At 39.4% G+C, this 54695-nt stretch overlaps 3 protein-coding genes across 5 annotated transcripts in view; all 3 read left to right on the forward strand.

The window, feature by feature from the left end:
- The window catches only part of LOC143847149 (uncharacterized), a 4658-nt gene extending 2536 nt beyond the window's left edge, over window positions 1-2122 (forward strand). Inside the window, exons 2-3 of the mRNA XM_077355861.1 lie at window positions 1-1556; window positions 1684-2122. The exon at window positions 1-1556 is cut by the window's left edge and continues 51 nt beyond it. Of these exons, the coding sequence (XP_077211976.1) occupies window positions 1-1517 (1517 nt within the window). The 3' untranslated portion in view covers window positions 1518-1556; window positions 1684-2122. The remainder of the gene's footprint in view (window positions 1557-1683) is intronic.
- Window positions 2123-7258: 5136 nt separating this feature from the next.
- NPQ6 (YCF20-like protein (DUF565)) lies at window positions 7259-15368 on the forward strand. 2 transcript variants are annotated; one of them, XR_013234954.1, is made up of 3 exons: window positions 7259-7624; window positions 13747-15056; window positions 15158-15368. XR_013234954.1 is itself a non-coding variant. In XM_077355862.1 (2 exons), exon 2 carries the CDS (start codon window positions 13837-13839, stop codon window positions 14302-14304), a length of 468 nt encoding a protein of 155 aa, XP_077211977.1. In that variant the 5' UTR covers window positions 7259-7624; window positions 13747-13836; the 3' UTR covers window positions 14305-15368. The 2 variants fall into 2 exon arrangements, 1 of the variants encoding a protein (XP_077211977.1); XM_077355862.1 differs by having other exon boundaries at window positions 13747-15368.
- Window positions 15369-22351: 6983 nt separating this feature from the next.
- Window positions 22352-52948, forward strand: LOC143847152 (uncharacterized). Of its 2 annotated transcripts, none has more exons than XM_077355865.1 (14): window positions 22352-22531; window positions 27068-27145; window positions 27312-27445; window positions 28584-28622; window positions 28750-28842; window positions 28991-29107; window positions 33671-33766; window positions 37095-37208; window positions 42898-42951; window positions 43677-43724; window positions 45798-45948; window positions 51776-51941; window positions 52034-52103; window positions 52498-52948. In XM_077355865.1, exons 2-14 carry the CDS (start codon window positions 27103-27105, stop codon window positions 52753-52755), a joined length of 1383 nt encoding a protein of 460 aa, XP_077211980.1. In that variant the 5' UTR covers window positions 22352-22531; window positions 27068-27102; the 3' UTR covers window positions 52756-52948. The 2 variants fall into 2 exon arrangements, with proteins under 2 accessions (XP_077211980.1, XP_077211979.1); XM_077355864.1 differs by having other exon boundaries at window positions 22353-22531; window positions 27068-27199.
- The last annotated feature ends 1747 nt before the right edge of the window (window positions 52949-54695 follow it).

The raw sequence follows: 54695 nt of genomic DNA on the forward strand, positions 1-54695 counted from the left end.
ATGGAAAGACCAAGATCAATGGAGAATACAGTGTTGTTGTTAAAGATTTTGACTATAAAAAGTGGGGAGCTAAGGCTTGCAATGCCATGCTCCACATGCCTCCCAAGGACTCTCAGTGCAACATCCCAACTAGCCTCCACAATGGAAATAAAGGAGCCATGCTTGAGGTCAAATCCAAGACATACAAAGAGATTGTTCTCAAGACCAAACCCTTTGCTTATGCTCCTAAGACTCCCTACAAGGAATGCAAAAAATCCAAGCCACATCCCTACTATTACAACTCCCCTCCACCGCCAACACCCACATACTACTACAAATCCCCACCTCCACCACCACCCACTTACTACTACAAGTCTCCTCCCCCACCATCTCCCTACTACTACAAGTCTCCACCACCACCATCGCCATCTCCTCCTCCTCCCTACTATTACAAATCACCACCTCCACCATCACCTTCTCCACCTCCTCCTTACTACTACAAATCGCCTCCACCACCATCTCCATCTCCTCCTCCTCCATACTATTACAAGTCACCGCCTCCACCATCACCATCTCCTCCACCTCCCTACTACTACATGTCCCCTCCTCCACCTTCGCCGCCGCCACCATCACCATACTATTACAAGTCCCCACGTCCACCATCACCATCACCTCCTCCTCCTTACTACTACAAGTCCCCTCCTCCGCCATCCCCCTCTCCACCACCTCCATACTACTACAACTCCCCACCCCCACCATCACCATCCCCTCCTCCTCCCTACTACTACAAATCACCTCCACCGCCATCACAATCCTCACCACCTCCCTACTACTACAAATCCCCACCTCCACCATCACCCTCACCTCCTCCTCCCTACTACTACAAGTCCCCACCACCTCCAAACCCATCTCCTCCACCACCTTACTACTACAAGTCCCCACCACCACCCTTTCCATCTCCTCCAGCCCCATACTACTACAAGTCTCCTCCACCACCATCGCCATCTCCTCCTCCTCCCTACTACTACAAGTCGCCACCTCCACCATCCCCATCTCCACCGCCTCCCTATTACTACAAGTCCCCACCTCCACCATCCCCATCTCCACCGCCTCCCTACTACTACAAGTCCCCACCTCCACCATCCCCATCTCCACCACCTCCCTACTACTACAAGTCCCCACCTCCACCATCCCCATCTCCACCGCCTCCCTACTACTACAATTCCCCACCTCCACCATCCCCATCTCCACCGCCTCCCTACTACTACAATTCCCCACCTCCACCATCCCCATCTCCACCACCTCCCTACTACTACAAGTCCCCACCTCCACCATCCCCATCTCCGCCACCTCCCTACTACTACAAGTCCCCACCTCCACCATCCCCATCTCCACCACCTCCCTACTACTACAAGTCCCCACCTCCACCATCGCCATCTCCTCCTCCTCCCTACTACTACAAGTCCCCTCCACCTCCATCACCATCGCCTCCTCCTCCATACATCTACTCGTCCCCGCCACCTCCGACCTACTACTAAGCATAAGAAGTCCAATTGTTCCTCTGCCTTGCCGATCATGTAAGTACACTTAACTACTTGATCTCACTCTACTCTGAATTGGTCATTTTGTACATTTCAGTTCTTAAACTTGGTTACTATATTAAAAAATTCAAACATGTTTGTGACAATGTACTCTTGATTGCAGACTTTAACTGGGCTAGTGCAATAAGGGAAGGCTCCAGGAGAGGGAGATTAGTGCCTCAAACTTCTACTGTAGCGTTGTATGAACTTGGTAATAAGGGTCTTAGAAATGCCGTGAAGAACTACTTAGACCTTGATGATGCAGACCTAAGAACTTCTTTTGTGGCCATCTTTCATGTTATATTGTTAACTTATTTGAGCAATGTTGGTTTGGGAAGAGAGCTTGGCTGAGTCATCTCCAAAAGAATGAAGAAAGATATGACTGGAATCAGAGGGTTATGTCGTGGTTAGAGATTAGTTATTTTTTATATGTTTTTCTTGATTATATTTGTTTGTATAACACATATTGTGTGGGCTTTCCATTAATGGAGGGGCATTTGTTTCTAGTGCTTTTTGTTATATGTGAACTTATTGCAATAAAGAAAACCCGTTCCCTGTCTGCATTGCCATGGGTTTCTACCTTTCATTTGAATCTCATGTCCTCTTCACCTATATGCATTTTTGCCTGTATGTGTCTCTTTTGAATAAAGAAACCATGCAAAGTCATCAGTGCATAGTAACTCTCTCTCTCTCTCTCTCTCTCTCTCTCTCTCTCCACGCAAGAATATAACTTCTTTTATCCAAGTATTAGCATAAACCTCAATCATATATATTAAGGCAGAATTACAAGGCGTGCGATCTGACCATTGAGGATGCTCCCGATGAACATTGTCCGTCGATACAAGAGACGTATTTCAATCTACCCATATCTGGATGCTCAAATCAATGGAATCTAGTGTTAGAGTGCATGTACTAAAGCCAGTGTTTGATGTATTGAACCTTCTTTCAACAGTAAAATATTTCGTGACATCTATTGGGTATTATATAGGAGTGTGTGATGTGATTATTGACACATGTTAGTCCTTAAGTAGCATTGTAAGGAGTGCATGCCATGCCCATAGACTCACAGATCCTAAGGGGTGGGGAGATATGATCTTCCAGTTCTTTACAAACCAAGAAGGTCCTAGTTGGGGTTGAGACTGGATATCTCTACCTGTACATAACCAACATCAAACCTGCCTCCATACACTCATTAGGTTGGCTTATCCTGGCCACTGGGCTAGTGGACCCTGAGCAGGTAGAATGGGTGCGTTGAATGGTTCACGTCCTAACTAGGATCATTTCCAAAATAGCTCGTGGATAAGAATATGAATAAGGCTATTCTGTTAGTCAAAACCCTTTGTATGTCCTTCAACCTGAGGGGTCATGTTGGTCTGTGGGCCCCGCCTTATGGCTTTGGTCTATCACATAGTGGTCCTAGGTTTGAGGTCACTTACGGTTAGTGTTGGGTCATAGGATAACCCATGGGAGCATTAGGGGCGCCTAAGAAGGAATCATCCACCTCTGTCGAAGAGGAAAGTCATTTACAGTTTCGATCTCATCATAGGCCTTTGAAATATGTCTGGCCAGATGATATGATAAAGCTTTTATCAAATGTTTTTTTCAAAAACAATTGTTTGTTTTTCAAAAGATTTGCAAATGCATTTGCGGGCCCAGGCTGATAGATTGAATGATATAACATTGGGTGCGTCTAGGGGATAGTTAATGTCCACCCCCTATAGGGCCCAGCCTGGTAAATGAGGATTAGAGGAATGACGTAGACATTGTATGTGATTACGGGTATTGGATGATTTGATGGTCACCTTCAGGGTAATGTCGTGGTGGGGGGCCACTTACCGAATGCGACCTTAGTGAGACTACATTGAGGTCGCAGTGGGGCCCATTTTGGGTTCTACAGGGTTGTCCATAGAATCCCTACGTCAACCACACTCATAACTCGCTTGACCCGTTACGATCCTTGGAAGATCAAGGTACCAGATTTATAGATTGCTCGGATGGATTAGATTTGCTATGTGAGATACATGGAGGATTTACACCGTACATATGTGCAAACATGCACCCTATTTTTCAAAACCGGACTAATGACAGGTTGTTGTGATGACAGATCCTATGATGAGTTCGGAAGCTTCTCGGGTCCTTCTCTCGATATATCTCTCAGTATCTCTCTAAGTTTTTACAAGACACAAAGTTACCCAAACCACCCTAATATCCAAGACACCCAATACCCAAGACCACCTGCAACCAAGCTTGCACCCAGAACCATCCGAGTTCACCAAAACCTTCCAAAAGAGCCTTGAATTGATCAAACAAAGGTCCTAAGGATAAAGCCCGATAAATCGGCACTCGCTTTTTACAGCAAACACAACATCTTGAAGATCCAAATACCAAAACTAAGCAAAAGCTCCACCAAAAGCCATTTTTGAGAACCAGAACCACCTTTTAGTCACCGGAAACCACTTTTTGGGAACTGGAAACCACTTTGGCTACCATGAACAACCTTCCTAACGACAAAGATCGTTTTTCAAGCAACCCACAAACCATCACCAAAGACTAGAAACCTGGTACCAACTTCCAGGAACCCAGAACCCATTTCCAAGACTCGGAAACCACTTTTGGTTACCAGAGAAACCACTTTCTGGGAACCGAAAACCATCCCTGGTTACAATAAATGTTCCTTAACATTCAAGGACTATTTTTGGTCACCATAAACATTTCATTAGGAATAAAAAAACTACTCACCAGCAACATGACCCAAAAACCACTTTTTGGTCACAAAAAACTATAAAGTAACTGCCAAAACTTACTTTTTAACTGCCTAGAACTATTTTTCGACGACTGTAGATCAATTTGGGTCACTGAAACAGCTGTTTTGAGATGCACCAGCCCTCCCGCACCTAGAAAACCATTCCCGAAAATCCAAAACCACATTCCGAAACCCCGAAACCTGATATACACAAACCGGGACCGAAATCAGGAGGTGGGACCCACCCCTATAATCGCAGAGGAGAGTCCCTACCATTTTTTAGTCCCCAGGAAGAGTCTCAGGTAACATTTAAATTGTAGGGGACTCCGCCCTGCAATTTTCTTTGAAAAATCTATAAAAGGATCCCCACCCCCCTCTCATTTTTCATCCCTTTTCCAACCCATTTGCTTTTGCTCTGGTTTGTACACGCCCCTTTTGGTTTGTACACCCTTTTTAGTTTTAGCAACCCCTCTCTTTGGTTAGTACACCCCCTTAGAATTAGTAACCCTCCCTCTTCCCCTTTCTTTTTTTTGGTTTTAGAAAGCCCTAAAAAGATAAAGAAAAAAAGAGAAAAAGAGAGAAGCTTGGAGAGATTTCCAGAACCAGTTTCTGCTGAAATCTCTTCTTCTTTATCACAAGGTATTGAAGTTTTGCCGAAATTCTCTTTGATATAACATCGGACGTCGGAGTTCTATCGATTTTTCTTAAGATTTAGAGCAACACCAACCTCAAACTAGATACTTTTATAGCTTTTTGCACTTTCTTTCACAAAAAACAGGTTGTAGGTAGCTATAGGGTTTGGGGATCCTCAAGCCCCAAACCCTTGTCATAAATCCCCTCATTTTCTCCTATGTTCTAAAAAAAGGCTTCTTCATTGAATCCGGTTATTTCTACGTAACAAACAATCTGATTAACAATAGACTGGTCTTCTCGGTATTCGATATCATCTGGGAAGCAGGGGCCTTGATGCCCCATGTTATCAGGAATCTACAGAACAGTCTATTTCAATCATTTTTAGTGTTGTTGTCTACAAACACACTAGATCAAGGGAGTCCCCTTTAATGCCTGTAAAGTCTTAACAAAGGCTATTTCTTTAAATCCGGCTATTTGTATGTAACAAACAAATCTGATTAAAGATAGACAGTCATTCTCGATGCCTGTGAGGCGAAGTGTTGTGCCGTCTATCTCAAATCATTTTAGTGTTGTTGTCTACAAACACACTAGATTAGAGAAGTTTCCTTTAATGTAAATAAAGTCTTAACAAAGGTTATTTCCTTGAATCCGGTTATTTGTACACAACAAACAATCTGATTAACAATAGACTGGTCTTCTTAGTATTCGATATCATCTGGGAAGTAGTGCCCCTCTAATATCAGGAATCCACAGAATAATGTATTTCAATAATTTAAGTGTTGTTGTCTACAAACACACTAGATCAAGGGAGTTCCCTTTAATGTAAATAAAGTCTAAACAAAGGCTAGCCAGAGAAAGGAGAAAGGGCTTGCCAGAGCTCCTGAAGGTTTGAAAATGGAGGAAAATGAGGGGAAAACCCTCTTCTATAGATGGCCTCACCGTCCACAGCAGTCCTATTGCTTCGTAAGTCAAGATCCCCTCCACGTTGCATACTCTGAATAGGCCATGGAAAGAATGCCCACATTGACGGCGTTACAAACGAAATGTCCATCATTAATGATGGGGGTGTCATTCAGTCTCCTAAGGGCGTGTCTTTTCAAACCTTAGGCACAAGCGACGCTTAACCTTCCCGCCGAAAAATAAAAAAATCGCTAGGTCTTCAACTCTACCAAACTTTCATGAGTAATCACCAACTTCACGAGAGTCCGAGTAAAAAAAAGGGTTATGGTTCGAACTTCATATCCATAAGGACCTTCTCCGAGCCTCAGCCGGAACAAACTTCTTCCGAGCTTCAAAAATCTTGGTTGAGGTGTAAGCATGGTTTGAAATTTCGGTTCCAGCATAAATTTTGAACCTAGCCGAAACTGAAATTTCGGTAGAAATTCAGTACAGAGGGGCGAAATGTCAGATTTCTAAGCCAAAATTTCGGTAATTTTGGCTGAAATTTTGTAAAGGAATTAAAAATTAATATTTTGTCCAAAATTTCAAATGAAATTTTGTACGTTTCGCCCATTTCGGTGTTGGTGTTGACCGAAATCCGAAATTTCGGATTTCGGTCGAAATTTCAAACCATGGGTGTAAGCATATGTGTTTGGCTCTAACTAATGTTGATAGTTCGGCGCGAGGATGAGAATAAACCCTTAGTCCCAAAAACTACTTTCTCGACCCAAACACGTACCGAGGAAATGTGGAGCAATATTGTAGAGGTAAAATTCATTCACCAAACAAGAACACAACACGTGGCATCCAGCTGCCCCTGACACCGAACTTGCCACTCCGGGAACAAAAGCAAGGGGCTCATTCTGCCCATTTTCCAAGTACGGCAACCGAGAACAAAACAAAAAGTGCCCTAGGGGAAAGATCGGACCTAGCATGGCAACTTTCCTTAAAGTTTGGAAGTTTAAATAAGAAACCGAGGTTCCTAATGAAACCCCATTAGGAACCCCGATAGTCTCCAAGATAGACAAGGAAACTAACTCCTTAGGGATGTCGACCAGTAAGAAAAGACTCCAAATAAGGCAAGCAATCCAAATTGCTTAGGATTCATCTCTTTGAAAAATAAAAAGTAAAAACAAACAAACTATAAGGTACATACAATCTAAGATTTGAGGCACCGCTTCTCTGTTTGGAATTTCTGCTAGTTGCCGATTTCTGACTTGAGTCGGAGGACAGTACAACTTGATTATTCAAGCACATCCGACCGGGCAGATTTTGGCACCAACACGGCTCACACCATAGGATGATCCAAACCGTCCATTTGATAAGCATCAACCCCATATTTATAGAGGTTTTCATAATACGCAGTTCATCTTTTGATCGGAGGGTGAGGATCATCCTATAGAAATGAGTTTTTGAGCACGTGTGGCCCATCAAATGAACGGTTTGGATCATCCTATGGTGTGAGCCGTATCCGTACAGTACAATAGAACACCATATTTCTCCTTGACCCCTCTCCTCATGTTTCTACCATTTTCTTTTCTGTTACTTCTATGTTCTATCTCTATCTCTGCTTTGATTTTTTCTATTTTTAATCTACTTCCTTCTTCAGTTCAAAACCCCTCTGTGTTTAGACCCAAAATCCAAGCCCTTCATTTTCCCTCCTCCTTTTTCTCAAGAAAAGCTTGATTTTACTTCTCAGCTTCTGGTTTCTACGGCAATCAAATAAACGTCTACAATACTCAGTTTTCAGGTATGCATTCCTTCAATCTTTTGATCATTTTCTTTTCTTTTCCATTTTGGTGGATGTGAGATGATGTAGATATTGCTTCGAACGATGAGTTCTGTTTGGGATTTTTCAATCTAGGATTTTTGAACTAGGATTTCAACTTAGGGTTTCAATCTGTGATTATACAAGCTGTATTTGGGTTTTCTTTACAAGGACTCCATCGTGATGCTCAACCGAATGACTTATTAGACATATGAAGTAGGCGTCACCATGTGTTTGACGAAATGCTTGTTGCAATTTTGTGAAGAATTAGTTCAGGAAGCCAAGCTTGGACTGCAACCTTTTATGAAAATGCCATTGAATTAAGGTTACATGGCTTGAATTTGTGTGAAGTGGGAGTTCTGGCATTGCTATTGGATTTATACAGTTCTACTATTTGAATATCCAGTGTGCTGTTCATGGATGCCACTGATCTATTGAATGTGCATGTAGCTTAGATGTTACACAAGAGCACCTGGTTGACCAGCCACTTAGTGAGACCTCATCAGTAAGAGTCCCAGCCAGGCATAGGTCTCGCCCGCGTCACCTAGCTGATTATGCGTACATGGGCTGAAAGCCCAGCTGCTCTTCATTCCAACCATTACCCGCAAGGAAAGGCCTAAGTTTGTTAGAAAGGAACCAATAAAAATAGGACACCTGTTAGTTTGTTAGAGAGTCTGATGTAAAAAGGGATCAATATTATAAAGAGAAAAACCATCGTTGAGATGGGCAGAGAATTAATTCCCACTAATTTCTTCTTTTACTCATCTTCTTCCTCTATCCATCTTCTTTTGGAGGCCACTCAACCTCGAATTGAGTTTTTCCCCTGAGATTTACCCAACAATTGATGCTTTCATTTCCTTCTTCCACCCCAATGGCAGAAGGTACCAGATTCAAAAAAATCGAAGACACCATTGCCGAACTCCATGAATCCACAAGCTCCCACCATTCCCAAATCCATTCGCTCACCACCCAACTTTCCACTGTAAATTCTACTCTCACCGACCTTGTCACCGCGGTTACAACCATCAAGGGACAACTCGATCAGCGCCAATTTCAGTCACCACCACCATCTCTGCCACCGCTACCAAACCCAGATCCACCATATCACCGCTCCATCAAGCTCGATTTCCCTCGCTTCGCCGGCGTCGATCCCCTCGGGTGGAGCTTCAAGGCCAATCAGTTCTTCTCTTACCACAACACTCTAGATGAACAGCGGCTCACCGTTAGCTCCTTCTACATGGACGGCCCCGCCCTTGCTTGGTTTCAATGGATGACCAACAACAACCAGCTCACTTCCTGGTCTGCATTCACCGACGCACTCATCGTGAGATTTGGCCCTTCAAAATACATCGATCCACTAGGAGCCCTATCAAAGCTAACACAGACAACAACGGTTGAAGCTTACCATATGGACTTCGAGGCTTTGGCAGATCAAAAGGTGGGGTTGCCTCCTTCTTTCATGCTGAGTTGCTTCGTCTCCGGATTACGACCGGATCTTCGCTGAGAAGTACAATCGCGATGTCCTTCTTCCTTGTCTCAAGCCATCGGTCTCGCCAAACTCCAGGCCGACAAATACGCAGATGCCCGCCGTTTTCCTTATCATTTTCAACTTGCAAACCCTTCACCGCCCCTTTTACCAACACCTCCAATCATCACCACCATTCCTCCTCCTCCATCCAGCCCTCGCTTACCCGTCCGCCATCTTTCTCCCAATGAAATGTAGGCCCGGAAAGATAAGGGGCTTTGTTTTAACTGCGACGAGAAATTTCATCGCTGCAAACTAAACGGAAAATTTCTATTACTATTGGCCGATGAAATGGATGGGGAATTTCCACAAACACCTGAAGCGCAATTTTCTTCCCCAACTCCCATTAGCAATTCATCACCCGACCCTGTGGATACACCACCCCCTCCAGAAATCTCCTACAATGCTCTAGCCGGCCATCCATCTCCCCGTACCCTCCGCATTGCCGACACACTCCACAGCGCCCCTATCCAAATCCTCGTGGACAGCGGAAGCAGTCATAATTTCATCCAAGAAAGAATGGCGCGCCATCTTCCCCTACCCATCCAACCGGAATCCTCATTTTCCGTCACAGTCGGTAATGGCAACACTCTTCTTTGTATTGGCCGTTGCTCCCAAATCCCACTCGTAATTACAGACCATGAATTTCTCTTAGACCTATTCGTACTTCCACTACATGGTGCAGACATAGTTCTTGGTGTTCAATGGCTACTCGAGTTGGGTCCGGTCACTTTTGACTATTCCAACTTAACAATTTTCTTTCTCAAAGATTCCAAACCAGTCACACTTACCGGAGAACCAATCCCAGTTCTCCACATGTTGCAATCCTCCCAATTACATCGATGCCTCTCCACATCTTCCATATCCACCTATTACCGACTCGAACTTGTCCAACCCAACCCGACTGCCAATATTTCCCTTCACCCAGATATTGCCAAAATCCTTTCCAATTTCTCCTCAATCTTCGCCACACCCCACGACTTACCACCTCCCCGAGCCCTTGACCACAACATACACTTGCTCCCTGGCTCGGCACCTGTGAATGTCCGCCCGTATCGATACCCACACTTCCAAAAACAAGAGATTGAGAAGCTAGTGTCTCAAATGCTCCATGACGGTGTAATCCGCCCGAGCACAAGCCCTTTCTCATCTACGGTCCTCCTAGTAAAGAAAAAAGACGGCACTTGGCGTTTCTACGTAGACTACCGCGCCCTTATCGCCATTACCGTTAAAGATCGATTCCCTATTCCAACCGTCGATGAGATGTTCGATGAATTGCACAGCTCTCATTTCTTCTCCAAATTGGACCTCCGCTCCGGCTTTCATCAAATTCGTGTCAATAGCGCATCTATACGCACGACCGCCTTCCGCACACACGAAGGCCATTACGAGTTCCTCGTGATGCCTTTTGGGCTTTCCAACGCTCCTTCAACATTTCAGGCAGCCATGAATTCCACCTTCAAGAACTTTCTCCGAAAATTTGTCCTTGTATTCTTCGACGACATTCTCGTCTACAGCCCGACTTGGGAGCTTCATCTCCAACATCTCACCCAAGTGCTACAACTCCTAGAGAGCTCGGCTTTCTTCCTCAAACAATCCAAATGTCAGTTCGGGCAAAAATCAATCGAATATTTGGGACATGTTATTTCAGCTGAGGGCGTTCAAGTTGATTCCTCCAAAATTCAAGCAATACTCAAGTGGCCGCGCCCATCATCGCTCACTGCCCTCCGTGGCTTTCTAGGCGTCGCAGGTTACTACCGCCAATTTGTTCGAGGATATGCCTCCATCGCCGCTCCACTTACGGACCTGCTAAAGAAGGATGCTTTCACTTGGTCAGCGACAACACAATCAGCCTTTGAATCCCTTCAACAGGCTATGACCACCACTCCGGTACTTATGCTCCCAAACTTCAACCTTCCCTTCACTATCAATACAGACGCTTCCGGCGTGGGCATCGGAGCCGTCTAGTCCCAGCATGGTCATGCAATCGCCTTCTATAGCCGGAAACTTTCACCCCGTTTACAATCATCATCCACCTACATTCGCAAGATGTTCGCAATAACGGAGGCAGTCCGAAAATGGCGCCATTACCTTCTTGTTCGAGAGTTCCTTATACGCACAGACCACCGCAGCCTGCAACATTTGATGGACCAATCCATCCAAACACCTGAACAACAATATTGGTTGCAAAAACTTCTTGGTTTTCAATACCGTATAATCTACAAACCAGGCAAGGAAAACATAGTAGCCGATGCTCTCTCCCGATGTCCCCAATTCTCCGCAATTTCAGGCCCACAATTCGCCTTAACAGACCAACTCCAAATTGCCTTGCAATCTGATGCGGAATCCCAAAAGCTGATCCAACAAATCCAACAACAATCAGGTCAGTACCCATATCAAAGAGTTCATGACAACCTCCTCTTGTACAAAGATCACTTGGTCATACCTTCCCATTCCTCGCTACGCCTGGACATCTTCAACGAATTTCACACGAGCCCCATTGGAGGCCACTCTGGTTTTACACGAACTTTGGCTCGCATCCAACAAAGCTTCTTTTGGACTGGCATGCGCACACACATCCGAAAACTAGTCGCCGAATGCCAAATTTGCCAACAAACTAAGTATGCCACTTGCTCCCCTGCTGGCCTTCTTCAACCCTTACCCATTCCAGACAAAGTTTGGGAGGATATCACCTTGGATTTTATCACCACTCTGCCGAATTCGCATGGAAAAACAGCCATACTGGTAGTCGTTGATAGGCTCTCCAAATACGCTCATTTCTTACCATTACCACCACACTACACTGCACCGTTAGTTGCAGACCTCTTCGCTAACAACATCTACAATCTCCACGACATGCCCCGAAGCATCATCAGCGATCGCGATCCTTTATTTCTCAGCAAATTTTGACAAGCGCTCTTCCGCCAACAGGGGACATCACTCAAAATGAGTACTGCTTACCATCCACAAACGGAGAAGTAGTCAATCGCTGTCTCGAACAGTACTTACGCTGCTTTGTCATGGATCAACCGCGCCATTGGTTTAAATTTATCCATTGGGCATAATAGTGCTAAGGTCGACCAAGTTGACTGTGCTCTGCTACAACGTCATCAACTACTCCAACTACTGAAAGCCAACCTTCTACGTGCCCAACTTCGAATGAAGCATCAAGCAGACAAACATCGAACTGAACGCGAATACACGGTCGGTGATTGGGTCTTCCTCAAATTACAACCTTATTGACAATCCACCGTCGCCAGCCGCACATCCAACAAGTTCCCTCGCCGTTACTATGGTCCATTTCAAATCTTGGAACGAATTGGTAATGTCGCCTATCGCCTCAGCCTCCCTGAAGGCTCAAAGATCCATCCCACCTTTCATGTTTCCCTCCTCAAACCATGTATAGGTGACCCTTCTACTCAAGTCATCCCTCTACCACCTCTAACCATCGAGTCCCATCCATTGGTGCAACCCGCTCAAGTACTGGCAGCTAGAACAATTCAACGTGGCCAGTCTCTCTGTCCCCAAATGCTCATTCAGTGGTCTGGAATGCCACCTTCAGATGCTACGTGGGAGGATACTGCAGAAATTCGGTGCCTGTTTCCTACACTGAACCTTGAGGACAAGGTTCCTCCCGATGGGGGAAGGAATGTTACACAAGAGTACCTGGTTGACCAGCCACTTAGTGAGACCTCATCAGCAAGAGTCCCAGCCAGGCATAGGTCTCGCCCGCGTCACCTAGCTGATTATGCGCACATGGGCTGAAAGCCCAGCTGCTCTTCATTCCAACCATTACCTGCAAGGAAAGGCCTAAGTTTGTTAGAAAGGAACCCATAAAAATAGGACACCTGTTAGTTTGTTAGAGAGTCTGATGTAAAAAGGGATCAATATTATACAGAGAAAAACCATCGTTGAGATGGGCAGAGAATTAATTCCCACTAATTTCTTCTTTTACTCATCTTCTTCCTCTATCCATCTTCTTTTGGAGGCCACTCAACCTCGAATTGAGTTTTTCCCCTGAGATTTACCCAACAATTAGATACTTCACCAGTGCTTATAATTCTACATCTGTTTTGATGGATTTGTGATTTTTCAACCAGTGCTTATGTTCTATTTGGATGGATTTCTTGTTATAATCCTATGCATCTTGATAATGTCTTTCTATGGGTTTCTGTGCAACTAAACATCCTACTTTACTTTTTTCTTGCTTAATTTCTCTAGGTTTCTCGGCAACAGAACACAGAACAGGTTTTCCATCACAGCTTCTTTTCCTTGCTTTTCTATTTTGCCACGTCAGTTTCTTTTCCATTCCTTCGCGCGGAAAAGAAGAGACACTGCCTACACTTGTTATCGACTTATCGTTCAGAGCCCTTTCAAGAAACTGGCATTCCTTATGTCCATGTGGTTTGGGTTGTTCTTTGTTGAGAATCTTAAGATACATTATAAAAGTTATTAAAAGGATGTGTACTTTCAATGTATGCCCTTGCTATAGATTAATGCTCACTGTTATTGACATCAACAATTGATTTCAGCAGCCTTATTAAAATATATCACTTGTTTGTATGTGATTTATTTTCAGAGAAGGCGTTCTGATCATCAGTGGCTATTCCTCAAGTAATCGGGACTACAACCGGTGGCCTTGATTGACAGACGCCTTATAAAATCTTCAATGGCATATTTTTTGAGTGTGACCTCTCCAAATCTTATCAACTTTGGGATAACTTCAGCATCAAAGTTCTCAATTGGGAGGTGCAAAGTTGTTACTCCGAAATTTACATCTGGATATCGCAGTATCCGAGCAGTTCAAGAGAATGAGGGGCCTCGGAGGTTGGTGGACATTGTACGTCTTGTCCCGGAGCTTTCAAGGAACTATTTCAGAAGCCCTTCTCGGAGGGCACTGTTTGGAGGGATTTCATTATTAGGTGGGTTTTATGTGGCACAGACTATTTCTCTGTCATTCGGTGCTTTAGGAGTGAACGATGTGATTGCTGCCGTGTTATGTGTTCTCCTCACTGAGTATGTTACCAGGTTTTATTATAGTCGACCCAAGGTCACCTTTCCTCTTGCTCTCCTCAACAATTTTAAAATGGGATTCACCTATGGCCTTTTCATTGATGCCTTCAAGCTTGCTAGTTGAGAAAAATGACGAGTAAGCAAATTGTAGCTTTTCCTTTATTTATTTATACCTGCGAGTAGTTTGTGCTCTTTACATCGATCAAATTTATCTTTTTGGGCCCACGACTCATTTTAATATATTGCCTAGCTGTTCTAGCCGTCTCCTTCCCGTTGGTCGCTAGGACTTCGTTTCTTACATGACCCATCTGTTCTGATATTTTGGGACTACCCTCTTATACCAGCACATGCTTCTGAATGTCATCCTTTATATTGGTTTTATATCTACAACGAATTATAGGATCTTTATCTAATACTTCTTGGCCAAGGGTTGGCTCTTTTGCTTAAATTCATGGGTATGCTCCCCATTGACGCGAGTTCAAATCACCCAGGGCTTACCCGATGCACGTGATTTACGGGTGATTGCACTCATCCATAGGAAATAGTCCCGCCCTAAAAATAGGGGTGGGGATGCCCTATGTCATAAAAAAAAGGTCGTGTTCTTTATACATTATTGGCAGTGCTTCTGCACTTTTTTCAATCCGGAGAATGGAAAGAAAAATGGAGAATGGCGTTTGGAAAATCCGACCCGGTCCGACTTTTGTCCAATTTCTGACACTTTGAACAGCATTTGGCTTGAACTTCTGCTTAATTATTAGACCAAAGTGGAGTCGCTCCAAGCAATTCTATTCCACCCATTTCGCCCGCTCTGAAGTTCGGAGATTGAGAAACATTGAAGAAGGCAATCTATGTGACATATCAGTCATCATATGCAATGTAAGTGGAAGTGACTATTCGACTCTCATTTCATTGAACTGTGGTTTATTTAGCAGGAGTTGATCTCACAATGTTGTTTGGGGCTTGCTCAATTCTTGCAGGTAGTTTTAGCCCTCCGGTCTAGAATGGTTTGTGGGTTTTTTGGTTCTCTCTTTTTTATCAGGTTATATACCTCTTGTGGCTGTTTGTTTCTTCCATCAACAGGTGGGAAACTACATGCATTGTGTATGTAGATACATATTTATCGTCTATACCTCAAATTGCAATTAGTATGTGCAATTTTGTTATTAATTTTTATTTGAAATTACATCATTGGTTTTTTGTTTTTCTTCACAGAATGAGTGATACGAATAAACAGGTGTGATATCCAAGATAATAGTGCAACGACTAGCTGACACAATAATTGCATTATTATTTATATAATGGATGACAAAGTCTAGACTTTTTAGCTCCTGTTTGTTTTGGATTTTGAGAACCAATTCTTAGTCCAAAACTGATTATTGGAATCAAGTTTACGTTTAGGCCCTTTTTTTCTGGATTTTGAGAACTGATTGCTTGTCGAAAACATTTTTTTGGACTCAAATTTACGTTTAATTTTGAGTTGAATAATCAGTTTTGTACTCACAATCGGTCCCCAAATATCCAAACAGGACCTTGTTCTCCATCATGAAGGAAGATCATGACTCATGAGAAGATAAGGATATTGTCTTGTAGACACATTCTCTCAGATGTGGTCGAATTCTCATTCGAAGGTGTCATCCTTTAAGCATTCGCCAGGCTCGACGACCTAACACTCACTTGCAGGCTCGCTCACTTCTGTCTAAGCTCCGCTCTTGCTCCGCTCTTCCCACACCCACGGCTTGCAGAATCAAGGCGCTAATGCCTGGTTTGTAACATCTCTTTTTGAACAGCCCCTCTGTGTCTCCCAACCAATATTCAAAATAGCATAGTTTAAGATAGCCAAATCAACTGAGTAAAAAACCAACAGGCCCTTGTTAGCAGTTTGCCACCAAATTAGATAGATCAAATATCCAATCTAAGCACTGTGAATAAAAAAAAATGAGATTGAAATTCCCCCCTACTAACTAAGAGGGTCTGTTTGGCTGGAAATAACACTGCCATATGCTCGAACTCTAAAGAATTGGCCAGAGAGATTTCTCGAAGATCCCTTGCACAAATGAAGGCAAGAGAAGAGCAAAAAAAATTAAAAAAAATAGGAAGACTGCTTTATCTTGTATTGCCCTAATTGAGATGGAGGTGGGGATTGGTTGAAGTAGTACAAAAAATGGAATTTTTTATTAGTGGGAGTGGATCCAGTTGATGCAAGGAGCCTAGCCTAGAGAGGGCAGGGTAGAGGATTATGATGTTAGTGGTACTGTTAATCTTTGCAAAGTAGTTCCTCTCCATTAGGCGCTGCAGTAGAAGTTCTCTTTCTTCCCTCCTTCAAAGAAAACAGTAGTATAACCCTCGGAGAAATCAGCATTTTCGAATAGGTTGCGTGAAGGGGCTGGGGAGCTACTAGGAGGTTCTGCCTATCTTATTAATTTAGGTATGAGCTTTAATGCGGTTCGGAACAATCCATACTAGTACCAGCTCATGTTTATGCTGTAGCTGTTTGTGGTGCGAGCTTCAAAGGCCCTGAATACACTGGGATGCGGACTACCATTAGAATAGAGGAAAAGGAAGACCTCGAAAAGGAATTGTCAACTACCAGAACCACATGAATGTTTCAGTGACTTACCTTCAAGGTACGATATTTGTGAAGCATGTAGATGCCATGGTTTTAAAATTCGGATTTCGTTGGAGACCGACACCGAAATCGCTATTACCCTAAATGGTATTTTATTTTGGCCGAAATTTCACCCAAAATACCTTTTTTTTTTTAATTATTTTAATATTTTACCAGAATTTCGACCGAAATTATCGGAATTTCGGCCAAAATTTTATATCAAATAGAATACTCTTTTTCTTGTTTAGCCGGATTTCGGCCGACATTTTGTTTTTTGGTGGGGTCTGAAACCGGTATCGAAATCGAAATTTAAAACCTTGGTAGATGCTGCATTAAGTGAAGGATGCAATTCAATTCTTCTGGTTGGCTGGATTATTGTCTTTTTTGTGATGGGAGATAGGAGAGGTGTGGTGCAGGTTCTCAGCTATGTTGCAGCATGCAAGAAAGAAGAGCATCGTTCACCGTGTGCCACTCATTGTATAGATTAGAGGACGTTAGACATCGGGCAAAGATGCCGTGAAGAGATGAAGAACTGGGAACAACACAAAAGATATGAGTTGGGTCTTATTTCTATAACACAAATCTTGGTCCTAACATTTTGAGTAGAGAATTCTCGTCACGCTTTCCCCTCAATATTTTCTTGATTCCTCATCTAATCATTTCACCAAAAGAAACACAGCTGGTCGTTACTTGCTTTGCACTTTTGCATCTCTTATTTGCTTCGGTTGCTTCTACACTACACCATGATTGAATATTTACCTTGTTTTGTATACAACGCAACCAAGCAACAGATAAAGTGGATTATTCTATGTCCTTTATCAAACAACCCTTGTCTTTTTCTCAGATTCCTTATTAGGGGTTTCCTAGGAAAACCTAAACCGTTGATTTTTTGTACTGCATCTATGGTCTTGATCTCACACACATCTCCTCTATAATGATCCCTTGTAGGACCCAAACATTGCCTCTTACCCTTGATCATAACGGGACTTTCTGCCTAGTTGTTCTCATATTATATTAAGGATTACCTATTTTTTTTGTTGTGGGCCAACAAATGAATGGTTTGGATCATCTTATGAATCGGGCCCATTGTACTTTTTGAAAAATACAGGACTTAACACACGCACAGCATATAAAATCTCACGAAGTCAAGAGGAAACCACCTTTCTCTGTCTCGTTCTTCAAAATGAAGTGATTGCATCACCGAAATCAGCATATTTTTTGTGAAGAGAGTTTTTTTTTTAAAAAGGAATCCTAGAATGACAGACGCCCTTGCAAAAAATGGGGAAACGGCCCTCCCATTGGTCAAAATCCGTTAATGGGGGCGCCCTTTGCCCCATTTTTTGCAAGGGCACTATAATTAATCTCATCCCTTCACAAAAAAGTGAAAGGATGTTTTAGGCGCACTCAATGTTCACTCAGATGTTACTACAACTTTTATAGTAAAATAAATAGCAAGGGCGGTCATGTCCGTTCGTTCATATAATTCTTCTTATAGTCATATTATTTCAAAAAAATGAAAGTAAAAAAATAGAAAATCTGAATGATGAAGAAGACCAGCAAAAACAAAAGGATGGTGAAGAAAATAATGGTAAGATTTTTAATATGATTAAAGAAGAATTTTAGTAGCGCAAAACAATTTAGAACAGCAAATCAATTTTTAGCATAAAAAATAGATCTACTCCAAAAGCTTAAGCTTTTGGAGAAGGCGTTATTCAATCTTTTATACTTCAACACTCCCCCTCACGTGTGGCCCCTCTTTTAGGGTTTGCCTACACGTGGCACATGTGGCTTTGTCTTTTGGGTTGGCCATTACCTGTGGATTTTTTATATCAAGAAGTTTTGAACCCAAGGCAGTTGCTTCGATACCATGTGAAATGACCAACTACTTCAAAAGCTTAAGCTGTCGGAGAATGTGTTATTTAATCTTTTATACTTAAAACATGATCGTACTATTATTTTCTATTTCTCATTTTCCCCATCTTCTGTATTTTTTCTTCTTCTTCATCATCTTCGTTCCCTTTATTTTTTTAGAGTTTTTTGACCGCTTGTTTCTGTTATTGTTCTTGCTCTATCCTCGATATTTTATAAAGATTTTTGCCTATTTATCTTCTATTTTTCTATCATTATATGGATGTAAGACACCATTTTTCTCTCTACAAAACTTTGGCCAGTATGGAAAAGAAGAGGGTGATGATGAAGAGGAAGAAATGGAAGACAAAGAGCTGTATGAGGAAGAAGGGATGATAGAGAGAGAGGGCCCGTTTGGATGCCGAAAAGATTTTGATTTGAAATTCTCATATTTGCAGCCCTTTTTGTGTTGACATTTGGATCCCAATCAAATCCTTGAATTTCCAATTAAGTGACCGACGGTGAAAAAAAATCAGATTTCCAAATAAGCTGTGGAAATAAGAAATTGGAAATCCACAAATCTGGCGGTTTCCTTCACCCTCTTGGCTCCTCAAACCTCTCCCTTGCAGCAGGATTTATCCCCTTCTCTCTGTCTCCCTCAACATGAGTTGGCAGATCTATTTATTTTGTACTAAAAACTCAATTCCAAATCCAACTACAAAATCTTAGGTATGCAAACGGGCCTCAAAGTGCTCAAAATGGCACTTGGGTCTTTGTCGTCATTTTGACAAGAAAATAAACTTGACTGGCATTTTCAAAATCTTTTTCGAATTAAGTGGTATAAATTCATTGAAATTGTAAAAGATAAATACACTTAAAGTTGACTTTATAATTTATCATAATAGTGGATTTTAATATTTTAAAAAAGATAAAAATAAGTCAAAGTCTGATATTGTTAGGATACCAATCAATTTATTAATGGCGGGTGATCTTTTGACAATTATAGGCAAACAATTGGTAGTCGTTTAAGAATTAAAAAAAGTAGAGGTGGGTTTTTAAGAATAACCTGAACCATGGGTGGCCATTTATAAAAACCCAAAGTATTTAAATTCTTTATAACCATAAAATATCTTATAAATACAAATTTCTCTTTATTTATTAAATATTTTACAGATGTAAACTGTTTATAGCTATTAAATATGTTAGATTTTTTTATGCTGTGTTTTATGTCTACCTAATAAAAATTTAGCCATAAATCCACATATTTTTTGCATGGATAATGTCTGCACATAATGAGCCATTAAAAAAAATTGTTTGCACATAATGCATACAGTTTTCTTGTCATACAGTATAGTATTTTGGTATGGGAAATGATATATTCAACCCGTTTTTCACTTGGGATAGCTCCCTCTATTGTAAAACAATAGGCATAAATACACTAAGGGGGTGTCCCAAATAAAAAAAGGTATGTGATAGCGGTAGGGGATTGGCTTTATTCTTCAATACTATCACGGAGGACGGGGTTCAATTCCAGCTTACCTGCAAAAAAAAGGGATTTTTGCAGAAGAAGTCCTCTACTTTGCTAACTTTTCAATATTTGTAAAAAGAGCTTGTCAATTTGAAAAAAAATAGAGTCATCACGGTTGAGTGAATTTTGCAAAGAAGGTCATGCCATCAATTTGTGACCGATGATACCCATGGTAGAATTTTTTACTAATTGAAAAAGACCAAAACGTCCTTATATATGAAAAGACAAAAAATTTCATTGTAAAAGACGGCCAAAGAAAAGTTTGGGAAATGATAAATGCGCCCCTTTTCATCACTTGGGACACCCAGCAGCACTGTATCAATGACTGTAGAGGGGCTGATGTACTTTGCGTTAGAAGGATTCAACAGATTTGATGACCACGTACGTTACAGTTGGGTGTCCCATGTGATGAAAAGGAGCACATTTATCATTCCCGTAAGTTTTGAATCTAAGGAAAAAATATTTCTATATATACTATAGCTTTCTTATACATGGGTGTAAAAAATGGGCCCACCCAATTAAACACATGACATATAGAAATGTGGGCCCCGCCATACACATGGGTATGGGTGGACATTATAGGACGTACAGCATCAAAACATGAAGAAAAATGGTCGGACCCGCCTTAATGTATGGGTTTGAATTGAATTGGTGGGACCCACGCTATCAAAGCATATCGTTGAGCATCACGCGTATTTTGGTCCTTTACAAGGTAATTTTCATCTTCTGACATATGAGGTCATTTTGGTCGTCTGAGTAAAAAAAAAATAAAAAAAATCTACCAAGGGTATATATATATATATATATATATATATATATATATACTAGTAAAAAACCCCATGCGATGCACGGGCCGACAAAGAACTGTACAGTCCACGAAACAAAAAACCGTCCATGTGATATAATACAACATAAATATGTTGTGCCCCAAAAATCATTTCCATTGGCCGATCCTAGCCTTCCAATCTATAGAGGTTTCCATAATATGTTGTTCTTCTTAAATCAGATGGTAAAGATCACCCTATAGATTTTATATTAAAAAAGCATAAAGGAGAGGGGGTAAGATTGAAATTATGTGGCTTTATAGGTTGATCCAAACCGTCCATGTAATGGAACACAACATCAATTGGTTGTGCCTGTATAATCATTTTCATAAGTTAATCCTAGCCCTCCAATCGATTTAGGCTGATCCTAACCCTCCAATTGTTGTTCATCTTCAGGTGCCCGGAATCCGTCAATATTTTGCAAGTGTCCTGCATGAGTAATATAAAGTAGTTCTTTCGTCATTGTCATATGTCATATGTCTCCACCATTTCGGTAGTTTTTTTTCCATAATTGTCATAGACAGGTACCCTGTGTCGGTACTTTTCGTATGTAGATTATAGGGGTGGACATGGTTCCGATTCGAACCGAGGAACCGAACCGAACCGGCGCATTTGGTTTGGTTCGGTTCGGTTCCATTTCTATATGGTTCGGTTCCGGTTCAGAAATCCGGAAACCGGTGCAAATTCGGTTCGGTTCTGGGTTTGGGATCCCAAAACCGAGAACCGAAGCGAGAACTGAATTGGTTTAATGTGATTTTTGCTTTGGATATTAGGTCCTGATTATTTCCCAAATTTGTAGTTCATGGCTTCATGCATTGCCAAAATTTGTGCAAGATTATCCCACCTGTTTGTACTTCTTCATACTTCATATAAGTTTTACATTGCCCAATTTTGTGCCTGTTACTGTTACTGTTAGTGCTTGTAATTCATATATAAACAGGGCCATTGGTGAAGGTTGTGTAAACCCAGAACCGAACCGAACCGAACCGATTATATATCTGGTTCTGGTTCGGTTCGGTTCCACACATACGGTTCGGTTCTGGTTCCAATTTCAGGGAACCGGTTATATATGGTTCGGTTATGAGTTTAGCCCAAAACCGAACCGAACCGAACCATGTACACCCCTAGTAGATTATGATTTTATCCTCATATAGATAGTGTGTAAATTGGTAAAAAATGGTAAAAATCATCCCCATTGACATGTTAAATGGACAATAATTCGCCCTTTTCTCTTCTGCTCTATTTGTAAATTGGTCACAGATTGGTGGCATGACCTGACTTGCAATATTCACTCAAACGTGATGCTTCTATTTGTAAATTTTAAAACTTGAAGACTCTTCTGCAAATAAAGCAAAGTAGAAGACTTCTTTTGCAAAAACCCCAAAAAAATTTCGGGTAAAATTTAGACAGAAGAAACCCGTTTAGAGGTTAACGCGGGGATTAGGGTTTCTTTCTCAGTCTCTCTTTGGCTCTCCTCTCTCCTTCTCTCGCCCAGAATTCTCCATTGAGAATCTCTAAAGTGTGATAGATCTGCTGTTTTCTCCAGGTTCTTTTTGATTCCCAATAATCTTTGATTCAATTATGATGTTTAAATACTTTTTCACATAATCTTTTTTTTTTCCTTCAATAATTTTCGGCAGTTTTAGTAGATCTGGGTTTTTTGATGAGACTATATGAGAATAAATAGATTTCATTTTATAGTTTCCTTATTTATAGAATGCTTTCGGGGTTTTTCCCTTGTCTCTACTTGATAGATTTGTCATTTCATGGATCTATGACTAAAATGGAGACTTTAGGGTTTAATACAGTTGATGGATCTATGACTAAAATGGATCTTTTAGGGTTTGATGGATCCTTTTTTTTTTTTCATTCTAGGGTTTCTGTTTAATGCAGTTGATTTTCTTCATAGATGTAACTGTCTCGTTGGTTTTCACACCGGACAGTTGAGGTTGGGTATTGTAGATGTTTTCATTTTTCTCCATCTAGGTTTTTTTTAACCTATCAAGTCCTCTTTTGTCCTATAAAGTCCTCTTTTTCCTGTTACATGCTAAAAACGTTTGAAGAATAATTTTTGTGGCTCTTTTGTAATTTTTTTTTTTTTTGACGAATGCTTGGGTTTTCTTGCTTATGTGCTTGGTATTCATATAGTCAATCTGGTTTGGTTGATGCATTTATATTTGATTATCTCTCTCTCTCTCTCTCTCTCTCTCTCTCTCTCTCTCTTTTGTAAATTGTTTTTCTTCTTCTTTTAGGACTGTTTGGGTTTCGCTCTCACTCACGCTCTCTCATTTATGCTCTCTGTTGACTACCCTTTCGAAACTGGTATAACAACCACATAACTAACATGGCATTGTAGAAAATAATACAGTCAAAGCAGATAACAAAACAATGACACGCTATCAAACGCAATGACATGATATCGAAGTTCCAAATGCATAATTCACGCAACATATTCATGATTTAAAAATAAATAAATTGGCGGACAAGACATTGGAAGCATATCTGCACCCCCGTCCTCACTCCCAAAAAAGGTTTTCAAATGAAACCAAATTTACAAAATAAGTTAATGGCCATCCTAACTCAAAATGGGGATGATATGAAATCTAGGTATAACTAAGATGCATAGGTGGAGATCATGGGAGGCAAATCCAGGAATAGTGAAAGGATACATGATTTGATGATCCTAGAGACGATATGGAGTTCCTCGACAATAGAGCATTAGACTTTCTACAAAATATGAAAGTAATAGGGGTGCTGGAACTTGAAATGACGGGAAAAGAGGCGACTGTGTAATCCTTGGGCTTGCAGATGGATAGACTATCTATTATCATGGTTTTAAATTTCTACGGCAACTGACACGAAACAACCTAAATGTTTGGTTTCTGCCTCACTAAAACACATACTGAAGCTGAAACGCATAACAAAACCAAAACCGCAAGTGTATTAGTGGTATACTATACCATTGTGTTTTACATAGTTATATTTATATAAATTACATGTAAAACGTAATATATGTATTATCTATATATCTATATATATATTTTGAATGCTAAGTTGGTAACCAATTTCATTAAGAAGAAAAGTGACCGAGGAGGTCTATATAAATAGGGAGAAAAGAAATGAAAAAAAGAAGAAAATACTGTTGCGAGAACATTGCTAGCCAAAGAGAAAAGAGGGTCAAGGAGGGAGAAAATCGAACAGTTCCACATTCTCCCTCAAAACACCATCTCTGGCTAATCTATCTGCCACTTAATTGGATGACTGCCTAACATGATGGAGAGAACTCAATGTTCCCCCCACGTTGTCTTGGACTGCATCATAATAAGAAGAAAATCTCCATGGATAAGCATGGGAACCTTTGAGCCACCTTACCACATTGAGAGAATCCCTTTCTACCAATTTGTTCAAGTCTCCATTCACTAGAAGCTTGATTCCTTGATGGTTAGCACAGACTTCAGCTTCATTTGCATCTGCTACTCCTATGGGACCTGCGATGGCCCATCTCACTGCTCCATACTCATCCCTTAGGACTCCCCAATACCAAATGGACCTGGATTCCCCATACTAGACCCATCGAAATTCAGCTTCATGAAGCCATGAGCAGGAGGCTCCCAATCTTGGACTATCTTGGGTTCCATGACTGAATCACGGCAAATCTCCTTCCACCCATACCATAAGTCATAGGCACACACAAATCTAAAGGATTATAGTGTCCTCACACAAGATATAGTAATTACTATCACCTTATTATAGAGGAAATGTGTTCTCTTTGGGTGTCCTTTAATGACACTCCTTCCAACACCCAAATAGTTGCTAGAAAGTAGCCATTCCATAGGATCCTTCCTTTTTTTCTCATGGGGTCATGTGCCAGCTTTCCAATAATTCTAAGAGCTTGGATGGGGTTCCCCATATTATCTATAAATATTTTATATGAATTACATGTGAAATGTGATATATATTGAATTATTAGGCATGCGGGACAACAAATTTCACTAAGTTGTTGATGCTGTTTAACCATTGTGGCTGGTTTTTGCTTATGTGATGATTTTTGAGTATGTGTTTGTTCTTATTCTTGCACATCCTGAAGTTTTATCTTAACCGTCCATCATTTGCATTTTTTATCATCATGTGTTTCTATAATTTTACAAGATTTTCACCAAAATTTTCAATCGAAACCGAAACGTTTCTGTTTCCATGATGACCAAAATCGAAATTTAAAACCTTCCCCATTATGTCGAGAATGTAACTAGGAAGCTTGTATAACAACAAAAGAAAAGGGAAGAAAAGAAAATGAGGGAAGAAAATAAATATGTAGACGGGAGAATTTTAGGTACAACCGCAGCGGCTGGAGATTCACTCTAAACTCGCAGGCATGTCAACAATGTCTCTAACGTGGTATCACAACTTTTACATAACTGTTTCCCACTTCCTCCGACAGATAAAGGGTTTAGAAAGTGACAAGCAAAAAGGAAAAAAGTGGGTCCCAATACTTGTATTTTCGCAAGGAGCCTAACAGCCCCTTTCGTTTAGGTCCTGTTTGCATTGCAGGAAAAACATTTCTTTAGGAAAAATTTTCCCTAAGATTTTTTTTTTGTCTCAGCGATTTAGCAGCAACAGTTAACAGTTAAAATTGTAGGAATATCATTATAAATTAATGGTCTCTATAAATAAAACTTTAACTCGGGTGGTTCAAGTTACCTTGTTCTATGTGTAATCAAACAGTGGAAACACATGAAATTTCGGAAAATCTTTTCTTTTCCAAACTTTTCAAGAAACTTCATGCAATCCAAACCATAGCTACCGGAAACTTCCAAGTTGAATGGGAAGCTCGCTTCCCCGGAAACTCGCTTCGGAAGCTAAGTTCTTGTCGCTTCCCAAATTTTGAGGAAGCACACTTCCTAGATGCTTCCTACGCGCTTTGTCTTAATTATGAGTACGCTTCCTTTTTAGGTGATTATGTCTTCCTAAAAAAATATTTTATGCTTTTGATAATGTTGAAGGAGCGTATTTAAAAAAAGAATTCATTTAAAACTTGAAAACTCATATTAAGTTTCAAATGAAAATTACATGGATCTTTCTCCAAAAACTTAACATTAAATATTCATGAATAAAATATGTGAAACTATAAATTCCTAAAACTTGTAGTACTAATTAGTCGCAGTCTTATTTTATACTTGAAATTCTTACTTATATTAACCCTTCCTCCCTAACCTACTACAATCCTACTCTTTCTTGTTTACTTCAATGACGCTCCCCACATATTTTATCTTTACTTTCTGTAGAGCTTTTCGCTTCCCACATTTTCTCTTTTCTAAACCCCTCGCTTCCCCTTTTTGCTTCTCGTACTCGATTCCCACTCTTGTAACTATGATCCAAACACGTCCTTAGGGGCTGTTTGGATTTAGGGAAAACTTTTTTTGAATTTTTTTTTTCATGGAAAATGAATTTTCCAGCATTTAGTAAACTCATTATATATATATATATATATATATATATATATATATATATATATATATATATATATATATATATATAGTGAAAAGTGTATATATGCTTTTAGATGTAGCTCAACAATAATTGTGTCTAAACTATGGTTATACGTGTGTACACGCACGCACACAACCTGATTTTTTTTGTAGCCTGGGCAACCTCCCAAGCAGCCTAGGGCTTGTCCAACCAGGCTATTAAGGCATTTTAACCATTTTAACTAGCTTGTTTAGCTCCACTCCTTAATTCCCACTTAAACCGTGTAAGAAGATAAATGGAGTCAAAACTTTTCCATTCAGAAAACTTTAATGCATTTAAATCATTTTAACTACCTTGTTTGGCTCCACTCCTTAATCCCTACTTGAACCCTGTAAGAAGGTAAATGGAGTCAAAACTTTTCCATTGAGATAAAGTTTTATGAATATTGCATTATAAATTCATCTTTATTTCTACCTGTTGAAATAAATAGAAAAAACTTTGTTTGTGATACTAAGCTACGGTTACTTTTGCTTCTCAAATCTCAGTTATGACAAAAGAAGCTTCATGTCCTCATTTTGATCTGTAGAGAAGTAACTATTTTTTTTTTCTGCTGCAGGTTTTAACAGGTGGGAAAGATACTTAGTGGCACGTATGCTATCTTCACCTATGTTTGGGAGCCCTGTGACACCCTATAGTAATAACCCTCTTCTACGTCGTTCTAGTAGTAGACCAGTTTTCTTTGACCTTGGTAAATGGGCGCTTTGATCTACGGACCTATATCAATTTTCTTTTATGTTGCGTTTCCTCAACCGTTTAGTAGTTGTTTTGTGCGCACATCTAACCTCGACGAACTGCTCCAGGTTCAAGTGAAGTGGGGAATAACGTTGAAGAAGGATTCTTGTTCCCATTAGAAGCAAATGAGATGAAGACTGGCAATTCACAATTGAATGGTGCTGCAATAATGCCATCACCAATTTTTTTGTGGAGATTCAAGGTTGGTTCCTATAGTGTGTATTAAAGTTCATTTTTTTTTCTGGCAATTTTTTAGTGAAATTGATAACTAAATTATTCATTATTATGTTAATAGGATGCTTGCAGGAGAGGCACTAACATTTTCATTTGCTTTATTTATTTATTTTCATTTTCAAATGGGCTGAAAACCTAGATGCGTCCACGTCAAACTAAGTTGATGCCAAGCAGGAACCATCCCAGCCGAACTGTGTTTGCAGTACTCTCTTTGCTTATTGTGATAGGACGTATTGGAAAATACCATGATTGACGCCCTCTATATTATCTGCTTGCTTCAATTTTCTCTGGTGTGTCACAGCCATTGGGGCATTGCTTGAACCGGAAAAGAACAATAGCTATTATGAGTTTCTATATGTTGGTTTTTGTTAACTCTTGACCCGCATTCGCATTCCTGCTGTTAGGAATTTGATTGAAACTTTATTGTTCGTTCCTATCATTCTTTTTTCACATAAGTCCTGTGAAGTCACTCTTAATCATCCCTAATGCATATTCTTTCGATAAAAAATCATCGGGTCGCTCACTTCGTCAAAGGAGCATCTGTTTATGATGCATAGTGCATATACTTCCAAAAATGCATATTCTTTCGATAAAAATTGACTGGTAGCCACCATTTAAAAAAAAAAAAATTCTACTGGTAGCCCCCATTCAAAAAAGTAAAAATAAAAATAAATCTACTGGTAGCTCTCTTCTTCATTTGAGTTGCTAATGCCATTCTCGAATCTCAGATAATGTGGGAGTTGTGTAATATCATCAAAATTGTGGTATATTTGATAGTAGCCGTAGGAATTGTTCATCCAGTAGCAATGTTTCATAGGGTTATCAACCCAATACACCAACCGGATTAGCATCCCAAAATCACCAATTTGTGTCAAATTCATTTCACATTAAATGTAGTTTGCTTGCAAATGTGCTCCTCTAGCTCCATCATAGGGGTGTCAGTGCAGCATAGGTCATAATATCAGCAACATTTTAGATCTATCACTGATGGTCCTTTCATGTATGATCTTTCATTCTGCTGGAATCATGCAGAATGACTCCATGTTGGTACTTTTTTCCCGAGCCATGCAAATTTTGATATGTATCCAATTGATATTTATTTTCAGGTATTACTGTTTCTCATCTGGGGTTTTAGTTGTTGCAAGGTTAGTGACTTGTTCTGCTTCTTTTATTTCTCTAAAATAAATTGGAGGGTTGGATACTTTTACTTTCAATATACATATTGAAGAAATCACGGGACATGATCTTTGGACATGTTTTTTGAAGTTGCAGATTGGCTGGAACTCTGTCATGAGAATGAGTGCAGATTTACGAGATTTATTTCTCTACGAGGCTTTTTTGTATTATAACCCTCTTCTTCTTGTGGTGAGTTGCACTATATTTGTTTTGAATATTTAGACCACTTTTTATTCATATAATTTGGGCTCAGTAGATGCTGTCTCCCTTCCTATATCTGTGCGCATAATATATATTTGTATTTGTTTCACCTTATTTTTTGGTATCTTTGTTGCAGACTATGATGGTTTGGCTTTGGGGAGTGAATCTGTGGGTATTTGCCCAATCCTCTGTGAACTATGCAAAAATATTTGATCTTGATCACAATCATCTTACATATAGAGAAATATGGAAGGTATCAATTTTCACAACTGCTGATTAGATAATTATAATTTTATCTATTTTTTTCTTTTGACTTATTTATTAATGGCTTTTTCATTCAGGAGTCATTCTATGATATTAAGTTCTTTTGATTATCTTATTTCCACTTCCACTGATTTTGGTAACTCTTTAATATGTCAGCCTTTGGATGTCTCTCTCTTTTTTCTAATAAGGAACAAATTTTCTTTAGGGATTTGCTAGCGTCCATTGCAAAGGCATTTCGTGGATGGCCTGTTGCATGTGGGAGCAGCCACACAACCTCACTTTTCAGCAGATTTTGTCTTCATTCACAAGGTGGCTGCTCCCACATGCAACATGCCATCTGCGAAATGCCTTTTGCGATGAACTCTAGCAAATTCCTTTTCTTTAATATGTTATCTTTTGGATGTTGCTCTCTTTTTTCATTAGGAACAAATTTTATTTTAATGATCTGTATTCAAAAGTAGTCACGAAGGCAGATTAAGCGCAACATAATAAGCAATTATGACTAGAGATTTCATAGAATTCAAAGACTATAAGAGACCGTAAACAACCAATTACTCATAATTGGTGTACCATGTACACATAATCCTACCAGATTTCTTGAAAATATGTAAAACATATACACGGAAATTCATAAAAATCGAGCTTTCAATAGCATTCTAGTTCCCTCTAGTAAGATATAAAAACAAATTTAAAGATATATTCATAACCAATAAATATGCAAAACAATTTTTTTTTTTTGAAAGGTGATATTTGGTAGGCAACATTATTGAGCTGCACAACAAAGTAACCATGTCTTGGGCATGTGACCAATAATACCTCATAATCACTACATGGTATTGACATAGCGTTGGGGTCCTTGGGGGGGGGGGGGGGGACTCATCATTGTACTTTCTTATGCTTCATTATATTGTACTTCTTAATTGACTTTATTGTTCCAGACATGTGCGACAACCCATGTCACTAGATGTTTGATGTGATTAAGCCATTATAGATGACTTTCTTGCTTATGTGATGGTTTCTAAGTAAGCAGTTGTGCTTATTCTTGCAGTTCTGAAAGTTTCATCTTAAAATTTCATCATTTGCATATGTTTCCATACGTTGCCGTGATTTTATAAGATTTCCACCGAAACCGAAATGTTTTTGTTTCCGTGTCGACCGAAAGCAAAACCAAAATTTAAATCCTTGACACTACTAACCCTATAACCATCACACACCAATGACAGAAGAAGAAAATCAATAAAAGGAAATTTGTAGGGTTTTGGAATGCTTATCCTTCTAACCCTATAACCATCACACACACACAAACTAACTAACTAACTAACTATATATATATATAGAGAGAGAGAGAGAGAGAGAGAGAGAGAGAGAGAGAGAGTGAGAGAGAGAGAGAGAGAGAGAGAGAGAGAGAGTGAGAGAGAGAGAGAGAGAGAGAGAGAGAGAGAGAGAGAGAGAGAGAACATTTCCTACACACTTATGTAGGTAAGTTACCTACACACTAGCTTAAAATACAGTGGGGGCCCACATTGTTTGGGTGATCCAAACCATTCATTTGAATGATCCTCACATAGATAGGGTGTCCACAAAAAATCAGATCCATAGGATCATCCCAACCATTCAAACTATGGAGGCAAAAAATGGACTAATTTGTGAAGGTTTATACACGTCCATTTTACCTCCACAAATCGTAGGGTCGGGATGATCCTATGGATCTGATTTTTTGTGGACACCCTATCTCTGTGAGGACCATTCAAATGAATGGTTTGGATCACCCAAACAATGTGGGCCCCCACTGTATTTTAAGCTAGTGTGTAGGTAACTTACCTACACAAGTGTGTAGGAAATGTTTTCTCATATATATATAGGGACACACACACATGGGAAAAATGTTTCTAGTCAATCGACCAGATAACTTATCTGGCTCGTCGACCATATAACTTATCTAGTCCGTCGACTAGAAACAGAGTGGGGCTCACGTTGTTTGGGTGTTGCAAACCAATCATTTGATGGGCCTTGACATAGATAGGTTGTGCCCAAAATATCGGCTCCAAAGGATTGTCCTAACTCTCCGATTTGTTGAGGTTAAAATGGACGGGTATAAACCTCCATGAATCTATCCATTTTTAACCTCCACAACTCGAAGGGCTTGTATGAGGATAGAGTTGCTGAGCTCGGGCACAGAAACAGGGTGGGGCCACATTTTGGGTGGGATCCAAAGCATTCATTTGATGGGCCCTTTCATGGGTAGGGTGTCCACCAAAAAATCAGCTCCATTGGATCACCTTAGGGTGTCCATTTGGCCCCCAATGGCCCCACCCCCTGTTTCTGTGCTCGAGCGCAGCAACCCTTCTCTCTCTCTCTGTCTCTCTCTCTCTCTCTGCCCAATGGCCCCACCCCCTGTTTCTGTGCTCGAGCGCAGCAACCCTTCTCTCTCTCTGTCTCTGTCTCTCTCTCTCTCTCTCTCTATATATATATATATATATATATATATATGCTACTCCCTATGGTAGGGGCTATTCTAAGTACACCCAAAATGCTCATATAACAAAAAAATAAACCTATCTTCTAGCAATTCTATAAGTATGTATGCATACAATTGTAGATTAGAACTTATCCCATATGATTAAATAGCCTATTACTTGTTCCAAGTTTTAGAAAACTTGCCCAGGACTTCACGAGTCCAGTCCAGTGTTGGGATGGCTACACTGCGTATTCAGTATCTTTTTAAAATAATTGCTCCCTGGAGCAGGTTGCCTGGACTCCTTCAATTTATGCCTAAGGTAAACTTTAGGGAGTGTAAATTCATATTGGTTGTTTGAGATTCTTCCGGTTTTTTTTCGGTAAAATCTTTCTACAAGGGCCTGAATCCGTTCGAGGAAGATCATTCTGTGGCAAAAGTGTGGAAGATTAAGGTCCCCCCAAGAATTTGCTTCTTTGGGTGGACAACGATTCAAGGTCGTATACAAACGGTGGATTTTTTGCGGGCTAGGAATATGCTTATAGTCGATCATTGCGCTTTGTGTATAGAATCTTGGGAGTCGGTGGATCATTTATTTATTCATTGCAAAGTAACTCGAGAGGTTTGTGGGGGGAGGGGGGGGGGAGTGGTTCTGTCGAGATTCGGTATTGCCTGGGTGTTTCCTTCTAACATTAAGGATCTCTTTGAAGGTTGGTCTTTTATTCCATGGAGGAAAAAATGGAAGGTTTTGTGGTCGATTTCTTTATTGGCCACGATGTGGGTTCTATGGATGGAAAGAAATAATAGGATTTTCGAAGGTCGTGCAAATTCTTCTTACTATCTATATATTAAGGTAGTTGCGTTATCGATTTCATGGGCAAGGGCGCTGCCAATTTTCAAATTTGTATCGGCTTACGACTTGTGGGCGGGGTGGAAAGTGGTCTGCAATAGTCAAGTACCCGATTCTGTAATTTTACAGAAGTGGGTCAATCCACCTGTTGGCTTTTCCAAGTTGAATTTTGATGGGTCAAGCTTGGGTAACCCCGATCTAGTAGGGATCGGGGGTGTTTTGAGGAATTCCGCTGGTGAAGTTTTGCAGGCTTATTCCGGGCCTATCGGCGTAGCTGATTCGAACGAAGCTGAAGTTCGAGCAGCATATCAAGGCATGTTGCTCCTAGGGAGTGAGAGGTTGGCGAGCACTATTGTGGAAGGAGACTCGTTAAATGTCATTAGATGGCTTAAGGGTTCGTTGGTTCCTCCTTGAAGATTTCTTCGTTTTTTCGATGAAATAAAAGATATAACGTTTGGGTGCTCCATGGCGTATCAAAATGTAAGAAGATCAGCTAATGAAGTAGCTGACAAGTTGGCTAAAGCTGGTGCTGTGAAGCAGGATTTGGAGCTTTATGACTTTCTGCCCCCTTAATTTCTTTTTTCTTTTTTTTTTTCTTTCTGTTGTGTTATGCTTGTGTAGTGGGGTGTGTGGGGGGACTTTCTCTGTCTTTCCCTTTTTAATGAATTCAGTAACCATTCAAAAAAAAAAAAAATTCATATTGGTTGTTGCTCAGATTGAACTAATCCATAGAAAACTCTATGTCATGTCTTTAGCTTTTGTTTTAATCAAATTTCATTCCCAATATCGGTGTTTTCATCATAATTCAAATATCCTTTCATTTCCCGCCATAATACCTTATCTTGGTGCTGGCTCAGTTGTTACTTTGAAGTTTGAACTAATGCGTAGAAAACCCCCTTTTATGTTTTTTAGCTCGGTTTAATCAAATTTCATTCGCAATAGTTTTTTTTTTTTTTGAATGGTACATGTCCAATAGTTATTTTATCATAACTCAATTATCTATTTAATTTTCCCAATATATGTTTATCATTGTAATTCAGGTACTCATTTCATTTCCTCCTATAACATGTGTTCTTTACTTCTTTATGCCTTATCACATTTCTTTTTCCAATGGTTGCACTAGCTATGTATGGAAAGTTCTAGATCACTATTAAGAAAAAGTTCTATATTCATTGCCCTTCACCTAGGAGTTCTAGTAATCAGGTTTATCACGCTAACTCTGTTTTTGTTTGTAATATTTTTTGCAGTGTGCCACTTGGATGACAATCATTGTTCCAAGTAGTATGACTGCTTACCTTTTTCTGTACTCTCATGGAGAAGTATCTTTGGCTGCATCACAACCAGTGTAATATTTGCCTCTTCTCTCAATAATACCCAATGTACACTATCTTTTTGGTTACCTAGATGATTTGGGCTACATGATTAACTTAAAAAAAAAAAACTTTTTTCTCTTATGTGATTTGCAATAATTGCTCTTATTGCTAGCATGAATTGGCTTAAGTATGTTTACTTCCCATCAATTATGGAAGTTGGAACTATATATTCTGTTATTCATTCTGTTGATATATGGAAACTCTTTGATGTAGTGAGTTATAACGCTTTGGTTGCTTGTTGTCAAGAATTCTAATTTAGGCACTTCTACTGTCTATACATAGTGTTTTTGTGCTAAGATTTCAATTCTCTCTTGTTTCAGTTGTAACATATGTGAAAGCCCAAAATATGGATTAAATACACCTTGGCATCCAGTGAACAACTCAACTTTGAAAGCATTCCAAACAAAAAAGAGAAACTACTCATATTGCCGCTAACACAGCAGCAAACCATATTGCTTGCTACATTTTACAGGATTGAGGAAAGAGGGTGGACCACTCATTCAAACCCTAGGGCGATCTGTTCAAACAATCCCAAGTCAAAAAGATGAAAAGGATAGAGAAGAAAAAAGATGGAAAGGATAGAGAAGGATCAATCCGTAGGAGAAATCGTCACAGGATCCACTCTAATACCATGTTACGATCTTACCTGCAAGGTGGACAAGGCAAAAGAGAAGCAAAATGATGTGATCCAGCCCACTTGATTGGCTGATTTAGATTTATTGGAGAGAGCCTTGAGTATTTAGATTTACTTCTATTTTAACAACAATTTTTTTATTCTTATTTCTATTTTAATCCTTATTTATCCTTGATCTGGGCCTGTGGGGGCTGTCTATTTTCCCCTTTACTACAGTGTTAAAAAATGCAGATGCGGCGCGGTATGCGGCCCAAGAAAATCCTAGTCGACTCGGCATGACATGGCTGAATACTGGTTGGCGCAGTCATAATTTGGGAGAGTCAGAGAAGTTTTCATTGACTCTTTTTATTGACTCTGTAGGGCAAAACATGGAACACCGCGGTAACACTAGGAACACGTCCAACGTAAAAGGGAGTCGACTCGAGGGAGTCCATGATGATGCGGGGAAGTTTTAAAACTATGCTTTACTAGCCCACATCTCGACCCACACACTTAAGCCACCTCTGATTCACTAACCTGAGTGACGTCTCATATCTCATTGGAGGTTTTGTGGGGCACACCACTTTTTTTTGGGTGCAAAACAGTAACTTTATTAAGATTTATGAATACAACGAGAAGTAGGGGACAAGATATCCCCTAAAACCGTGAACATAATCACAATGAAAAACAGTGAGGATTGAATAATCCTTCCATTGCCCCCGCCAACAACACTTGGGCCCACCACTTAAAACTCCACACCTTATAAATACCCAAGCCTCCTAAACTCTAAAGACTTTTTTGATGATTTGGACAACTCCCTATATGCCAGCCCGAATGTAGCCCTCTTCCTCTATCGCTCTCTTGGTCCTCTGCCTTCTCCCTCCTCTTCCCTCTTCCTTCCTCCTTCCCTCTCAGCCATCCCCCTCTCCTTGATTCATTGAATGCTTATGCTAAAATATGATGAGATTTGATGGTTAAACATGCTTATTTTTTTCATTTTGCCTTATTCTGTTTTTTTTTTTTCTATTTTTTAATTGTTTAATGTATGTTTGGTTTTTTGTCCATTGTTTAATTTCGTCACATGTTGATGAGGCTTTGATACATTAATATATTCCTCTATTTGCTTGTTTTAGTTCTTTTTATTCTTCTTTTCAGTTTTTAATCTAATATCATTTTCATTCAACATCAGTTAATTTTTAGCTTCCATTGAGCTAGATTTACATATCTTTGAGCATGATCCATGTATCTATGGATCTATGTGGCCTTTTTCCTTCTTTTTTTTTAATCAATTTTTTATACTCCATGATATTTTTAATTTCTTTTTTATTTGTGTACACACATGCACACACACACACAGATATATATATATACATATATATATATATATATATATATATATATATATATATATATATATATATAATATTCTTTGACCTAGGTATACAATTATATTTGTGTTCTATTTATAGTACTAAATACATTGAGAGTTCCCCTCTTTTGAATGCATATACTTTTTGAACGCTTTAAAGATCCCTTGGGGTAGAATTTCGTCCAAGGTATTCTCTAACACCCCCATCTTTTTGGCAGATCTAAAAAATGCCTCTATCAAATCTTCACGTTCCAGATCCTTATAGGGATTGTTAGAAGTGTATGTGTATGTATGTGCCTAAGGGCATATTAGTTATTGTACCCTTTTCCCTTTATATAAATACATAAGTGAGGGGGAGTCATCTTCAACTCACTATGTCCTTCTCCCCTTCTCCTCTCAAATATGGTATTAGAACCCTAGGGTTTTGAACCCCCTAGGGACCACCATTGCAGCCCCTCCCTTCCCTTTTTCTTCCTCAGCCCCATCCAAAACCCTAACTCTCCCCCCTCCCCCAACACACACACACACACACACACACTCTCTCTCTCTCTCTCTCTCTCTCTCTCTCTCTCCTCCACTAGTCCCCAGCCCTCCTTGCTGCCCAGCCCATCCTCTGCCTTATTCCTGTCCGAGAAAGGAAATTGCTGTAATAGTCGTATTGGCATTTATAAACATTCCATATAGATGTTTATAAATAATGCATGCACCACACGATGCATTCACTTAAATATAATTATATAATACATACTAATATAGTATACGGCTATTACACTTCGATCTTGGTTTATGCAGTTCGGTCATTTCGGTTTCAGTTTTGGTTTCTGTGGGGATGTAAACGGAAACATTTCGTTCATTTCGTGTCGGTTTTGATGTCGTCCATGTCCAGGAAAAGTTGTGAATTCCTGCTATTGTTGTATTACCATCTGCCTTATTCTTGTCTGAGAAGGGAAATTGCGTACAATTTCATAAGCTCCAAATTGTGCACATATGCTATATTGATTAAATCTCCTCGTATCCATTCTTTCATATAGATCTCAGAAATTTATATTCTTTCGTATTGCGCATATAAGAGATTTATGAGAAAATGACTTGATAGAATGAAGATTTCTGGTGCAAATTTCTTTTATCTAGTTATTCTAGATGTCGTCAATTATTGAGCGTCCAAGTTTTGCTGCTTAATGTCTTCAAGAGAAAATCTACATTATTTCAATGACATCTTATCCTCATGCTTGAGAGTACATGTTGTAATAAATTTTGATATTCTATTTCATGGTTCTTTTTACTGCCAGTTTAACTTTTCACTTTAACCATTGCAGGTAATCTTATATGCTGTTGTTATGATGGCTCTCATATTCCCATTTGATATTTTTTATTTATCATCCCGCTACTACTTATTGAGGACATTTTGGAGGATAATTCTCCCATTACAGGCAAGTCCCATTTGATAAATTTTCATATATCTTCCCACCTCATTTGTTAAGAACATATTTCTGGGTACTACTCCCTTTGGAGGTAACTCCTGAAATTTCATCAATTTTTGGTGACTCCCATCATTCTATCTTGTGGACTTGGACAAGCAGGAATGTGGATTTCTGTGAGGTCCAACCGTCACTTTTTAGTGATTTGCTAGTTTTTAGTTTGACCTGCCAAGTCCTCCAAAGTATAAAGACAAAGACACTATTAAGATAGTTTCGGGATGGATTTTGCACTAAATAACTAGTTACTTTTAAAAAAAAACAAAAAAAAAAAAACAAAAAAAACTAGTTACTGAATAAATTAGTCGAGTATTAGGTTGCAATTCAGGATAGGATGGTTCCGGCATGACTTTTGTTTTGCAGTGGGTGAACTCAGTTAACCATATGCTTATCACAGCAAGGATCAGAATATCTGTATCAGCATGCATATTGGTCAGAGCCAAAACTGATAGATATTGCGTGATGGTCGAAATGCCTACGATTTTTATATTTTTTTTATATTTTTGCCTCAAGGTTAAAAGGAACAGTGATACATTTCAGTTTCCACAAGTTGTTCTTGTGTATTTTATGCACAACGGTTTTTTGGCATATTTGTTTAACAAATATCATATTGATAATTTAATGTCATTTATAATGTTTCTAGTTTCCTGGTGAGCCTGTCAATCATATCCTGTTGTCTATCTATTTTTAATCTATTACTTGGCGTTTAGAAACAAGTAAAAAAATAATGAAACGAACAACATAAGTATGTAATTCACTAACAAAACTACACAATTGATATACCACAAGATCGTGAGTTGATTTAAACAGAATTACTACAATACTATAATTAATTAGTGATGTTTTAGACACTAATGTAGAAATTTAAATAAAATTAAAGGTACGAAAGCAGCAAAAACGAGAAACTTGCAATATCAACTATTTTTTTAGTTAGAAAACGGAAAAAACATGTGAAGAAAGCCAAAAAATTACCATTAAAAAAGCCAAAAAAGTATAATAGTCAAAGGAAAATGGTAAAATCAAGCACAAGTACACACACATAAATCTAGGTCAAATGATGTCATACTAAAAACAAAAATGAAAAATAAGTGACTAAATTGATAGTGTAGAGAATGCAAAAAACTAAAAACAAAAAACATAAAATGGGCACATCGATCCATAGATAATGGATCACGCTAAAAAAAAGTAGATCTAGTTCATTTGGGTTTGCCATTTTGGTTTAAATAGTGGCCAATTTAGTCACTTGTATGTTTCTAGAGGACTTGGACATGGTGATCCTCTTCCCCCATTCCTTTGTAATTCAGCTATTGAATCATTTGGTTACATTTATAGGGCTGCTAGCGAGGTAGGCCTCCTTCATAGCATCGGGGTGGCTCCACGTGACCCTTCCATCACCCATCTCCAATACGTTGACGACACAATTATCTTAGCATAGGCCTCTGTTGACCACACCACCTCTTTACGGTTCCTCCAGGCTTTCATGGAAGAGACACCCAGACATAAAATCATAAAATCCATATCTTCAAGAACCACACATATTTAGCCTTCAAAACATGCAAAGGCTTCTGCTCCTTTTGCATAGCTTGAAGTGTTGGATTCCTATCATCTCTCCCTGTCTCGAGAGAGCTTGACCTTGGCGAGTAGAAGGCATGATCCTGCTTGTATAAATCAGGATTAGTGCATTGGAATTCAACACTAGTAACCCAAACGCAATCTTAAAGCATAGTTTTACATTTCCTTTGAAACCAACACGAAATGGCCAAAATGTTTCTGTTTCCATCCCCACTGAAACACATGTACTATACGAGTATTTATATAAATCACATTTGAAATGTGCTGTATGTATTATGTATAAATCTTTATATGAGCTACATTTGACATGTGGTGTGTACTGAATTATCAGACCTGTGCGACAACGCCCTTCACTAGATGTTGGTTGTTATTAAAATATTATTTGTGTTTTTTGCTTATGCGGTAGTTTTTTAGTGTGTATCTGTGCTTATTCTAGCACTTCCTCTATTTTCATCTTAAATGTCTGCCATTTGTAGATCTTTCCATACATTTTTGTAATTTTATATGAAACTGAAACCTTAAACCTTGTTTGAAAATAATCGACCCTTTCACTTGAATAATGGTTGAACAAATACCTACCATTTCCAATGTAATGGTAAGCGTATCCTTATGAATACCATGAATGTGGACTTAAAGTCTATAGAAGAATCAAACGTCCACTTGTTGAATAAGAAGCGGTTTGAGAAATAGACTAAGGCGAACCGAGCAACATTCGCCTTAGTAGCCAAAGCAGTCAAGACATTAGAGGAGGAGAAATCAATAGAGATACCTCCGAAGGCTAAGAAAATCTTGTCGGACTATTCCAATGTGATACCCAAGGTGTTACCAAATGAGTTACCTCATATGTGGGACGTACAACATGCCTTCGGTCTAGCTCCAGGATTATCATTGCTTAATTTGCCAGCGTATTGAATGAATCCAACAGAGCATGCTGAATTGAGAGAGACAAGATACTACCAAAGGGATTCATTCGAGAAAGCGTCAGTACTTATGTAGCTCCTACATTACTAACACCGAAGAAAAAATGGTGTCATATGTCTGGGTATAGTTGTGGTATTAACAAGATAGATGTTAAGGATCGATTCCGTATTTCACAATTGGATGATTTGTTAGACATGATGTCAAGATCTTCCAAAGTGTACCTCTTTCAGAGATTCCTTAGCTAAAAGGGGCATTTGTCTTTCCTTTTAGTTGTAAGGGCAATTGGTCTTTTATTGTTAAGTCACTTAAGAAGTGAACCAAAGAGGGCCTACATGTGTTAAATCACTCAAATTATTTAAGTGATCTAGCCCTAATCCACTATTCCCAGAACCCCGAACTTTTGTTTTTGATATGTCCTAAACTATATAATTTTTCCTATGATAGGGAAATCTCTTCTTTCCCTTCAGCACATCTCCAAGCAGTCCATCCTCTCGACCAGTTTGAAGAGTAATCAATCTCGCTTACTACCAGTGAGTCTTCCCCGGTGAGCCCTTCTGCTTTGATTTGTCATAGGGAAAACCTAGGTGCTGATACCACTCAATGTAAGACTGGTTAAGGAAGACAACTTAGGTGTGCTGATTTTATCACAGCTGAGGGGAGGATCAAGGGTAATAGATTAAAGTTTTGGTATATTTGGATGTTCTGTATGGGATACGAAGCATCTTGGGTGAGTAATAGGGTGGATAGGGAGGACTATTAGGACTGAAGTGAGGACTGGACTATGATGACAGATCTGAACTGTTTGGACAGATTTGGATGATTTGGACAGTTCGGGACTGTTTGCACAGATATGGATAAATCTGGACAAATTAGATTTGAGTATCATGGGAAGATTTAGGACTTTTCTGGAAATTTAGGTGATAGAAAAATTCTATGATTTGGCCGACGCTTCGAATTTATTGCCGACTCACGTGTCCTACAGATCCGACACGACACGCGTGTCCACACGTGTCGACACTCCTTTGGACACTTCTACTTGTATTGCTGGAAGTGTTAGACTTAATGTGAGTGTGTAGACATGTTTTTGTACCGTGTCAAGTGTGACATTCTGTTTTTTATTGAATATTGTGTTTACCACATTTAGACAACTCATATCCATGTCGAAACTGGACACACGAATCCATATCCACAAACCATGATTACATATACTTTCTACTTAGGCATGGAGCACCTGAATAGCTTGGAGATTTTTGCCAGGCAGAAAGATGATCTCATCGAAGTTTCCGCCAATCATGAAGAAAGTCAGCCAACTGCTCCAAACTATAGAGCGACCACTAGGATTGCCCAAGTAAGGACTTCAATAACCGCAATCACCCTAAGGATGAAGTTCTTGATATGATAGGGTTGGACAGGCGTGAGTCTACTGATTCTGTGTGAGATATCACCAAGAAGGGGCATATAGATATTCCTAATTTTGGTTGCAATATTGATATGGTGGAGAAATCTGGGGAGGAAACAACACACGTTAGGGCAACAACTAGTTACCCTTCGACAGGAGATGAAGGTATATCTTAAAGGTAATTACTTACCATCTGATTTTCATCATGAACCCAATGGCCATTTGATATGTTTTGGCAAGGTAACTTGCACGTTAATGAGTATATGCACAAGTTTGATGAGTTGTCTATTCAGTGAGGAGCTTTTGAAATTTCAAGGCAAACCCTTTCTCACTTTAAGACTAGGTTGAGATCTGAAATCTGCAAGGAGATGGCTACTATGTATATCTATGATCTTGAAGATGCCTTCTTGATGGCCTTGAAATTGAGAAGAACTTGGGGCAGTCCACCATGAGGAGGTTCATCTCGTAAGGAGGAGAAGCTGCCAGGAGTGCATTAGATATGGGGAGACCTCCTAGACCAGCATTCAACAATGCCAAGAACTCTAAGCCAAGTGGGTCTAAAGCAGCACCAGTTGCGCAGCCTGTAAGGAAGGCTGTGATGACATTAGTTGCTTTAGATGTGGAGGAAAGGGTCATTATGCCTATAAATTCCTTTCAAAGAATTTGGATATACGTGTCAAAGATGAGGTTAATGCCACAGTTGAGGAGGTTCCTTATAAAATTTACCAATGATACTCCTGGCCCGCATGAGTGTAAATTGTGAACGGCCAAACACTCAAATTTTTAAGAATAGCTAAAGTTTACAATGATGATCTCATGGATGATGCATACACTTTATTTGCTTGCGTGGTTAGGGGAATACCAATCACACTAGAGGTGGAGGCCAAGGAAGATTGGCTTTGTACTCCCATCTTCCACAATCTAGTCAAGATGCGGGGTAAATTTTGCAAGCTTATCATTGATGAAGGTAGCAAGATGAACATAGTCTCACAAGCTATGGTTGATTGACTGCAGTTGACTGCTTAGCTACATCCAGTTCCATCAAGATTCCTTGGGTGGACATGACAACCTCCCACTAACTCAGCACACTTTAGTTACTATTTTCCTATGGTAGTTGTAATTTGTAAATATTAAATCTGACATGATTATATTACCCACCTTGGATGTATGACCAAGATGGGTTTCAGTTTAGGAAAAAGCCAACACTTTTCACTATCGTCTACATTGTGGTGATAAAATAAATGACTAAGCCAACTACTGAACCTCCTCAAGAAGTTCCTCATGAAGTGAAAGAGCTACTTTCAAGTTCTCAAATGTAGCCCCAAAGGAACTCCCAAATGAGCTATCTCTCATGTGAAATGTGCAACACCCGATAGACCTTGTGTCATGGTCACATTAACTGAACCTTCCTGCTTACCATATTAATCCTATGGAGAATTTAGAATTAAAGTGACAAGTAGACGAGCTGCTTCAAATGAGATTTATCAACGAAAGCTTGTCTTTGTTCCCTGCCAGCCTTGCTTACTCCTAAGAAAGATGGGAGTTGGAGGATATTAGTCAATAGGAGAGCCATCAACATGATTACAATCAAGTTCCTCTTTCCAATTCCACGGATGGACGACAGGCTTAGTAGTAATGCTGTTCAATGATAAATAATAATGCTGTTTAATAATAAATGAACTTTGAATTGCTTAGACTATGTATGGATCCTTGCTCATTCTAACTTAGCTTGTGGTTCTTTGATGAATGCAGGCAATAACATTTTCTGATTTCTTCTTGGCTGATATCCTAACTTCCATGGCAAAGGTATGCGTTCTCTTATTCTAAATTCTCTATACACTCATATTGCTATGTTGATGGCAATCTATGTCCTCAATTAGTCAAATATGTTGTTCATAATCAGGTTGTTTTAATCACCTCCGATAAAAAGACAAGGATAGTTCTGTTGAAACTACCCAATTTTTTATGGAGTGATCTATATATCAGTTGGAAAGTCCTCTGTATGGCAATCAAGGGGCTTTAATTTTTTATGGAGTGATCTATATATCAGTTGAAACTACCCAAATTTTTATGGAGTGATCTATATATATATATATATATATATAATCAATTTTGAATGTAAGCCATGTCAATTTTTGCATTTACAATCAATTTAGATAAGACCTTAACAGTGATTTGTAAAAACTTCGATGATATATCTTCTTGATTGTAAATGTCCCTCAGTTTTCTACCTTTCCATGACCTTTTTATCATTTCATCGAATGTCAAACTCAATTTTCACAATCCCATAATCTTCTTTGCTTGAGGACTCAAGAGTGATGTGTATTTGTTACATGTTTGCAAAAACCATATTATCTCTAGCATATTAATCTTGATTGCTATGGCAGCATGATATTTTATGTTCATGTATTAGTATCTCAGTAGCTTTATTAGTGGTTCTGATGTGCTGGTTGTAAGCAATATCTTGGTCCAACTTATAATTATTCTCAAACTATTCGGAAAAAAAACTTCTAATTATTCTCATTGAGCAGGTGTTTTCAGATTTGGAACGTTCAGTCTGTCGAATGGTCCACCGACAGGTCAGTATTGAGTTGTTGAAGTTGGGTTTGTGTATTCTTGTATAAATGAACTTTCATCATACTTCTTGATGGTATTCCACCTTCTTCCCCCAAACCAAATATCTTTTTCTTTGTCAGGTCGTCATATTTTAAGATTGTGAATTGCTTCCAAAATTTCTTCCTTGCACTTTCTCTCATTGTTTGTAATCATATGTTACACATGTCAGAGTCATTCATGTGCTTATTCTCTTCCACAACAGACCGCATCATGTTGATAATTAAGCGCTAACTTTGTATTATGTTGCATTGTGGATTAAATGTATTGTTTTTTCCCCTTTTATCTCTGGTTATTATGCAGTGGTTATACTTTGGTAAACCATTTGATGCTAGCATTTTTGCTGATTTGGTACTGCATGAAGTAAGCTGTGGTGGTCGATTTTTGTGAAAAAAGTGATTTTCATATAGTTAGTTGTGTAAAAACTATCGTAGAAGAAATAATGAAATGGAAAGTAAAGGGAATGCGATTTCATATGGAGGATCCTTAATTCTATCGTCATCATATGTGCATCATACAAATGCTATGTATACACACAAGCTCAGCTTTAATTCTTTCATCATCAAATGTACATCATACAATTGCTATGTATACACAAAAACTCACAATGATCAAAATATCCTTACTATAGAGTTTGACCTATTCTAGAACTCCCTTTCAAGCATGTTTCTTGGATAATCTTCATCTTGTATACTAGGTTCCGACGATGATCTATAATATGGCCCTTCGTAACAATGTCTGAAACACGATCACGACAACTTACAAAGTTAGTATGAATTTCACCATTCTCAAATTTTCATGGACAAATTGACAGTTGATATTGATGTGTTTTTTTAATGGCAACTCACCTCACCTCAACTCAACTAAGCCTTTGTCCCAAACTAGTTGGGTTTTTTTTTAATGGCAACGATACTCAACTCAACTCAACAAAGCCTTTGTCCCAAACTAGTTGGGGTTGGCTAAATGAATCCTTTAGAAGAAGTTCATGAAGAAGGTGAAAGGAATCTACACGGCTTAAATCCTGGTTCTAATTGGGTTCTTCTACGTGGATCATTTTCTTCCATTCTATCCTATCCAAGGTCATGTTCTCTATTATGTTCCTAGCTATCTAGTCTTTCCTCACTGTTTCTACCCAAGTTGTTTTCGGTCTGCCCATACCTCTTTTTACTCCATCAATTTGGCACAAGTCACCTCTTCTCACCGGAGCATCCAAAGGCCTACGTTGGATATGTCCAAACCATCTTAAGCGGTGCTCTCTCATCTTCTCCTCAATTGGTGCCACCCCCACCTTCTTACGAATGTCTTCATTTTTAATTCTATCTAACCTTGTGTGGCCGCACATTCACACGACAATCTTTGAGTTTTTATTTGTTATGCAGAATTAGACTGTCAAGGCCAAGGAAGCAGGATTCGTACCCAGAGTTGGGGATTCGCGAATCCCCGAATCGCGAATCCGAATCGTGATTCGATTCGAATCCCCGATTATGGGGAACCCCGATTCCCAATTTTGGGAACCCCGATTCCCAATTTTGGGAAACCCCGATTCCCAGGTGATTCCCTGCGAATCCCCAGCGAATCCCAATTCTCCACGACTCTCAGCGATTCCCCGGCGAATCCCCGACGAATCCCCAACGAATCCCCGACGAATCTCCGGCGAATCCCCGTCGACTCTCTGGCAAACCCACGATTCCCGCTTCCCACCATCCCAGGAGCCTTCGATTCCCGCTTTCGAATCCCGAATCGAATCCCGCTTTCGATTCCCGCCTTGGCAACCTTGGTCAAGGCATTCCTTTTATTTTTCCCCAATCCACCTTTTAGTTCATGGGTTTTTGTACATTTTCTTAAAATAGCTTTGCCTCATCCTCATTTTTGCAGTTCATAATCATCATTTACATTCATTTCTATTTTTCTAGAATTAGACTGTCTGCACATTTTTTTTATTATAATGACCACTGCACTCTCAGTTTAAATTTTTCCTAATATTAATGCATGGCTTCTGTTTGGTTAATGATAGCGTAATCTTGATTGTGATTTTGTAGGTTGCAACAATTGCATGGTTTGAAGCTGATTCTGTTTGTGGTAGTCACTCTATTGCAATCCCTTTAGTGCTTGTTTTGCCTTATATATTTCGTTTATTCCAATGCCTTCGTCAGTACAAGGATACAAAGGAAAAAACTTCCCTTCTGAATGGTAACTTTGCGCAATCATTTCTTTCACTTCTTTGCCTTAATATTAATACTGCTGTGGATATTGTTTTTTTTTTTTTTTTGGAATAGCATTGCTGTGAATATTGTTGACACTATCGTGACCAAAATTACATCAATACTATTAGATATTGATTGGATGGATGTTCTAACCATGGTTTGAAATTTCGGTTTCGGTACCGGTTTCAGACTCCACCGAAATCAAAATTTCAGTCAAATTTCAAATTTTCGGCCGAAATCCGGTGAAACAAGGAAACTACTATTTTATTGGATATAAAATTTTGGCCAAAATTACCGAAATTTCGGTAAATATTAAATTAATTAAAAAAAAACAGATTTTTGGTTGAAATTTCAGAAAAAAAGGAAATTTCGACCGAAATTCCAAAATTTTGGCCGAAATAAAATACCGTTTCGGCTTTCATTGATTTCGGTGTCGGTCTCCACCGAAATCCGAAATTTTGGTCCAAAATTTTGGATTTCGGTCGAAATTTAAAACCATGGTTCTAACCATGACCCACAGCTATGGTTTTAAATCTCGGTCGAAATTTTGGATTTCGGTTGGGACCGAAACCGAAATCACCCAAACCCGAAATTTTGGCCAGAGCACCAAATTTCGGAAATTTGTGATTTTTTAAAGTTTGTTTACCAAATTTCGGCCGAAATTTCGGTACAATAATGAAATTTGCTTTGATTTTTTACCGAATTTCGGTATTTCGGCCGAAATATATCCGAAAACGAAATTTAAATCCATGCCCACAGCACTATTGGAGGTGATGTGGGGTTCTTCAGAGGCAGAGCCATGGAACGTAATTCTTACTGTCAGCCTATGCATTTCAGTTATTTGGTCCTCTTCATCAGTCTTCTGCACATATTTGAGTAGTTTGGGAAACATGTTTGTGTATATTAAAGTCAGGTTCTTTAAAAGTGCTGCCTAGGAGAGACCCACTTTTGGATTCACTTTTAGAATTCGAGATGATATTGGTACATAATGCCAAGATACTTAGCATGTTGTTGAGTCGGATATGGTTTGTCCTGATGTCGCAGTGGAACTTAATCAACAATTAGTTGAGTGACTAGGCTTCACCTTCAAATGTAATAAAGCACGGCAGAATATTGAGGTACGGGCGTACAAGTATTCTTGCGTCTTAGGTTTAACAAAAGGTATATCTAAATTGCTGTTGATTTCTATGTTGCTCAAAAGAACGCATCTATATTTAGTGTCTCAAAAGATTTGCAATTCACATCAGCAACTGATAGGATATTTATCTGTTACTCATATGAAGAGGACATGGGATTAGCCTTTTTGGAGCTCCATCAGTAGTGTTTCTGAATAGGGCACTTATTCAATATGAGAGCATCGATGAAGGGATTTTCAAGCAAAATCCCCCAACACAAAATCCTTCGAAATGAGAAATTGTGGTTGCAGTTTTTTAATTTTTGTTTTGTTGAAACTGTATGTAGCAATTATTGGAATCAGACAGGGAATTCACCTTGAGAGCATCAAGGAATTTTCAAGCAAGAACCCCACCAAAATGACTCATGCATGAAAATTTAATTGAGAAATTGAAAAGAAGTCCCCTCACCCTCCACTTCTTCTGTGGGGTTTTTTTTTTTTTTGTTGTTGTTGAAATTGGATGCAGAAATTATTGGAATCAGGCATGGCATTCACCTTGAGAGCATCAAGGAGTTTTCAAGCAAGAACCCCAACAAACAAAAGAACTTATGCATGAAAAATAATTGAGAAATTAATTTGTCAAAAAAAAATAAAAAATTGAGAATATGAAAAATGTTGCCCTCCAATCCTTCCATTGTTTTCTGTTTTCTTTATTTTATAAATATTTTAATTTTAATTAATATAGTGACGGTATCATTGTGATCTCATGCACTGACTTTTTTGGATCTGCATTTGAACTGGAATAGACTTGACTGGCCACTAGTGTTTTAACGCGCCGTTAATAACCCCTGATTAGGTTTTTGAAACTTGTGTACTAATAAATGGAATGAAGTTTGACAATTGCACTGCAGCATCTTTTTTTTATTTGAATGATATAGTGCACTGCAGCATCTGTAGGACAGAAATTAGCAGGAATGGGAGTCATGAACAAATTGCTGATAGTTTTCTTTCATTTACATGTATTCTGAAATTGTTTTTCTTTCTAAGATTCCTGACAGACTATAGATGCAGTCAACATATGGAATTTTGGTTTATGTTCATCAGTTACCATGCAGCTCACGAGTACTTTATAGCTGCTATGGATTGTTAACTGTTATATATATATATATATATATATATATATGAGAAAAGTGTTCCTGCGCAGCTGCTCAGATAGCTTATCTGAGCAGCTGCTTCAAAAACTCATGTGGCCCCACATTTTTGGGGAGATCCAAAGCAGTCATTTGGAAGGCCCTTCCATGGATAGGGTGTGTACCAAAAATGAGCCCTTTAGGATCATCCTAACCCTGCCATTTGTGGAGGGAAAAATGATCAGAAACAGTGTCTGTCCATTTTTCCCTCCACCTTTGATTGGGCTAAGATGATCCTATAGGGCTGATTTTTGGTACACACCCTATCCATGGAAGGGCCTTTCAAATGAATCCTTTGGATCACCTAAAAAATGTGGGCCACATGAGTTTTTGAAGCAGCTGCTCAGATAAGCTATCTGAGCAGCTGCGCAGGAACACTATTCTCTCTCTCTCTCTCTCTCTATATATATATATATATATATATATATTTAGAGAGAGAGAGCGAGAGAGAGAGAGAGAGAGAGAGAGAGAGAGAGCATTTCCTACACACTTGTGTAGGTAAGTTACCTACACACTAGCTTAAAATACAGTGGGGGCCCATTTGAATGATCCTTACATAGATAGGGTGTCCACAAAAAATCAGATCCATAGGATCATCCTAACCATTCAAACTATGGAGGCAAAAAATGGACTAATTTGTGAAGGTTTATACACGTCCATTTTACCTCCACAAATCGTAGGGTTGGGATGATCCTATGGATCTGATTTTTTGTGGACACCCTATCTATGTGAGGACAATTCAAATGAATTGTTTGGATCACCCAAACAATGTGGGCCCCCACTGTATTTTAAGCTAGTGTGTAGGTAACTTACCTACACAAGTGTGTAGGAAATGTTTTCTCATATGTGTATATATATATATGAGAAAAGGGTGGGTTTCTGCGCTCGACCGCAGATAAGCCTATCTGCGCTCGAGCACAGAAACAGGGGGGTGGGGCCATTGGGGGGCCTACCAAAAATCAGCTCCATTGGATCACCAATGGGTGTCCATTTGTGGGGCCAAAAATAGACAGATACTGTCTGTCCACAAATCTATCCATTTTTTGCCCCACAAATGGACACCCTAAGGTGATCCAATGGAGCTGATTTTTGATGGACACCCTACGCATGAAAGGGCCCATCAAATGAATGTTTTGGATCCCACCCAAAATGTGGCCCCACCCTGTTTCTGTACTCGAGCTCAGATAAGCTTATCTGCGCTCGAGTGCAGAAACCATTTCCTCTCTCTCTCTCTCTCTCTCTCTCTCTCTCTATATATATATATATATATATATTTGAGGAAAATGATTGTGAGCTTGAAGCTCATATAGCTTATATGAGCTTGAGGGCCCAAACACATGGGTCCCACATTTTTTGTGGTGATCCAAACCATTCATTTGCAAAGCCCCATCATAGATAGGGTGTGTACCAAAAATCAGCTCTATTGGATCATCCTAACCCCTCCAAAAGCGGAGGGCAAAAATGGGCAGATTTGTGGCAAACGGTGTCTGTCAATTTTGCCCTCCACTTTTGGATGGGTTAGGATGATCCTATGGAGCTGATTTTTTGTACACACTCTATCTATGTAAGGGCCTTTCAAATGAATGCTTCGGATCATCCTAACAATGTGGGCCCACATGTGTTTGGGCCCTCAAGCTCATATATGCTATATGAGCTTCAAGCTCACAATCATTTTCCTCTATATATATATATATATATATATATATATATATATATATATATATATATATATATATATATATATATATAGAGGAAAGTGTCTCTAGTCTCTCCCCTAGATAAGCTTATCTACTCCTCCCTTTAAAAAAACACAGTGGGCCCACGCTGTTTGGATGATCCAAAGCATTCATTTGATAGGTCCTAACATAGATAGGGTGTGCCCAAAAAATCAGCACCAAAGGGTCATCCTAGAACTTCATTTTGTGGGGCACACCGTGTCCAAAATGGACGCATATAAACGTGGAGGTTTATATGTGTCCATTCTGGGTGCCACAAGGCACCACAAAACGAAGTTCTAGGATGACCCTTTGGTGCTGATTTTTTGGGCACACCCTATCTATGTTAGGACCTATCAAATGAATGCTTTGGATCATCCAAACAGCGTGGGCCCACTGTGTTTTTTGAAAGGGATGAGTAGATAAGCTTATCTAGGGGAGAGACTAGAGACACTTTCCTCATATATATATATATATGAGAAAAGGGTTTCTGCGCTCGAGTGCAGATAGGGTTTCTGCGCTCGAGCACAGAAACAGGGGGGGGGGGTGATCCTAACCATTCATTTGGAAGGCCCTATCATGGATGGGGGCCCTACCAAAAATCAGCTCCATTGGATCACCAATGGGTGTCCATTTGTGGGGCCAAAAATGGACAGATACTGTTGTCCACAGATCTGTCCATTTTTTGCCCCACAAATAGACACCCTAAGGTAATCCAATGGAGCTGATTTTTGGTGGACACCCTACGCATGAAAGGGCCCATTAAATGAATGCTTTGGATCCCACCCAAAATGTGGCCCCACCCTGTTTCTGTGCTCGAGCTCAGATAAGCTTATCTGCGCTCGAGCGCAGAAACCATTTCCTCTCTCTCTCTCTCTCTCTCTCTCTATATATATATATATATATATATATATATATATATATATATATATATATATGAGGAAATGATGTGCAGCTGCACAGATAAGCTATCTGTGCATGGCTGCACAAACCATAGTGGGGGCCACATTTTTTGGGGGATCCAAAGCATTCATTTGAAGGCCCTTCATGGAGAAGGTGTGTACCAAAAATCAGCCATTTAGGATCATCCTAACCCTGCCATTTGTGGAGGGAAAAAATGGGCAGAAACAGTTTTTCCCTCCAACTTTGATTGGGTTAGGATGATCCTATAGGGCTGATTTTTGGTACACACCCTATCCATGGAAGGGCCTTCCAAATGAATGCTTTGGATTCCCCAAAAAATGTGGGGCCCCACTATGGTTTGTGAGCCATGCACAGATAGCTTATCTGCACATACTTCATTTCCTCTCTCTCTCTCTCTCTATATATATATATATATGTGTGTGTGTGTGTGTGTGTGTGTGTGTTTGTATTGCTTTGATTAACTTTGCTAGATCATAAAAGTGTGTATTAGAAAGATATATTAATCTCTACACTGTAGGCAAATTACAATTGCAAATAAATTTTCTTTTTTCAACCTTATCCGCAGTGCATATGAAATTGATGATGCGCCGGCCAAGGGGGTTAAAATGGACATCCTTTTATGTGGGGCAACCTCTGCCCCATCTGTAATTTATATTTTTGAATTAAGTTTTTTACTGTTTCCCAAAAAATATGGTTTTTGCCATCTCTTCTGGTAATTCTTCTTCTCTACATGCGTACTTTAATTATTTGCCTACATGATCAGCTCTTTCCGTCTGACTTAAACTAGTTTATGGAGTCTAGAAACATTAGATGATGATAGTTGTACTTTTTTTTTTGTCCTTTCTAACATCCTGCTAACTTTATTTTCAGCTTTAAAATATTCGACAGCAATCCCAGTCATATTTCTTTCCGCTCTTAAGTATCATGTCTTCCCTGTTATGTGGACAAATGTGTATCGTCCTCTCTGGCTTATTTCTAGTGTTATAAATTCATTATATTCATTTTACTGGGACGTGACCCGCGACTGGGACTTGAGGTGTGCACATTTTTTTTTGTTCAAGTAAGCTTCATGTCAAGCATGTGTCATTATATCATTATGATATAAATAAATGTCTTTTCTTTTGGCAGCGTTTTCTCCCGAATTTTCAAGTTCAAGAACCCACATTTCTGCTCTAACATATTATATGGAAGGCAATGGGTAAGATTTGCACGAAGCAAATTATTCTGTGTTGCGGGCATAGTCTATGTCACAAATATCTCCGATAATTTCAAATTAGTGATTTTATCGCAATATTTTGAGAAAACGACAAAATCCCAAAATAATCCCGAGAATTTAAAATGTATAGCGATGTTTTCATTTACCACGATAATATCATGATATTTTCACGAAAATTTTTATTTTTATTTTTTCCTTAAAATTTATATATTTTTAAATAATATAATTTTATCATTTTTCCCGATATAAACCAGGAAAAAAAAGAAAGAGATTAATATATCCTGGGATTTTACCTTTGCCGAGAAATTCCCGAGAACTATATTTGTGACATAGGGCATAATTTCACATTGTGGAATAACTCTTTGTGGGATGACAGGTTTATTACTGGGCAATATTAAGCAACTTGATCCTCAGATGCACGTGGACGTACAAGTTATCGGCCCATCTCCGCCATAATTACCTCACTGTTTTTACCATTGCGGCCTTGGAGATTCTCCGTCGCTTTCAGTGGGTTTTCTTCCGCGTAGAAAATGAGTGGAATAAAATGGTACTCAAGCCTAGTTTGCAGCTCTCCATGGGTGAAAATCCAACAGAGGAAGACATACTGCTCAGCTCTGCCAACCATGATGTATGAACCTGGTATCGTTCAATCATTTTATTCATTTTAATCCTCTCCTCTTTAATTTTTCCCCAAAAGGTTCCAAGCCTTTTTGTTTTTTCATGTTACAATCCTAAATTTTTCGATCTGAAAAATGAATTGATGAACGGATATTTGAGCACATACATATCATTCTTTGGATGTAGCTTGCAGTTGATGGTTTTCGATATTTTCTTCTTCTTTTGGTAATTAAGTCGTTTTAGGCCCTATTTGTTTTGAATTTTGAGAACTGATTTTGACTCCAAAATGGATTATTGGACTCAGAATTAAACGTACATTTCGGTCCAATAACAAGTTTTGGGGTCACAATTGGTTCTCAAAATCCAAAACAAACAGGACCTTAAGGGTTTTGAAGCAATAATACCCTTTGTCTCCATTGAGTTCTTCAATAGAGGAAGTTGTCAGATGATGTTGGGGCATTGCGCAAGGGCTTTGAGTGTTGCATTATATATTGCAAGTTGCAATGAAATAATGTCATGGTTTTTCCCCTTCTGATGGCAGTGATAGTTTGTATCAATCTATGCTGCTTGGGATTTGCTAGCCAATTTCACGGAAAGCCATTTCGCTACTGACTATTGTATGAGAGAACAGCCACAAATGCTCTTTTTTTTTTTTCAGAATTTTGTCTTATTCATAAATTTCATCGAGGTGGTGGTTCTCTCATGCAAAAGTTACACGCCAAATGGCTTTTCACGAAATTTCCTAACAAATCACAAGCAGATACTTCTGTGGAAAGAACCTGTACCCATAAATGGATATTGACCCATGGGGGCACCCTTTTACCCATATTTTGCAAGGGCGCTTGTGAGTCTAGCATTACTGTAGTATAAAATTTAGACAACTGATATGGGCATTGCCCTGTTTTCACAATTATGCTAACTCATCTCGTCTTTTGTAATTTAAACAGTCGTCAAAGGTTATTACTGTTCCCAAAAAGCCCTCAAATGTCAATTAAGAAAGAGAAGACGATCTAAATTTGTGCAATTGTCAAAACTTGGTAGTGCCAATATCAGTAGCCCAAAATTAGGACAACAAATAATAGAGCACTGATAGATACAAAGGAGCCCTTGCATAAAGATTCAAAAAGGGCTCTGGATTGGATCCATGTCATCATTTTACTTTTTCAACCAATTTTAAATTGTAACTGAAAATGACGTGGATCCAATGAAGAGCCCTTTTGGGCTCTTTATGCCAGCGCACCCTTGTATCTATCATTGCTCCAAATAATATTGTGAATTTATCTAGTTATATTTGTGATTTGTCTTTGGTGGATCCGACGATGGATGGCCAATGACTCAGAAATCACGCAATAATGCTTTACATAAGGCGGTGCGCTGAGTGCAGTCCCAGACCCTGCTGAAAAACATGAGCAGCTTCAGTTCCTCCGTCTCTTGTCCTCAATGCCAGGGCACCAAACCCAGATCTTTATCCCAATGGATCTGCTCCACAGCAATCAACTCTTGATTGTTCTCCACCTCCCATCCATGGACTCGAAACTGGCTAGAGCTCCTTGGTGACTTTGGGAGCAAGAGTGGCGTCCCGTGCGGGTATAGGTGCTCACCCTAATCTGAATCTCCTAACCGAATTGCTGAATCCGGGGATCAATCTAATCATCTAACGGTTAATTATAAATAGGAGATGGCAGGGGTCATCATTCTCGTTTCCCATCCCTCGTAGTTAACAGGGATCTGATCGCTTCAACTATCACAAATGGGGATAAGCAATTATTGTTTCCCACAAGGGCATGCATGTGAAATCAAGCTCGTTGATAATGTAGAACATCATTCGGTGGCCCGGCCCACAAGGGCATGCATGTGAAATCAAACAATCCTAGCCATCTGTTTCCCCACTATCCTATAATGATCATATCTGGGACCCTCCGAAGGGCCAAATATTTGAGGGCCTCACTCTATGCA

This window comes from Tasmannia lanceolata, unplaced genomic scaffold (genome assembly GCF_043159265.1).
Source record: "Tasmannia lanceolata isolate RefF3 unplaced genomic scaffold, GAP_Taslan_0.1 ptg000015l, whole genome shotgun sequence".
Classification (NCBI taxonomy): Eukaryota; Viridiplantae; Streptophyta; class Magnoliopsida; order Canellales; family Winteraceae; genus Tasmannia; species Tasmannia lanceolata.

What these genes read in the sequence shown, in the direction of transcription:
- LOC143847152 (XM_077355864.1), top strand. Translation starts at nt 27,103, where the DNA reads ATGCTATCTTCACCTATGTTTGGGAGCCCTGTGACACCCTATAGTAAT. An exon ending in AAAAACTTCCCTTCTGAATG is followed by an intron (nt 45,949 to 51,775) that starts GTAACTTTGCGC and finishes CTTTATTTTCAG; the next exon opens with CTTTAAAATATTCGACAGCA. An exon ending in TATTATATGGAAGGCAATGG is followed by an intron (nt 52,104 to 52,497) that starts GTAAGATTTGCA and finishes GTGGGATGACAG; the next exon opens with GTTTATTACTGGGCAATATT.
- NPQ6 (XM_077355862.1), top strand. Translation starts at nt 13,837, where the DNA reads ATGGCATATTTTTTGAGTGTGACCTCTCCAAATCTTATCAACTTTGGG.